The sequence below is a fragment of the Dipodomys merriami genome, unplaced genomic scaffold, assembly GCF_024711535.1.
Source record: "Dipodomys merriami isolate MVZ:Mamm:240054 unplaced genomic scaffold, mDipMer1.0.p SCAF_118, whole genome shotgun sequence".
NCBI lineage: Eukaryota > Metazoa > Chordata > Mammalia > Rodentia > Heteromyidae > Dipodomys > Dipodomys merriami.
The window spans coordinates 2,300,913-2,367,161 of record NW_027202471.1 but is presented as its reverse complement, the minus strand read 5'-3'; positions in this window follow the sequence as shown (position 1 = coordinate 2,367,161).

Below are 66,249 nucleotides of genomic sequence, written 5' to 3'. Positions count from 1 at the left end.
GGGTGAGGGTTAGTTTTAGGTTGAGGGTTAGGGTTAAGGTTAGGGTGAGGTTTAGGATGAGGATTAGGGTTTGGATTAGGTTTAGGGTGAGGGGTAGTGTGAGGGTGAGGTTTAGGGTTAGGGTGAGGTTTAGGTTTAGGTTTAGGGTTACGGATAGGGTGAGGGTGAGGTTTAGGGTTACAGTTAGGGTTAGGTTGAGGCTGAGGGTGAGGGTTAGGGTTAAGGTTAGTGTTAGAGTTAGGTTTACGGTGAGGGTTAGGGTGAGAGTGAGGGTTAGGCTTAGTGTTAGTATTAGGATTAGGGTAAGGGTTAGCATGAGGGTGAGGGTGAGGGTGAGGATGAGGGTTAGGGATAAGGTAAGGTTTAGGGATAGGGTTAGTTTGAGATTTAGGGTTCGGGTTAAACTTAGGGTTAGGGTGATGTTTAGGGTTAGGGTTATGGTGAGCGTGAGGGTTAGGGTTAGGTTGAGGGTAATGGTTTGGTTTAGGATTAGGTTGAGGGTTAGTTTTAGGGTTAGGGTGAGGTTTAGGGTGAGGTTTTGGGTTAGAGTTAGGTTTAGGGGCAGGGTTAGGGTGAGGTTTACGGTTAGGGTTAGTGTTAAGGTTAGGGTGAGTGTTAGGGTTAGGGTTAGGGTTAGGGTTATTGTTAGTGTTATGGTTAGGGTGAAGTTTGCGGTTACGGTGAGGCTGAGGGTGAGGGTTATGGTTATGGTTATGGTTATGGTTAGGGTTAATGTTATTGTTAGGGTTAGGTTTAGAGTTAAAGTTAGATTGAGGGTGAGGGTGAGGGTGAGTGTTACGGTTAGAGTGAGTTGTAGGGTGAGGTTTAGGGTTAGGGTTAGGGTTAGGGTTAGGGTGAGGGTGAGGTTTAGGGTTAGAGTTAAGATTGAGGGGAAGGTTAGGGTTAGGTTTAGGGTTTGGGTTAGAATGAGGGTAAGGGTTAGGTTGAGGTTTAGGCGTAGGGTTAGGTTTAGGATTAGGGTTAGAGTGAGGGTGAGTATGAGGGTTAGGGTGAGGCTTAGGGTTAGGCTCAAGGTGATGTTGGGGGTGAGGATTAAGGTTAGGTTGATGGTAAGGGTTAGGGTTAGTGTTAATTTTAGGGTTAGGGTTAGAGTTAGGAATAGGGTGAGTGTGAGGTTTAGGGGTAGATATAGGGTTAGGGTGAGTGATAGGCTTAGGGTGAGGTTTAGGGTGGTTGTGAGGATAAGGGTAAAGGTGAGGGTTAGGCTGAGGGTGATGGTTACGGTAAGGGTTAGTGTTAGGGTTAGAGTGAGGGATAGGGTTAGGTTTAGTGTGAGGGTGAGGGTTAGATTGAGGATTAGTGTCAGGGTTATCGTGAGGTTTAGGGTGAGGATGAGGGTTAGGATTATGGTGAGGTCTAGGGTGAGGATGAGGTTTAGGGTTAGTGTTAGGGTGAGGCTTAGGGTTAGGGTGATGGTTAGAGTTAGTGTTATGGTGAGGTTTAGTGTTAGGGTTAGGGTTAGGATTAATGTTAGGGTTAGGCTTAAGGTGAGGGTTAGGGTGAGGGTGAGGTTTAGGGTGAGGGTTAGGATGAGGGTTAAGGTTAGAATTAGGGTTAGGGTGAGGGCTAGGGTGAGGTTGAGGTTTAGGGTTAGGGTTAGGGTGACGTTTAGGGTTAGGGTTACTGTTACTGATGGGGTGACGGTGAGGTTAAGGGTTATTGTTAGGGTTAGGGTGAGGCTGAGAGTGAGTGTTAGATTTAGTGTTAGTGTTAGAAATAGGGTCACATTGAGGATTACAGTGAGGGTGAGGGTTAGGCTTAGTGTTAGGATTAGGTTTAGGGTAAGGTTTAGGGTGAGTGTGAGGGTTAGGGTTACAGTGATCGTGATTGTTAAGTTTAGGTTGAGGGTTAGAGTTAGGCTTAGGATTAGGGTGATGGTGAGTGTGAGGGTTAGGGTTATGGTAAGGGATTGGGGTAGGGTTAGGGTGAGAGTTATGTTTCGGGTTAAGTTTATGGTTAGGGTGAGGATTAGGTTTAGGATTAGGGTGAGCATGAATGTTAGGGTCAGATTGAGGTTAGGGTTAGGCTTAGGATTATTGTGAGGGTTAGGATCAGGGTTAGGGTGAGGTTTAAGGTGAGTTTTTGGATTAGGGTTAGGGTTAGGGTTAGGGTGAGGGTGAGGTTTAGGGATAGAGTTAGGTTTAGGGGCAGGGTTAGGGTGAGGTTTAGGATTAGGGTTAGTTTTAGGGTTAGGGTGAGGGTTAGGGTTAGTGTTATTGTTTGGGTTATTGTTATTATTAGTGGTATGGTTAGGGTTAACTTTGCAGTGAGGGTGAGGCTGAGGGTGAGGTTTATGGTTAGGGTTAGGGTTAGGGTTAGTGTTATTGTTAGGGTTAGGGTTAGAGTTAAGGGTAGGTTGAGGGTTAAGGTGAGGGTTAGCTTTAGGGTGAAGTTTAGATTGAGGTTTAGGGTTAGGGTTAGGGTTAGGGTTAGGGTGAGGGTGAGGTTTAGGGGTAGAGTTAGGGTTAGGGGGAGGGTTAGGGTGAGGTTCAGGTTTAGGGTTAGGTTGAGGATGAGGTTTCGCTTGAGGTTAAGGGATAGGGTTAGGTTTAGGATTAGGGTTCAGGTGAGGGTGAGTGTGATAGTTAGGGTGAGGGTTAGGCTTAGGCTGAGGGTTAGGCTGAGGGTGAGGGTGGGGGTGAGGATTAGGGTTAGCGGGATGATAAGGGTTAGTGTTAGTGTTATTGTTAGGGTTAGGGTTAGAGTTACTCTTAGTGTGAGGGTGGGGGTGAGGTTAGTCTTAGGGTTAGTGTGAGGTTTAGGTTTAGGGCTATTGTTAGGGTTATTGTGAGGGTGAGGTTTAGGGTTATTTAAAGGGTTAGGGGGAGGGCTAGGGTGAAGGTGAGGGTTAAGGTTAGTGTTAGGTTTATGGTGAGGTTGAGGGTTAGGTTGAGGTTTAGGGTTAGGCTTAGGGATAGGGTTAGTGTGAGGGTTAGTGTTAGGATTAGGGTTAGTGTTAGTGTGAGGGTTTGGGTTAGGGTGAGGGTTATGGTTAGGTTGAGGGTTATGGTTAGGTTGAGGGTTAGGGTTAGGATTATTGTTAGGGTTAGGTTTAGGGTTATTCTGAGGGTGAGGGGAGGGTGAGGGATAGGGTTAGGGTGAAGGTTTTGGTTATGGTTAGGGTTAGGGTTAGTGTTAGTGTTATTGTTAGGGTTAGGGTTAGAATTAAGGTTAGGTTGAAGGTGAGTATGAGTGTTAGGGTTAGGGCGATTTTTAGGGTGAGGTTTAGGTTTAGGGTTAGGGTTAGGGCTCGAGTGAGTGTGAGGTTTACGGTTAGAGTTAGGGTTGAAGAGAGGGTTAGGGTGAGATTTAGGGTTAGGTTTAGGATGAGGGTGAGGGTTGGGTTGAGGTTTAGGGATAGGGTTAGTTTTAGGATTAGGGTTAGGGTGAGGGGGAGTGTGAGGGTTAGGGTGAGGTTTAGGCTTAGTTTTAGGGTTAGGCTGAGGGTGATGGTGGGTGTACGGATTAAGGTTATGGTGACGGTAAGGGTCAAGTGAGGTTTAGGCTGAGGGTGAGGGTTACGCTAAGGGTTAGTGTTAGGGTTAGGGAGAGGGATAGGGTTTGGGTTAGGGTGAGGGTGAGGGTTAGATTGAGGATTAGTGTTAGGGTTAGTGTGAGGTTTAGGGTGAGGATATGGGTTAGGATTATGGTGAGGTCTAGGGTGAGGATGAGGGTTATGGTTAGTGTTAGGGTGAGGCTTAGCGTTAGGGTGATGGTTAGGTTAGTGTTAGGTTGAGGTTTAGTGTTAGGTTTAGGCATAGGATTAATGTTAGGGTTAGGCTTAAGGTGAGGGTTAGGGTGAGGGTGAGGTTTAGGGTTTGGGTTAGGATTAGGAATAGGGTTAGGGTTAGGGTGAGTGTGAGATTTAGTGTTAGCGTTATGGTTAGGCTTAGGGTTAGGCTGAGGGTGAGTGTGAGGGTGAGGGTTATTGTTAGGGTGAAGGTTAGGTTTAGGGTTAGGGTGAAAGTTAGGGTTCCGGTTAAGTTTAGGGTTAGAGTGAGGATTAGGGTAAGGGTTACAGTGAGGATGAGGGTTAGGGTTAGGTTGAGGGTTAGGGTTAGGCTTAGGATTAGGGTTAGGGTTCGGATTAGGTTTAGGGTGAAGGCTAGGGTGACGGTGAGATTTAGGTTTAGGGTTAGGGTGAGGTTTAGGTTTAGGTTTAGTGTTAGGGATAGGGTGAAGGTGAGGTTTAGGGTTAGAGATAGGGTTATGTTGAGGCTGAGGGTGAGGGTTAGGTTTAGGGTTAGTGTTAGAGTTAGGGATACGGTGAGGTTTAGGGTGAGAGTGAGGTTTAGGCTTAATGTTAGGATTACGATTAGGGTAAGGGTTTGGGTGAGGTTGAGGGTGAGGTTTAGGGTTAGGGTAAAGTTTAGGGGTAGGGTTAGGGTGAGATTTAGGGTTCTGGTTAAGTTTAGGGTGAGGGTGAGGATTACTGTTAGGATTACGGTGAGCGTGAGGGTTAGGGTTAGGTTGAGGGTTATGGTTAAGCTTAGGATTAGGGTTAGGGTTAGGGTTAGGGTTAGGGTGAGGTTTAGGGTGAGGTTTTGGGTTAGAGTTAGGTTTAGGGGCAGGGTTAGGGTGAGGTTTAGGGTTAAGGTTAGTGTTAAGGTTAGGGTGAGGGTTACGGTTAGGGTTAGGGTTTGGGTTATTGTTAGTGTTATGGTTAGGGTGAAGTTTGCGGTGAGGCTGAGGCTGCGGGTGAGGGTTATGGTTATGGTTATGGTTATAGTTAGTGTTAGTGTTATTTTTTGGGTTAGGGTTAGATTTAAGTTTAGGTTGAGGGTGAGGATGAGTGTTAAGGTTATGGTGAGTTTTAGGGTTAGGTTTAGGGTTAGGGTTAGGGTTAGGGTTAGGGTGAGGGTGAGGTTTAGGGTTAGAGTTAAGTTTAAGGGGAGGTTTAGGGTTAGGTTTAGGCTTAGGGTTAAGATGAGGGTGAGGGTTAGGTTGAGGTTTAGGGATAGGGTTAGGTTAAGGATTAGGGTTAGGGTGAGGGTGAGTATGAGGGTTAGGGTGAGGCTTAGGGTAAGACTGAGGCTGATGTTGTGGGTGAGGATTAAGGTTAAGGTGATGTTAAGGGTTAGGTTTAGTGTTATTGTTAGTGTTAAGTTTAGAGTTAGGATTAGGCTAAGGGTGAGGTTTAGGGGTAGAGATAGGGTTAGGGTGAGGGTTAGGCTTAGGGTGAGGGTTAGGTTGTGTGTGAGGGTAAGGGTAAAGGTGAGGGTTAGGCTGAGGGTGAGGTTTACGGTAAGGGTTAGGGTTAGGGTTAGGGGGAGGGATAGGGTTAGGGTGAGGGTGAAGGTTAGGGTTAGATTGAGGATTAGTGTTAGGGTTAGTGTGAGGTTTAGGGTGAGGATGCGGGTTAGGATTAGAGTGAGGTCTAGGGTGAGGATGAGGTATAGGGTGAGTGTTAGGGTGAGGTTTAGGGTTAGGGTGATGTTTAGGGTTAGTGTTAGGGTGAGGTTTAGTGTTAGGGTTTAGGTTAGGATTAATGTTAGGGTTAGGCTTAAGGTGTGGGTTAGGTTGAGGGTGAGGATTATGGTGAGGGTTAGGACGAGGTTTAGGGTTAGAATTAGGGTTAGGATGAAGGCTAGGGTGAGGGTGAGGTTTAGCGTTAGGGTTAGGGTGACGTTTAGGGTTAGGGTTACGGTTAGGGATAGGGTGATGGTGAGGTTTAGGTTTAGAGTTAGGGTTTGGGTGAGGCTGAGGGTGAGTTTTAGGTTCAGTGTTACTGTTAGACATAGGGTTTCAGGGAGGGTTAGGGTGAGGGTTAGGCTTAGTGTTAGGATTAGGATTAGGGTAAGGCTTAGGGTGCGTGTGAGGATTAGGGTTACTGTGAGCGTGATTGTTAGGTTTAGGTTGAGGGTTAGGGTTAGGCTTAGGATTAGGGTGAGGGTGAGGTTGAGGGTTAGGGTTATGGTAAGGTTTAGGGGTAGGGTTAGGGTGAGAGTTAGGTTTCAGGTTAAGTTTAGGGTTAGTGTGAGGGTTAGGTAGGGTTACCGAGAGCATGAGGGTTAGGGTTAGGTTGAGGGTTTGGGTAAGGCTTAGGATTAGGGTGAGAGTTACGGTTAGGGTTAGGGTGAGGTTTAGGGTGAGTTTTTGGATTAGGGTTAGGGTTAGGGTGAGGGTGAGGTTTAGTGTTAGCGTTAGGTTTAGGGACAGGGTTAGGGTGAGGTTTAGGGTTACGATTACGGTAAGCTTGGGGGTTAGGGTTAGGTTGAATTTTAGGGTTAGGCTTAGGATTAGGGTGAGGGTGAGGTTTAGGGTTAGAGATAGGTTTAGGGGCAGGGTTAGGGTGAGGTTTACGGTTAGGGTTAGTGTTAGGGTTAGGGTTAGAGTTAGGGTTAGGGCTGTTGTTTTTTTTAGGGTTATTGTTAGTTTTATTGTTAGGGTTAAGTTTGCGGTGAGGGTGAGGCTGAGGGTGACGGTTATGGTTAGGGTTAGGTTTAGGGATAGTGTTATATTTAGGGTTAGAGTTAGAGTTAAGGGTAGGTTGAGGGTGAGGGTGAGGGTTAGGGTTAGGGTGAGGTTTAGAGTGAGGTTTAGGGTTAGGGTTAGGGTTAGGGTTAGGTTGAGGATGATGTTTTGGGGTAGAATTAGGGTTAGGGGGAGGGTTAGGGGGAGGTTTAAGTTTAGAGTTAGGGTGAGGATGAGGGTTCCTTTGAGTTTCAGGGTTAGGTTTAGGTTTAGGATTAGGGTTCAGGTGAGGGTGAGTGTGAGGGTTAGGGTGAGGGTTATGCTTAGGCTGAGGGTTAGGCTGAGGGTGAGGGTGGGGGTGAGGATTAGGGTTAGGCGGATGGTAAGGGTGAGGGTTAGTGTTGTTAGGGTTTGTGTTAGAGTTACTCAGAGGGTGAGGGTGGGGGTGAGGGTTAGTTTTAGGGTTAGTGTGAGGTTTAGGTTTAGGGTTATTGTTAGGGTTATTGTTAGGGTGAGGTTTAGGGTTAGGTATAGGGTTAGGGGGAGGGTTAGGGTGAGGGTGAGGGTTAGGGTTAGTGTTAGTGTTATGGTGAGTTTGAGGGTTAGGTTGAGGTTTAGGGTTAGGGTTAGGGTTAGGGTTAGTGTGAGGGTTAGTGTTAGTGTTAGGGTTAGTTTTATGGTGAGGGTAAGTTTTAGAGTGAGGGTTTGGGTTAGGGTGAGGGTTATAGTTAGGGTGAGGGTTAGGGTTAGGATTATTGTTAGGGTTATTCTGAGTTTGAGGGTGAGTGTGAATTTTAGGGTTACGGTGATTTTTAGGGTGAGGTTTAGGGTTAGGGTTAGGGTTAGGGTTGGGGTGAGTGTGAGGTTGAGGGTTAGAGTTAAGGTTGAAGAGAGGGTTAAGGTGAGATTTAGGGTTAGGGTTCGGATGAGGGTTCGTATGAGGATTAGGGTTTGGATTAGAGTTAGGGTGAGGGCTAGGGTGATGGTGACGTTTAGGTTTACTGTTGGGGTGAGTTTTAGGTTTAAGGTGAGGGTTAGGATGAGAGTTAGGGTTACCGTGACATGAGGGTTAGTGATAGGGTGAGGGTGAGGGTTAGAATTAGGGTTAGGGTGAGGGTGAGTTTTAAGATTAGGGTTAGTGTTAAGTTTAGTGTTAGGATTAGTGTTATTGTTAGGGTTAGGTTTAGACTTACAGTGAGGTTGAGGGTGAAAGTGAGGGTGAAGGTGAGGGTTAGGGTGAGGGTTTGGGTGAGGTTTATGGTTAGGGTTATTATTAGGGTTAGGGTGAGGGTTAGGGTTATGTTTGGGGTTAGGTTTAGTGTTATTGTTAGGGTTAGGGTTACAGTTACGAATAGGTTGAGGGTGAGGGTGAGGGTTAGGCTTAGGCTGAGGTTTAGGGTGAGCTTTAGCATTAGGTTTAGGGTTAGGGTAAGGTTGAGGATGAGGTTTAGTGTTAGAGTTAGGTTTAGGGGGAGGGTTAGGGTGTGGATTAGGGTTAGGGTTAGTGTTCGGGTTAGGGTGAGGGTGAGGGTTAGGTTGAGGTTTAGGGATAGGGTTAGGTTTACGATTAGGGTTAGGGTGATTGTGAGTGTGAGGGTTAGGGTGAGGGTTATCCTTAGGCTTAGGTTTAGGCTGAGGCTGAGGTTGAGGGTGAAGGTTGGGGTTAGGGTGAGGGTTAGGGTAAGGTTTAGAGGGAGGGTTAAGATGAGAGTTAGGGGTAGGATTAGGGTTAGGGTGAGGGCTAGGGTTAGGGTGAGGTTTAGGGTTAGGGTTAGGGTGAGGGTTAGGGTTAGGTTTAGGGTGAGAGTTAGGATTCGAGTTAAGTTTATGTTTAGGGTGAGGGTTAGGGTAAGGGTTACGGTGAGGGTTAGGGTTAGGGTTCGGTTGAGGGTTAGGGTTTGTGTTAGGGTGAGGGTTAGGATTAGGGTTAGGGTGAGGGTTAGGATGAGGATTAAAGTTACGATTAGGGTTAGGTTGAGGGCTAGAGTGAGAGTGAGGATTAGGTTTAGTGTTAGGGTAAGCATTAAGTTTAGGGTTACGTTTAGGGGGAGGGTTAGGATGAGGGTAAGGGTTACAGTGAGAGTGAGGGTTAGTGTTAGGGTGAAGGTTAGGGTTAGGATTAGGGTTAGGGTGAGGGTGAGTGTTAGTATTAGGGTTAGGTTGAGGGTTAGGTTTAGGGTTAGAATTAGTGTTATTGTTAGGGTTAGGGTTAGAGTTATGGTGAGGGTGAGGGTTAGGTTTAGGTTTAGGTTGAGGTTTAGGTTTAGGCTTAGGAGTAGGGTTAGGGTGAGGGTTAGGTTTAGGGTTAGGTTTAGGATTAGTTGGAAGGTTAGTTCGAGGGTTAGGGTTAGGGTTAGTTTTAGGGTTAAGGTTAGGGTGAGGTTTAGGTTGAGGTTTAGGGTTAGTGTTAGAGTTAGTGTTAGGATTGGTTTTAGGGTGTGGGTGAGTGTGAGGGTTAGGGTTAGGCATAGGCTTAGGCTTAGGGTTAGGCTGAGGGTGAGGTTGGGAGTGAGGATTAGATTTAGGGTGATTGTTAGGGTTAGTGTTAGGATGAGGGTTAGGATGAGGGTTAGGGTTAGGATTAGGGTTAGGGTGACGGTGAGGGTTAGTGTGAGTGTTAGTGTTAAGTGAGTGTTAGGGTTAGGCTTAGTGTTAGGCTGAGGGTTTCTTTTATGGTGAGGCTTAGGGTTATGGTTAGGGTGAGCTTTAGTGTTAGGGTTAGGGTTTGATTTAGGGTTCGGGTGAGTGTGAGGTTTAGGGGTAGAATTAGGGTTAGGGTGAGGGTTAAGGTTAGGTTGAGGTTTAGGGTGGGGGTGATGGTAAGGGTAAAGGTGAGGTTTAGACTGAGAGTTGGGGTTATGATAAGGGTGAGGGTTAGTGTTAGGGTGAGGGTTAGTGTTAGGGTGAGTGTGATGGTTAGATTGAGGATAAGTGTTAGGGTTAGTGTGAGGTTTAGTGTGAGGATGAGGGTTAGTGTTAAGGTGAGGGTAAGTGTTAGGATGGGGGTTAGGTTTAGGGTGAGGGTTATGGTTAGGGTGAGGGTTCGGGTTAGGATTAGGGTTATTGTTAGCCTTTCGTTTAGGGTTACAGTTACGGTGAGAGTGAGGGTGAGGTTCAGGATTAGGGTTAGGGTTAGTGTTAGGCTGAGGGTAAGTTTTAGGATGAGGGTTAGGATTAGTGTGAAAGTTATGGTAAGGGTGAGGTTTAGGGTTAGGGTTATGGTTACGCTGAGCTTAAGGGTTAGGGTTAGGTTGAAGGTTAGGTTTAGGGTTAGGGTGAGGTTAGGGTTAGTGTGAGGGTTAGAGTTGGAGTTAGGGTTAGTGTTACAGTGAGGGTAAGTGTTAGGGTCAGGGTTTGGGTTAGGGTGAGGGTTATGGTTAGGTTGAGGGTTAGGATTAGGGTTAGGGTTATTGTTAGGGATAGGTTTAGGTTTAAGGTTACAGTGAGGGTGAGGGTGAGGGTTAAGGTTAGGGTTAGGGTGAGTTTTAGGGTTTGCGTTAGGGTTAGAGTTAGGTTTTTCGTGAGGGTGAGGTTTAGGGTTAAAGTTAGGGTTAGGGTGAAGGTTAGGTTGAGGGTAAGGCTTAGGGTTAGTGTTAGGGTTAGGGTTAGGGTGAGAGTTAGTAGGAGGGTTAGGGTTAGGGTTAGGTTTAGGATTAGGTTTAGGGTTAAGTTGAGTGTGTGTGTTAGGGTTAGGTTTAGGCTTAGGCTTAGGTTTAGGATGAGGGTGAGGTTGAGGGTGAGGGTTAGGGTTAGGGTGAGGTTTAGGGTAAGGGTTAGTTGGATGGTTAGGATGAGTGTTAAGGTTAGGATTAGGGTTAGGGTGAGGGCTAGGGTGAGGGTGAGGTTTAGTGTTAGGGTTAGGGTGAGGTTTAGGGTTAGGGTTAGGGTGAGAGTTAGGGTTTGGTTTAAGTTTACGGTTAGGTTGAGGGTTAGGGTAAGGGTTATATTCAGGGTAAGGGTTGGGTTAGGTTGAGGGTTAGGGTTAGGATTAGGGTTAGGGTGAGTGTGAGGGTAAGGGTTAGGGTTAGTGTTAGGGTGAAGATTAGGATGAGGGTTAGGGTTAGGATTAGGGTTAGGGTGAGGGCCAGGGTGAGGTTGAGTTTTCGTGTTAGAGTTAAGGTGAAATTTAGTGTTAGGGTTAGGGTTAGTGTTAGGTTGAGTGTGAGATTTAAGGTTAGAATTAGGGTTAGGGTGAGGCTGAGCGTGAGGGTTGGGTTAGGGTTAGGGTTAGAGTTTGGGTTAGGGTGATGGTTACGTCGAGGTTTAGGGATAGGGTTAGTGTTAGGTTTAAGTTTAGGGTGAGGGTTAGCTTGAGGTTTAGGTTTAAGGTTAGCGTTAGGGTTAGGATTAGGGTTAGGGTGAGGGTTAGGGTGAGTGTGAGGTTTAGTGTTAGGGTTAGGCTTAGGCTTAGGTTTAGGCTGAGGGTGTGGGTGATGGTTAGGTTTAGGGTGAGTGTTAGGGGCAGGGTTAGGGTGAAATTTAGGGTTCAGGTTAAGTTTAGGGATAGGGTGAGTGTTAGGGTTAGGGTTATGGTGAGGGTTAGGATGAGGATTAGGGTTAGGATTAGGCTTAGTGTGAGGGCTAGGGTGAGCGTGAGGGCTAGGGTTAGTGTTTGGGTGAGGTTTAGGATTAGGGTTAGGGGTAGGATGAGGGTTAGGGTTCCGGTTTGAGTGAGGTTTAGGGGTAGGGTGAGTGTTAGGGTTAGGATTTGGGTTAGGGTTAGGGTGAGTTTTAGGGTTACATTTATGGTTAGGGGGAGTGTTAGGTAGAGGATTAGGGTTAGGTGTAATGTTAGGGTTAAGGTTAGGGTTAGGGTTAGGTTCAGGGTTATGGTTATGGTTAGGGTTAGGGTTAGGGTGAGGATTAGGTTGAGGTTTAGGGTTAGGGTTAGGTTTTGCGTTAGGGTTAAGGTGAGTGTGAGGGTTAGGGTTAGGGTGATGCTTAGGCTTAGGGTTAAACTGAGGGTGAGGGTTAGGATGAGGATTAGGGTTAGGGTGAGCGTTAGTTTGAGGGTAATATTAAGTGTAAAAGTGAGGGTTAGGCTGAGGGTGAGGGTTAAGATAAGGGTGAGGGTTAGGTTTAGGGTGAGGGTTTGGGTAAGGGTTCGGGTTAGGTTTAGGGTGAGTGTTAAATTGAAGATTAGGGTTAGGGTTAGTGTGAGGTTTAGGGTGAGGATGAGGATTAGGGTTAGCCTGAGGGTGAGGGTTAGAATTAGGGTTAGCGTGATGGATAGTGTGAGGGTGAGGGTTAGGGTTAGGGTTAGGGTGAGGTTTAGGACTAGGGTGAGAGTTAGGGTTAGTGTGAGGGTTAGGGTTAGTGTTAGGCGAGGGTAATTGTTAGGTTGAGGGTTAGGTTTAGGGTGAGGTTTATGGTTAGGGTTAGGTTTGGGGTTACATTTACGTTGAGGGTGAATGTGAGGGTTAGGGTTAGGCTGAGGTTTAATGTTAGGGTTAGATTTAGGGTTAGGGTGAGGGTGAGGTTTAGGGGTAGAGTTAGGGTTAGGGTGGGGGTTAGGGTGAGGGTTAGGATTAGGGTGAGGGTTAGGGTGGGGGTGACGGTAAGGGTAAAATTGAGGGTTAGGCCGAGGATGAGGGTTAGGGTTAGGGTGAGGATGAGGGTTAGGGTTATTGTTAGGGTGAGGTTTAGGGTTAGAGTGATGGTTAGGGTTGGTGTGAGGGTTAGTGTTAGGGTTCGGGTTAATGTTAGGGTGCGGGTTAGTCTTAGGGTGAGGGTTATGGTTAGAGTGAGGGTCAGGGTTAGTGTTAGGGTTAGAGTTAGGGTTAGTGTGAGGGTTAGGGTTATGGAGAGGGTAAGGTTGAGGGTTAGGGTTGGGGTTAGGATGAGGTTTAGGTTTAGGTTTGGGGTTAGAGTTAGGTTAGGGTGAGGGTGAGGTTTAGGGTTAGAGTTAGGGTTAGTGTTAGGGTTAGGGTTAGGGTGAGGGTGAGGGTTAGGGTTAGGCTTAGGCTTAGGCTTAGGCTTAGCCTGAACATGAGGGTTAGGGTTAGTGTTAGGGTGAGTGTTATTGTTAGGGAGAAGTTTAGGGTTAGTGTTAGGGTTAGAGTTAGGTTTAGTGTTAGCGTTAGGATTACGGTGTGGGTAAGGGTGAGGCTTACGGTTGGGGTTAGGATTCGGTTTAGGATTAGGTTTAGGGTTAGAGTTTGGTTTAGGGTGAGTGTAAGGTTTAGTGTTAGAGTTAGGGTTAGGGTTAGTGTTAGGGTTAGGCTTAGGATGAGTGTTAGGTTTAGCATGAGGTTTAGGGTGAGGGCTATTGTGAGGGTGAGGTTTAGGGTTAGGGTTAGCTGAAGTTTAGGGTTAGGGTTAGGGTTAGGTTAGGGTGAGGGTTAGGTTTAGAGTTAGAATTAGGGTTAGAGTGAGGCTGAGAGTGAGGGTTAGGTTTAGGGTTAGTGTTAGATTTAGGGTTCGGGTGAGGGTTAGTTTGAGGTTGAGGGTTAGGCTTAGAGTGGGGATGCGGATTAGGGTTAGGGTTAGTGTTAGTGTTATTGTTAGGTTTAGGGTTAGAGTTACGTTGAGGTTGACGGTGAGGGTGAGGGTGAGGGTTAGGGTGAGGTTTCGGGTGAGGTTTAAGTTTAGGGTTAGGGTGAGGTTTAGGTTTTGGGTGAGGGCTACGGTGAGGGTTAGGGTTAGGGTGAGTGTGAGGGATAAGGTAAGGGTTTTGGTTAGGTAAGTGTTAGGGTTTGGTTTGGGGTGAGGTTTAGGGTTAGGGTTAGGGTGAGGGTGAGTGTTCGGTTTCGGGTGAGTGTGAGTGTTAGGGTGTGGGTTACGGTTAATGTTAGAGTGAGGGTTAAGGTGACAGTAAGGGTTAGTGTGAGGATTAGTGTTAGGGTTATTCTTAGGGTTATGGTGAGATTATGGATTAGGGTAAGTTTTAGGGTGAGGGTGAGGGTTAGGGTTAGCTTTAGGGTTAAGGTGAGAGTTAGGGTGAGGTTGAGGGTTAGGGTGAGGGTGAGGGTTAGGGTTAGGGTTAGGGTTAGGGTTCGGGTGACGTTTAGATAGGTTTATGGTTAGGGTGAGGGTTAGGTTTTCGGTTAGGCTTCAAGTTAGGGTGAGTGTGAGGGTGAGCATTAGTATTAGGATTAGGGTTAGGGTTAGTGTTAGGCTGAGGGTGCGGGTGAGGGTGAGTATTAGGTTTAGGGTAATGTTTAGGGTTAGGGTTAGGTTGAGGTTTAGGGTTAGGGTTAGGATGAGGGTTAGGGTGAGGATTATGGTTAGGGTTAGGGTGAGGGTTAGGTTTAGTGTGATTGTTAGGGTTAGTGTGAGGGTGAGCGTTAGGGTGAGTTTTAGGGTTACAGTTAGGGATACGTTTAGTGTGAGGGTTAGTGTGAGCGTTTGGGTGAGGGTTAGGTTTAGGGTTAGGGTGAGGGTTAGGGTTAGGTTTGAGATTAGGGTTAGGGTTAGCGTGAGATATAGGGTTAGGGTTAGGTTCAGGGTGAGGGTGAGGGTTAGGGTTAGTGTGAGATTTAGGGTTCTGGTTAGGTTTATTGTTAGGATAAGGGTTAGGGTGAGGGTTAGGGTGAGGGTGAAGGATAGGGTTAGTGTAAGGGTTAGGGTGAGTGTTTGCTGAGGGTTAGGTTTAGGTTTTAGGTTAGGGTGAGGGTTAGGCTGAGGGTAAGTTTTAAGGTGAGGTTTCTGGTGAGGTTGTGTATTAGGGTTAGCATTAGTCTTAGGGTGAGAGTTAGGGTTAGGTATAGCATTAGGGTTAGGGTGAGGGTTAGTATTAGGTTTATGGTGAGGGTGAGGTTTAGGGTTAACATTAGGTTTAGGGTTAGGGTTATAGTGAGGGTGAGGGTGAGGGGTAGGATTAGGTTTAGGGTTAGGGTGAGGCTGAGGTTGAGAATGAGGTTGAGGGTGAGGTTTAGGGTTAGGGTTAGGTTTAGGGTGAGGTCTACGGTGAAGGTGAGGTTTAGGGTGAGGGTTAGGGTGAGGGTGACGTTGACGGTGAGGTTTAGGCTTAAGGTGAGGGTAAGGGTTAGGGTTAGGCTTGAGGGTTAGAGTTAGGGTGATGTTTAGGGTGAGGGTGAGGGTGAGGGTATAGGTGAGGGTTAGGTTCAAGGTGAGGGCAGGGGTGACGGTGAGGGTTAGGTTGAGTGTGTGGAAAAGGGTTAGGGTTAGGATAAGGGTTAGGGTTAGGGTAAGGTTTAGGGTTAGGCTTAGGGTTAGGGTTAGGGTTAGGGTGAGGGATAGGTTTAGGGTTAGAGTTAGGATGAGGGTTATGGTTAGTGTGAGGGTTAGGGTTAGGGTGATGTTTAGGGTGACGGTGAGTGTTAGGGTGAGGGTGAGGTTGAGCGTGAGGGTTAGTGTGAGGGTGAGCGTGAGTGGGAGTGTGACGGTGAGGGTTAGGGTTAGGGTTAGGTTTAGGGTGAGGGTAAGATTTAGGGTTACTATTAGGGTTAGGGTAATGGTTAGGCTGAGGGTTAGGGTGACGGTGAGGTTCAGGGTGTGCGTTTCTGTTAGGTAAGTGTTAGGGTTATGTTTAGGGTGACGATTAGGTTGAGTGTGAGGCATAGGGTTAGGTTGAGTGTTAGGCTTAGTGTGAGGGTCACGGTTAGGGTTAGGTTTAGTGTGAGGATAAGGATTAGGGTGAGGGTAAGGTTGAGATTCAGGGTTAGGGTTAGAGTTAGGGTTAGGGTGAAGTTTAGGGTGGGGGTTAGGGTGAGGGTAAGGGTTAGGGTTAAGGTTGGGTGAGGGTTAGGATGAGTGTTAGGTTTATGGTTAGGGTTAGGTTTAGGGTGCATGTTAGGGTTAGGGTTAGAGTGAGGGTGAAGGTCAGGGTTAATGTTAGGATTAGGTTTAGGGTTATGGTGGGGATGAGGGTGAGGCTGAGGGTGAGGGTGAGGGTGAGGGTGAGGGTTAATATGAGGGTTAGTTTTAGGGGGAGGGCTATTGTGAGGGTTAAGGTTAGGGTGAGTGTTAGGGTTAGGGTTAGGGTGAGGGTTAGGGTTAGGATTAGGGTAAGGGTTAGGGTGAGGGTAAGGGTTAGGATGACATTTACGGTGAGGGTGAGGGTTAGGGTTAGGTTTAGGGTTAGGGTGAGGGTTAAGGTGAGGGTTAGAGTGAAGCTTAGGGTGAAGGTTAGGGTTAGGGTTAGGGTTTGTGTTAGGGTGAGGGTTAGGTTGAGTGGAAGGGGTAGGTTGAGGTTTAAGGAGAGGGTGAGGGATAGGGTTATTGTGAGAATAAGTGTTAGGCTTAGGCTTAGGTTGAAAGTAAGCATTTGTGTTAGCATCAGGTTTGGGCTGATGGTGAGGGTTAGGGATAGGCTGAGGGGTAGTTTTAGGGTTAGGGTGAGGGGTAGGGTTTGGGTTAGGGTGAAATTAAGGTTTAGGGTGAGGGTGAGGGTGAGGGTTAGGGTTAGCTTTAGGGTGAGGGTGAGGGTTAGGGTTAGGGTTAGGGTGAGTGTGAGTGTGAGGGTTAGGTTTAGGATTCCGGTTAGGGTTAGGGTTAGGCTGAGGTTGAGGTTATGAGTGAGGGTGAGGGCTAGGGTTAGGTGTAGATGTAGGGTTAGTGTTAGGTTTAGGGTTAGTATTAGTGTTAGGGTTAGAATTAGGCTGAGAGTCATGGTGAGGGTGAGGGTGAAGTTGAGTTTTAGGGTGAGGGTTAGGTTTAGAGTTAGGGTTATGTTGAGTGCTAGGATGAGGGTGAGGGTTAGGGTTACCGTTAGGGTTATTGTGAGGCTTAGGGTGAGGGTTGAGTGTTAGGGTTACTGTTAGCGTGAGGGTGAGGGTTAGGATTAAGGTGAGGGTGAGGGTTCGGTTTAGGGTGGGGTTTAGAGTTACACTGAGGGTGAGGGTGAAGGTTAGGATTAGGGTTAGGTTTAGGGATAGGATCAGGGTGAGGGTTAGGGTGTTTTTGAGAGTTAGGGTTAGGTTGAGGGTGAGGGTTAGGGTTAGGGTTAGGGTGAGGTTTAGCTTTAGGGTGAGGGCTACGGTGAGGGTGAGGTTTAGGGTGAGTGTGAGCGTGAGGGTGAGGGATTTTTTTAGGTAAGGGTTAGGGTTAGGGTTAGGGTGAGGATTAGGTTGAGAGTGAGGCTTAGATTGAGGGTAACGGGTAGTGTGAGAGTTAGAGTGAGGCTGAGGGTTACGGTGAGGGTGAGGGTTCAGGTGAGGGTTAGGGTTCGGGTGAGAGTGAAGTTTCGGGTGTGGGTTAGGGTTATGTTTAGGGTGAGGTTTAGTGTGACATTGAGGGTTAGGATGAGGGTGAGGGTTAGGATTAGGGTTAGGGTGAGTGTTAGGTTTAGGTTGAGGGTTAGGGTGAGGGTTAGGGTTAGGGTTAGGGTAAGGGTTAAGGTTCGGGTGACTGTTAGGGTTAGTTTGAGGGTTAGGGTGAAAGTGAGTTTGAGGTTGAGGGTTAGGGTCAGGGTGATGGTGACGGTGAGGGTTAGGGTTAGGATTCGGGTTAGGGTTAGGGTGACGTTTAGGGTTACGGTTAGGGTTAGGGTGAGGGTAAGGGTGAGGGTGAGAGCTAGGGATAGTTTTAGGGTTAGGGTTAGATTTAGGGTAAGGGTTAGGTTTAGGGTGACGGTTAGGTTTAGGGTTAGGGTGAGGGTTAGGGTTTGGGTTTGGTTTAGGGTGAGGGTTAGGGTTAGGATTAGGGTGAGGGTAATGGTTAGGGTTAGGGTTAGGCTGAGGTTGAGGGTATGAGTGAGTTTCACCCTAGCCCTCACGGCTAGGGTTAGCGTGAGTGGTAGGTTTAGGGTTAAATTTAGGGTGAGGTTTAGGTTTAATGTGAGGGTTAGGGTGATTGTAAGTGTTAGAGTGAGGGTTAGTGTGAGAGTGAGGTTTAGGGTGATGTTTAAGCTGAAGGTGAAACTTAGGGAGTGTGAGAGGTTTTGGGTGAGAGTGAGGGTTATGGTTTGGTTGAGGGTGAGGGTTAGTGTGAGAATAAGTGTTAGGGTGATGTTTAGGTTGAGAGTGAGGTTTAGGGAGAGAGTTAGGGTTCAGGGAATGGGTAGGGTTAGGGTGTAGGTGAGGGTTAGTGTAAGGGTGAGGCTTAGGGTGACCGTGGGGGTTAGGGTTCAGGGGAGGATTAGGGTTAGGGTTAGGGTTCGGGTTCAGGTTAGGGTTAGGGTTAGGGTGAGTGTTAGGGTGAGAGGTAGGGTTAGGTTTAGGATGAGGGTTAGGCTTTTTGTGAGGGTTACGGTTAGGATTAGGGTTAGGGTTTATGTGAGGATAAGGGTTAGGGTGAGGGTTAGGGTGAAACTGAGGGTTAGGGTTAGCCTTAGGTTTAGGGTTAAGGTTAGGATGGGGGTTAGGGTGAGGGTTAGTATGAGGGTTAGGGTTGGGTGAGGGTTAGGGTGATGGTAAGGGTTAGGGTGAGGGTTAGGTTGAGATTGAGGAATAGGGTTTTTGTGAGGTTAAGGTTTAGGGCGACGGTTAGGGTTAGGTTGAGGGTTAGGGTTAGCATTAGTGTTAGGGTGAGGGTGAGAGTTAGGGTGAGGGTGAGGGGTAGACTGAGGGTTAGGGTTAGGTTTATGGTTAGTTTTAGGGTGTGGTTTAGAGTTAGGGTTAGGGTGAGGGTGAGGGTTAGGGTAAAGTTAGGGTCACTGTTAGGGTGAGGGTGAGGTTTAGGTTTAGCATTACGGTTAGGGTTAGGTTTAGGTTGAGTGTTACAGTTAGGGTGAGGTTGAAGGTTAGAGTTAGCATTAGGGTAAGGGTTAGGGTTAGGAATCAGGTTAGGGTTAGGGTTAGAGTGAGGGTGAGGGTAAGGGTTATGGTTAGGATTAGGTGTAGGTTTAGGGTGAGGCTGAGGATGAGGGTGAGCATTAGGGTGAGCATGAAGGTGAGGGTTAAGTTTATGGTTATGTTTAGGGTGAGGTATAGGGTGAGAGTGAGGGCTAGGGTGAGGGTGAGGGTGAAGGTGAGGTTTTCGGTTTGGAAAGGGTTAGGGTTAGGTTTAGGGTGAGGATTAGGGTGAGGGTGAGTTTTAAGGTGAGGGTTAGGGTTAGGGTGAGGGTTAGGGTTAGGGTTAGGGTGAGGGTTAGGGTTAGGGTGATGTTTAGGGTGAGGGTGAGGGTGAGAGTTAAGGTTCGGGTGAGGGTGTGGGTTAGGGTGTTGGTGAAGGTTAGGGTGAGAGTGAGGGTGAGAGTGAGGGTGAGGGTTAGGGTGTTGGTGAGGTTTCGGATTAGGATGAGTTTTAAGGTTAGGGTGAGGTTTAGGGTGAGGGTGAGGGTTAAATTTAGGGTTAGGATTAGGGTTACGGTTAGGGTGAGGGTTAGGGTGAGGGTTATGGTTAGGGTTAGGTTGAGGATTAGGGTGAAAGTGAGGGTTAGGATTTGATTAAGGGTTAGGTTGAGGTTTAGGGTAAGGGTTAGGGTTAGGTTTAGGGTGAGTGTGAGGGTTAAAGTTAGGGTTAGGGTGAGGGTCATGGTTGGGGTTAGGGTTAGGGTTAGGGCTAGGGTGAAGGTTATGATGAGGGTGAGGGTGAGTGTGAGTGTTAGGGTGTGGGTTACGGTTAGGTTTATGGTGAGGGTTAAGATGACGGTGAGTGTTAATGTGAGAGTCAGTGTTAGGGTTAGGGTGAGTGATAGGGTGAGGGTTAGGGTCAGATTGAGTGTGAGGATTAGGGTTAGGATTACCCTTAGGTTAATGGTGAGGGTATCAGTTAGGGTGAGATTTAGGGTGAGGGTGAGCGTTAGGGTTAAGTTGAGATTAGGGTGAGGGTTAGAGTTAGGGTGAGGATTTGGGCTAGGGTTAGGGTGACGTTTAGGGTTAGGGTGTGGGTTAGGGATAGGTTTATGTATAGGGTGGGAGTTAGGTTTATGGTTAGGGTTCAAGTTAGGGTGAGTGTGAGTGTGAGCGTTAGGGTTAGGATTAGGGTTTGTGTTACTGTTAGGCTGAGGGTGTGGGTGAGGGTGACGGTGAGGGTTAGGTTTAGGGTAATGTTTAGGGTTAGGGATAGTTTGAGGGTTAGGGTTAGGGTTAGGATGAGGGTTAGGGTGAGGATTATGGTTAGGGTTATGGTGATGGTTAGGTTTAGTTTGATTTTTAGGGTTAGTGTGAGGGTAAGCGTTAGGGTGAGGGTTAGGGTGAGGGTGAGGTATAGGTTTAGTGTTAGGGTGAGGGTGAGCGTTTGGGTGACGATTAAGATTGGGTTTAGGGTGAGGGTTAGGGTTAGGGTTGAGTTTAGGGTTAGGGTTAGTGTGAGGTTTAGTGTTAGGTTTTGGGAGAGGATTAGAGTTAGTGTGAGGGTAAGGGTTAGGGTGAGGGTTAGGGTGCGGGTGAGGGATAGGGTGAGTGTAAGGGTTAGGGTGACTGTTTGGTGAAGGTTAGATTTAGGTTTAGGTTTAGGGTTAGGGTGAGGGGTAGGCTGAGGGTAAGTGTTAGGGTGAGGTTTCGGGTGAGGTTGAGTATTAGGCTTAAAATTAGTCTTAGGGTAAGTGTTAGGGTTAGGTATAGCATTAGGGTTAGGGGTAGGGTGAGGGTGAGGGTTAGGATTAGGGTAAAGTTGAGGGTGAGGTTTAGGGTTAGCATTAAGTTTAAGGTTATCGTTAGAGTGAGGGTTAGGGTGAGGATTAGGTTTAGGATTAGGTTTAGGGTTAGGGTGAGGCTGAGGTTGAGGATGAGCTTGAGGGTGAGTTTTTGGGTTAGGGTTAAGTTTAGGGTGAGGGCTAGGGTGAGGGTGAGATTTAGGGTGAGGGTTAGGGTAAGGGTGAGGTTGAAGGTGAGGTTTAGGGTTAGGGTGATGTTTAGGGTGAGGGTGAGGGTGAGGTGAGGGTGAGTTTTAGGGTACATGTGAGGGTTAGTTTTAGGGTGAGGGTTAGGGTGACGGTGAGGGTTAGGGTGAGGGTGTAGAAAAGGGTTAGGGTTAGGTTCAGGGTGAGGGTTAGGGTTAGGGTTAGGGTGAGTGTTCTGGTTAGTGTGAGGGTTAGGGTTCGGGTTAGTGTGAGGAAAAGGTTTAGGGTGAGGATTAGGATGAAAGTAAGAGTTAAGGTTAGGTTTAGTGTTAGGGTTAGGGTGAGGTTTAGGGTTAGGATTAGGGTTAGGGTTAAGTTGAGGGTGAGGGTTAGAATTAGGGTTAGGTTGAGGATTAGGTTTGGGGTGAGTGTTAGGGTTTCGGTTAGGGTGAGGGTGAGGTAGAGGTTTCGGTTTCGGGTGAGGGTTAGTGTGTGTGTGATGGTGAGTGTTCGGGTGAAGTTTAAGGTGACGGTGAGGGTTAGGGTGAGGGTGATGGTTAGAGTTAGTGTGAGTATTAGGTTTAGGGTTAAGGTTATGGTGAGGGTAAGGTTTAGGGTGCGGTTTAGGCTGAGGGTGAGGGATAGGGTTAGCATTAGGGTTACGGTGGGGGATAAGGTTAGGGTTAGGGTGAGATAGAGGGTTAGGTTTAGGGTTAGGATGAGGTTTAGGATTAGGGTGAGAATTAGGGATAGGATTAGGGTTAGGGTTAGTGTTTGAGTTAGGGTGAGTATGAGGGTGAGAGTTAGGGTTCGGATTAGGGTTACGGTTAGTGTTAGGCAGAGGGTGAGGGTGAGGGTGAGGGTGAGGGTTAGGGTTAGGGTGATATTTAGGGTTAAAGTTAGGGTGAAAGGTAGGGTTAGGGTTAGGGAGATTGTTAGGGTTAGGGTGAGGGTTTGGGTTAGTTTGAGGGTTAGGGTGAAAGTAAGTTTGAGATTGAGGGTTAGGGTGAGGGTGATGGTGATGGTGAGGGTTAGGGTTAGGATTCTGGTTAGGGTTAGGGTGAGGGTTAGGGTTAGGTTTAGGGTTAGGGTGAGGGTAAGTTTGAGGGTAAGGTTTAGGGTTATGGTTAGGTATAGCGTTAGGGTTAGGTTTCAGGTAAGGTTTAGGGTTAGGATGAGGGTTAGGTTTAGGTTTAGGGTGAGGGTTAAGTTTAGGGTGAGGGTTAGTGTTAGGGTTAGGGTGACGGTGAGGTTTAGGTTGAGGGGTAGGGTTATGAATAGGCTAAAGTTTAGGGTTAAGGTGAGGTTTAGGTTTAGGGTGAGGGTTAGGGTGAGGGTTAGGGTGAGGGTTAGTGTGAGGTATAGGTTTAGGGTAAGGGTAAGGGTTAGGTTCAGGGTGAAAGTTAGTTTTAGGTTTAGGTTTAGGGTTAGGGTGATGCTGAGGGTTAGGGTTAGGGTTAGTGTGAGGATAAGGGTTAGGGTGAGGTTTAGGGTGAGGATGAGAGTTAGGGTTAGCATAAGGTTTAGGGCGAGGGTTAGGGTTAGGGTTAGGGTTAGGGTAGGGTAAGGGTTAGGGTTAGCGTGAGGGCTAGGGGTAGGGTGATGTTTAGGTTGACGGTGAGGGTTAGGGTGAGGGTGAGGTTGAGAGTGAGGGTTAGGGTGAGGGTGAGCATGAGTGGGAGGGTGACCATGAGGGTTAGGGTTAGGGTTAGATTTAGGGTGAGGATAAGAGTTAGGGTACTATTAGGGTTAGGGTAAGGGTTAGGCTGTGGGTGAGGGTGAGGGTGAGGTTTCGGTTTCGGTTAGGTAAGGGTTACGGTTATGTTTAGGGTGAGGATTATGGTGAGGGAGAGGATTAGGGTTAGGTTGAGGGTTAGGCTTAGTGTGAGGGTTATGGTTAGGATTAGGGTTAATGTGAGGATAAGTTTTAGGATGAGGGTTAGGTTGAGAGTGAGGGTTAGGGTTAGCATTAGGGTTAGGGTGAAGGTTAGTGTGGGGGTTAGGGTGTGGGTTAGGGTTCGGGTTAGGGTTGGGTGAGGGTTAGGCTGAGCGTAAGGTTTAGGGTGAGGGTTAGGTTGAGAGTGAGGGATAGGGTTATGGTGAGGGTAAGGGTTAGGTTTAGGGTGAGAGTGAGGGTGATGGTAAGGGTAAGGGTTAGGGTTCAGGTTAGGGTGAGGGTGACGGTTAGGGTTAGCATTAGGGTTAGGGTTTGGTTTAGGTTGAGTGTTAGGGTTAGGGTTAGGGTTAGGGTTAGGGTGAGGGTAAGGGTTAGGATGACAGTTAGGGTGAGGGTGAGGGTTAAGTTTAGGTTTAGGGTAGGGTGAGTTTGAGGGTGAGGGTTAAGGTTAGGGTTAGGGTGAGTTTTATGGTGAGGCTTAGGGTGAAGGTTAGGATTAGGGTTAGGCTTTGGGTTAGGGTGAGGGTTAGGGTGAGGGGAGGCGGTAGGGTGAGTGTTAGGCAGAGGGGAGGGATAGGGTTATGGTGAGGGTGAATGTTAGACTGAGGCTTAGGTTGAGAGTGAACATTTGAGTTAGCATCAGGTTTGGGTTGAGGGTGAGGGTTAGAGTTAGGCTGAAGTGTAGTTTAAGGGTTTGGGTTAGGGTTAGGTTTCGGGGGAGGTTAAGGGTTGGGGTGAGGGTGAGGTTTAGGGTTAGACTTAGGGTGAGGGTGAGGATTAGGTTTAGGGTAAGGGTGAGTGTGAGTGTGAGGGTTAGGTTTAGGATTAAGGTTAGGGTTAGGCTGAGGTTGAGCGTATGAGTGAGGGTGAGGGCTAGGGTTCGGGGTAGAGGTAGGGTTAGGGTTAGGTTTAGAGTTAGTATTAGGGTTAGGGTTAGGATTAGGCTGAGGGTGAGGGTGAGGGTGAGGGTGAAGATGAGGTTTAGGGTTAGAGTTAGGATTAGAGTTAGGGTTATGTTGACCGCTAGGATGAGGGTGAGGGTTAGGGTTTGTGTTAAGGTTAGGGTGAGGCTTAGGGTGAGGGTTGAGTGTTAGGGTTTGGCTTACGTTGAGGGTGACGGTTAGGATTAGGGATAGGGATAGGGTTAGGCTGAGGTTGAGGATGAGGGTGAGGTTTAGGGTTAGGGTTACGGTTAGGGTGAGGGCTAGGGAGAGGGTGAGGGTTAGGGTGAAGGTGAGTGTGAGGGTGAGGGTCTTGGTTAGGAAATGTTAGGGTTAGGGTGATGATTAGGTGAGTGTTTGGGTGAGGGTGTGGGTTCGGTTGATGGTGAGGGTTTGGGTTAGCATTAATGTTAGGGCTAATGTTAGGTTGAGTGTTAGGGTTAGGGTTAGGGTTAGGGTGAGGGTATGCGTTAGGGTGAGGGTTATGGTTAGGGTGAGGGATAAGGTTAGTGTGAGGGTTAGGGTGAGCATTTGGATGAGGATTAGGTTCAGGTTTATGGTTAGGGTGGGGGTTAGTTTTATTGTTGAGTTAAGGGTTAGCGTTAGTGTGAGGTGTAGGGTTAGGGTTAGGGTTAGTGTGAGGATAAGGGATATGGTGAGGGTTAGGGTGAGGGTGAAGGATAGGGTTACTGTAAGGGTTAGGGTGAGTGTTTGGATGAGGATTAGGTTCTGGTTTAGGGTTAAAGTGAGGGTTAGAATGAGGGTAAGTGTTAGGGTGATGTTTAGGTTGTGGTTGAGTATTAGGGTTAGAATTAGTCTTAGTTTGAGGGTTAGGGTTAGGTATGGCATTAGGGTTAGGGTTAGGGTGAGGGTTAGGATTAGGGCTAAGGTGAGGGTGAGGTTTAGGGTTAGGGTAGGTTTTGGTTTAGCCAGAGGGTGAGGGTGAGGTTGATGGTTAGTGTTAGGATTAGGGTGAGGGTGAGGTTTAGGGTGTGGGTGAGGGTTAGGTTTAGGGTGAGGGTTAGGTTGATGGTGAGGATTAGGTGAGGGTGAGATTTAGATTTAGTGTTAGAGTTAGGCTGAGGGTTAAGATCAGGGTCAGGATTAAGGTGAGGGTTAAGGTGAGGCTTAGTGTGAAGTTGAGGGAGAGGGTTTCCTTTACATCAGGGTTAGGGGTAGGTTAGGGATTAGGGTGAGGGTAAGGGTGAGGGTTTAGTTTACATCAGGGTTAGGGTTAAGCTGAGGTTAGGGTTAGGGTGAGGTTTAGGGTTAGTGTTAGGGTTAGGTTTAGGGTGAGGGTGATGTTTAGGGTGAGGATGAGGGTTAAGGGGAGGGTTAGATTGAGGGTCAGGGTTAGGGTTAGTGTTAGGGTTATGGTGAGGGTGAGGGTTAGGTTGACGTTTAGGGTTAGGGTTATTGTTAGAGTTAGGGTGAGGGTTAGGCTTAGGTTTAGTGTTAGGGTGAGGGTTAGGGTTAGGGTTAGGATTATGGTAAGGGTTAGGGTTAGCGTGAGAGTTAGGTTTAGGGTGATGTTAAGGGTGACTTTGAGGGTTAGGGTTAGCGTAAGGTAGAGCGTGAGGATTAGGGTGCGGGTGAGGGTGAGTGATAGGGTGACGGTGAGGATTAGGGTTAGGGTTAGGTTTAGGTTGAGGGAAAGAGTTAGGGTTTGGATTAGGGTTAGTGTAAGGGTTAAGCTGAGAGTGAGGGCGAAGGTGAGGTTAAGGGTGAGGCTTTCGGTTTGGTAAGGGTTAGGGTTAGGTTCAGGGTGAGGATTAGGGTGAGGGTGATGGTTAGGGTTAGGTTGAGCATTACGGTTAGGGATAGGGTTAGGGTGAGGGTTTGGGTGAGAGGTAGGTTTAGGGTTAGGATGAGGGTTAGGCTTAGTGTGACCGTTACGGTAAGGGTTAGGGTTAGTGTGAGAATAAGGTTTAGGGTGATGGTTAGGTTGAGACTGAGGGTTAGGGTTAGCGTTAGGGTTATGGTGAAGGTTTGGGTGGGGTTTAGGGTGAGGGTTAGGGTTCGGGTTAGGGTTGGGTGAGGGTTAGGGTGAGCGTAAGGGTTAGGGTGTGGGTTAGGTTGAGGGTTAGGTATAGGGTTATGGTGAGGGTAAGGGTTAGGGTTAGGGTGAGAGTAAGGGTGAGGTTTATGGTGAGGCTGAGGGTGAGACTAAGGGTGAGGGTGAGGGTTAAGTTTAGGGTTAGGTTTATGGTGAGGGCTAGGGTGAGGGTGATATTTTTGGTTAGGAAAGGTTTAGGGTTTGGTTTAGGGTGAGAATTAGGGTGAGGGTGAAGTTTAAGGTGAGGGTTTGGTTTAGGGTGAGGTTTAGGGTTAGGGTTAGGGTGAGGATGACAGTTAGGGTGAGGGTGAAGGTTAGGCTTAGATTTAGAGTTAGGGTGAGGGTTAGGGTTAGCGTTAGGGTGAGGATTAGGGTGAGGGTTAGGTGGAAGTTTAGGGTTAGGGTTAGGGTTTGGGTTAGGGTGAGGGATAGGGTGAGGGGAAGGGGTAGGGTGAGGGTTAGGGAGAGGGTGAGGGATAGGGTTATGGTGAGGGTAAGGGTTAGGCTGAGGCTTAGGTTGAGAGTGAACATTTGTGTCAGCATCAGTGTTGGGTTTAGGGTGAGCGTTAGGGTTAGACTGAGGGTTAGTTTTAGGGTTAGTGTGAGGGTTAGGGTTAGGGTTAGGGTTAGGGTTAGGGTGAGATTAAGGGTTAGGGTGAGTGTGAGGGTGAGGGTTGGTTAGGGTTAGCCTTAGTGTGAGGATGAGGGTTAGGGTTAGGTTTAGGGTGAATGTGAGGGTTAGTTTTAGGATTAGGGTTAGGGTTAGGGTTAGGCTGAGGTTGAGGGTATGAGTGAGGCTCACGCTAGCCCTCACGGCTAGGGTTAGGGTGAGGGGTAGATTTAGGGTTAGAGTTAGGGTGAGGCTTAGGTTTAGTGTGAGGGTTTGGGTTTGAGTAAGGGTTAGGGTGATGGTAATTGTTAGGGTGAGGGTTAGGGTGAGAGTGAGGCTTAAGTTTAGCCTAAGTGGTACCTTGTGGGTTAGGGTAAGGGTTAGGGTTAGGGTTAGGGTGAGGGTGAGGGTTATGGTCAGGGTTAGGGTGAGTGTTAGGGTTAGGGTGATGTTTAAGGTGAAAGTGAAAATTAGGGAGAGTGAGAGGTTTCGGGTGGGGGTGAGGGTTAGGTTGTGGGTGAGATTGAGGGTTTGGGTTTGGGTGAGGGTTTGGGTTAGGGTAATGTTTAGGTTGAGGGTGAGGTTCAGGGTGAGGGTTAGGCTTCAGGGAATGGGAAGGGATAGGGTGTAGGTGAGGGTTAGGGTGAGGGTGAGGCTTAGGGTGACCATGAGTTTTAGGGTTCGGGGGAGGATTAGGGTTAATGTTAGGGTTCGGGCTAGGGTTAAGGTTAGGGTTAGGGTGAGTATTAGGGTGAGAGGTAGGGTTAGGCTTAGGATGAGGTTTAGGCTTAGTGTGAGGGTTACGGTTAGGTTTATGTTTAGGGTTAGTGTGAGGATAAGAGTTAGGGTGAGACTGAGGTTTAGGGTTAGCCTTACGGTTAGGGTGAATGTTAGGGTGGGGGTTAGGGTGAGGGTTAGGTTTAGGGTTAGGGTTGGGTGAGGGTTAGGGTGAGTGTAAGGGTTAGGGTGACAGTTAGGATGAGGTTGAGGGATAGGGTTATGGTGAGGGTAAGGGTTAGGACGACGGTTAGTGTGAGGTTGATGTTTAGGCTTATCATTAATGTTAGGGAGATGGTGAGGGTTAGGGTGAGGATGAGGGTTAGGCTGAGGGGTAGGATTAGGGTTAGTGTTAGAGGTAGGGTTAGGGTGAGTGTTGGGTTACGGATAGGGTGAGGGTGAGGGTTAGGGAAAGGGTTAGTGTCAGGGTTAGGATGAGGGAGAGGGTTAGGGTTACCATTAGGGTTAGGGTTAGGTTTAAGTTCAGTGTTAGGTTTAGGGTTAGGGTTAGGGTGAGTTTGAGGGTTAGGGTTAGCATTACTGTTAGGGTTAGGCTTATGTTGCAGGTTAGGGTTAGGTTTAGAGTGAGGGTGAGGGTCAGGGTTAGGGTTAGGATTAGGTTTAGGGTTAGGGTGAGGCTGAGGGTGAGGGTGAGGGTGAGGGTGAGCATGAGGGTGAGGGTTAAGTTTAGGGTGCAGGCTAGGGTGCAGGCTAGGGTGAGGGTCAGGGCTAAGGCTGAGGTTTAGGGTGAAGGTAAGGTTTTCGGTTAGGAAAGGTTTAGATTTAGGTTTAGGTTGCGGATTAGGGTGAGGGTGAGGTTTAAGTTTAGGGTTAGGGTTAGGGGGAGGGTTAGGGTTAGGGTTAAGTTGAGGGTTAGGGTTAGGGTGATGTTTAGGGTGAGGGTGAGGGTGAGTGAGGATTCGTTTGAGGGTGTGGCTAAGGGTGTTGGTGAAGCTTAGGGTGAGAGTGAGGGTTCGGGTGAGGGTGAGAGTTAGGGTGTTGGGGAGGGGTAGGGTTAGGGTGAGGGTTAGGGTGAAGGTGAGGGTTACGGTCAGGTTGAGGGTTAGGATAAGGGTAAGAGTGAGGGTTAGGTTTAAGGTGAGGGGTAGGGTGAGGGGTAGGTTTAGGGTTAGGGAGAGGTTTAGGTTTAGGGTTAGGATTAGGGTGAGTGTTATGTTTAGGGTTAGGGTGAGGGTTATATTTAGGTTTAGGGTGAGGATTAGGTTTAGTGTGAGGGTTAGTGTTAGGGTTATTGTAAGGGTCAGGGTTAGGTTGAGGATTAGGGTGAGAGTGAGGGTTAGGGTTAGATTAAGGTTTAGGGTGAGGGTTAAAGTTAGGGTTAGCGTGAGGTTTAGGGTTGGGGTGAGGGTTAGAGTTAGGATTAGGGTGAGGGTTAAGGTGAGGGTGAGGTTTTGGGTGAGGGTGAGGGTTAGGGTTAGGGTGAGTGTGAGCATTAGGGTTAGGGTTACTCAGGGCTATGATGAGGGTTTGGGTTAGGGTGAGGTTTAGGGTGAGGGTGAGGTTTAAGGTTAGCGTTAGGGTTAAGGTGAGTGTTAGGGTGAGAGTTAGCGTTAGGGTGAGGGTGAGGGTTAGGGTTAGGGTTAGGGTAATGTTTAGGGTTAGGGTGTGCGTTAGGGATAGGTTTATGGTTAGGGTGAGGGTTAGGTTTACGGTTAGGGTTCAAGTTAAGGTGAGTGTGAGGGTGAGTTTTAGGGTTAGGATTATGGTTCGGGTTAGTGTTAGGCGGAGGGTGAGTGTGAGGGTTGGGTTAGGGTAATGTTTTAGGTTAGGGTTAGTTTGAGCGTTAGGTTTAGGGTTAGGATGAGGTTTAGGGTGAGGATTATGGTTAGGGTTAGGGTGTGGGTTAGGTTTAGTGTGAGGGTTATGGTTAGGTTTAGGGTGAGGGTGTGGGTAAAGGTTAGGGTGAGGGTCAGGGTGAGGGTGAGTTTAGGGTAAAGTTTAGGGTGAGTGTTTGGGTGAGGTTTAGGTTTAGGTTTAGGATTAAGTTGAGGGTTAAGACGAGGGTAAGGGTTAGGGTGAGGTTTAGGTTGTGGTTGAGTATTAGGGTTAGCATTATTCTTATTGTGAGTGTTAGGGTTACATATAGCATTAGGGTTAAGGTTAGGGTTAGGGTGAGGGTTAGAATTAGGGTTAAGGTGAGGGTGAGGTTTAGGGTTAGCATTAGGTTTACAGTTAGGGTTAGAGTGAGGGTGAGGGTGAGGGTTAGGGTTAGGAATATGTTTAGGGTTAGGGTGAGTCTGAGGTTGAGGATGAGGTTGAGTTTGAGGGTTAGGGTTAGGGTTTGGCTTAGGGTGAGGGTTAGGGTGAGGGCGAGGGTTAGGGTGAGGGTTAGGTTGAGGGTGCGGTTTTCGGTTAGGAAAGGGTTAGGTTTAAGTTTAGGGTGAGGATTAGGCTGAAAGTGAGGTTGAAGGTGAGGGTTAGGGTTAAGGTGATGTTTAGGGTGAGGGTGAGGGTGAGGGTGAGGGAGAGGTTTAGGGTGTCGGTGAGGGTTAGGGTTAGGGTGAGGGTTAAGGTGATGCTGAGGTTTAGGTTGAGGGTTAGGTTTAGTGTGAGGGTTAGGATTAGGGTTAGTGTGAGGAAAAGGGTTAGGGTGAGGATTAGGATGAGAGTAAGAGTTAGGGTTAGGTTTAGCCTTAGGGTTAGGGTGAGGTATAGGGTTAGAGTTCGGGTTAGGGTTAGACTTAGGGTTAGAGTGAGGGTTAGGGTTGTGGTGAGTCTTAGGCTTACAGTTAGGGTGAGGGTGAGGGTGACGGTGAGGGTTCGTGTGAGGTTTAGGGTGTGGGTTAGGGTTAAGTTTATGGTTAGGGTAAGGGTTAGGGTGAGGTTTAGGGTGAGGGTTAGGGTTAGGGTGACATTGAGGGTTAGGGTGACAGTGGGGGTTAGGGTGAGGGTGAGGTTTAGGTTTAGTGTTAGTGTTACAGTGAGGGTGAGAGTCAGGGTTAGGATTAGGGTGAGGGTAAAGTGAGGGTTAGGTTTAGGCTTAGGTTTAGGGTTAGTGTGAGGATTAGGGTTAGTGTTAGGTTTATAGTGAGGGTAAGGGTTAAGGTGAGGTTTAGGCTCATGTGTATATTTAAAGTAAGGGTTAGGGAGAGGTTGAGGGTAAGGGTTAGGGTGAGGGTTATGGTGAGGGTGAGGGTTAGGTTTAGCATTAGGGTTAGGTTTTGGGTTAGGGTGAGGGGTAGGGTTAATGTTAGGGTGAGGATGAGGGTTAGGGTTAGCATTAAGTTTAGGGTTAGGGTGAGGGTGAGGTTTGGGGTTAGGGTTAGGGTGAGTGTGAGGTTGAGGGTTAGGGTTAAGGGTAGAGTGAGGGTTAAGGTTAAGGTGTGGGTTCCGGTTAGGGTGAGGGTGAGGCTAAGGATTAGGGTGAGGTTTAGGGTCTGGGTGAATATTAGGGTTTGAATTAGAGTTAGGGTTAGGGTGAGGGTGAGGGTGAGGGTTAGGGTTAGGGTTAGGGTGAGGGTCAAGGTGAGGGTTAGGGTGAGGGTAAGGTTTAGGGTTAGGGTTAGGGTTAGGCTTAGTGTTAGTGTGAGGGCTAGGGTGAGGGTGAGGGTTAGGGTTTGTGTTAGGGTGAGGTTAAGTGTTAGGGTGAGGGGTAGTGTGAGCGGTAGGGTTAGGGTTAGGGTGAGGGTGAGGGTTAGGGTTATCGTGAGTGTGAGGGTCAGGGTTAGGTTGAGGGTTCATGTTAGGATTAGGATTAGGGTTGGGGGGAGGGTGAGGGTTATGTTTAGGGTTAGGTTGAGGGTTAGGTTTAGGGTGATGTTTAGGGTGAAGGTGAGGGTTAGGGTGACAGTGATGGTTCGGGTGTGGATGAGGGTTAGGGTGAGGGTGAGGGTTAGGGTTAGATTTAGGATGTGGGTTAGGTTTAAGGTTAGGATTAGGGTGAGGGGTAAAGTCAGGGATAGGGTGAGTTTTGGGGTTAGTGTGAGGTTTAGGGTTAGGTTTAGAGTAAGTGTGAGGATAACGGTTAGGGTGAGGGATAGGGTTATTGTTAGGGTTAGGCAGAGGATTAAGGTTAGGTTTAGGGTTAAGGTGAGAGTGAGGGTTAGGTTGAGGTGAGGGTTCGGGTTTGGGTGAGGTTTAGGGTGATGGTGAGGGTTAGGGTTAGGGTTAAGTTGAGGGTGAGGATCAGAGTAATGGTTAGTGTTAGTTTTAGGGTGAGGGTGATGTTTTGGTTTAGGATTAGGGTTAGGGTTAGGCTTAGTGTGAGGGTGAGAGTGAGGATGTGGGTGAGGGTTAGGGTTAGGGTGAGGGTTAGGGTTATGGTTATGGTTAGGGTGAGGATTATGGGTATGTTTAGGGTTAGGATGAGCGTTATGCTGAGGGTTAGGGTTAGGGTTAGTGTGCAGGTTAGGTTTAGGGTTAAGGTTAGGGTGAGGGCAAGGGTTTAGTTTAGGTAACGTTTAGGGTAAGATTAGGGTGACGTTGAGGATGAGGTTGAGGGTTAAGGTGAGGGTTTCGGTTAGGGTGAGCGTTAGGGTTAGGATTAGGGTGAGGGTAATTGTTAGGGTGATGTTTAGGGTGAGGGTGAGGGTGAAAGTTCGGGTGAAGGGGAGGCTTAGGGTTAGGGTTAGCGTAAGGGTTATGGTTATGGTTAGGGTGATGGTGAGGGTTAGGGTGAGTGTGAGGTTGAGGGTGAGGGTTAGCATGAGAGTTAGGGTGAGGGTTAGAGTGAGGGTGAGCGTTAGGGTGAGAGTGAGGGTTCAGGGGAGGGTGCGGGGGAGGGGGAGGGTTATGGTTAGGGTTCGGTTTAGAGTTAGGGTGAGGGTGTGGGTGAGGGTTAGGTTTAGGATTAGGGTTAGGGTTATGGTAAGGCTGAGGCTGAGTGTGAGGGTAAGGGTTAGGGTTAGTGTTACCGGTAGGGTGAGGGTTCGGGTTAGTGTGAGGGTTAGGGTTAGGTTTAGGTCAACGTGAGTGTAAAGGTTAGGGTGAGGGTTAGGGTGAGGGTGAGGGTTAGGATTAGAGTTAGGGGTAGAATTAGGGTTAGGGTGAGGTTGAGGGTTAGGGATAGGGCGAGGGTTAGGGTTATTGTTAGGGTTAGGGTGCAGGGGAGGGTGAGGGTTAGGGTTAGGGTAGGGTTAGGTTTAGGCTGAGGGTGAGGGTGAGAGTGAGGTTGATGGTTAGTGTTAGGGTTAGGGTGAGGGTGAGGCCTAAGGTGAGGGTGAGGGTTAGTGTGAGATTGAGGATGATGCTTTCGTTTAAGTCAGGGTTAGGGTTAGCGTGAGGATTAGGGTAAGGGTGAGGGTGAGGGTTTCGTTTACATCAGGGTTAGGATTAAGCTGAGGTTACTGTTAGTGTGAGGGTTAGGGTTAGGGTTAGGGTATGGGTTAAGTTTAGGGTGATGTTTAGGGTGAGGGTGAGTGTTAGGGTCAGAGTTAGGATGAAGTTTAGGGTTAGTGTTAGGATTAGGGTTAGGTTGAGGGTGAGGTTTAGGGTTAGAGTTAGGGTTATGGGGAGGGTTAAATTGAGGGTCAGGGTTTATGTTAGTGTTAGGGTTAGGGTTAGCATGAGGGTTAGGCTGAGGATTAGGGTTACGGTTAGTGTGAGGGTTAGGGTTAGGTTAGGGTTAGGGTTATGGTTTGGTTAGGGTGAAGGTTAGTTTTAGGTTTAGGGTTAGGATAAGGTTTAGGCTGAGGGTTAGGTTTAGGATTAGTCTGAGGGTTAGGTTTAGGGTTAGGGTGTGGACTATGGTGAGGGTGAGGGTTAGGGTGAGGGTTAGGGTTAGGGCTGAGGTTAGCGTCAGGGGTAGGCTGAGGGTTAGGATTAGGGTATAGACTAGGGTTAGGCTGAAGTTGAGGGTGAGGTTGAGGGTGAGGGTTACTGTTAGAGTGAGGGTTAGAGTGTGGGTGAGGGGGAGTGGCAGTGTTTGGTTTAGGGTTAGAGTTAGGTTGAGGGTGAGTGTTAAGATTAGGGTTAGCACTAGGTTTAGGCTGAGGGCTAGGGTGAGTTTGAAGGTGAGGTTTAGGGTTAGGGTGAGGGTTAGGGTTAGGGTTAGTTTTAGGGTAAGTTTTAGGGTTAGGGTTAGGGTTAGGATGAGCATTAGACTGAGGGTTAGGGTTAGGGTTTGGTTAGGGTGAAGGTTGCTTTTAGGTTTAGGGTTAGGATAAGGTTTAGGATAAGGTGAGGGTGAGGGGTAGGGTGAGGTTGTGGGTTTGGGTTATGGTTAGGTTTAGGGTTAGGGTAAGGGTGAGGGGAAGGGTTAGAGTGAGCTTTAGGCTGAGGGTGAGTTTTAGGGTTAGGGTTAGGATTAGGGTGAGGGCTAGGGTGAGGGTGAAGGTTAGTGTGAGGGTTTCTTTTAGCCAAGGTTTAGTGTTATGGTGAGGATTAGGGTGAGGGTGAGGTTTAAGGTTAGGGTTAAGGTTATGGTGAGAGTTAGGGCAAGGGTTAGGGTGAGGGTTAGGGTTTGGGTGATGTTTAGTGTGAGGGTGAGGATGAGGGTTCTAGTGAGGGTAAGGGTTCGAGTGAGGGTGAGAGTTAGGGTGTGGATGAGGATTAGTGTTAGGTTGAGTGTTAGGGTTAGGTTTAGGATTAGTGTTAGGGTGAGGGTTAGGGCTAGGGATAGGGTTAGGTTGACGGTTAAGATTAGGGTTAGGCTTAGTATGAGGGTTAGGGTGAAGGGTAGGGTTAGGGTGAGGGTGAGGGTTAGGGTGAGGGTGAAGATTAGGGTGAGGGTGTTGGTGAGGTTTAGGGTTAGGTGTAGGGTTAGGGTGAATTTGAGGGTGAGGCTTAGGTTTAGGATTAGGATTATGGTTAGTGTTAGGAAGAGAGTTTGGGTGTTGGTGAGGGTTCGGGTGAGGGTCTGGGTTAAGGTGTGGGTGAGGGTTAGTTTTAGGGAGAGCATTAATGTTAGAGTTAGGTTTATGGTGAGGATAAGGGTTAGGGTGAGGTTTAGTGTGAGAGTTAGGGTTAGGGTTAGGGTGATGGTGAGGGTGAGGTATAATGTTTGGGTTAGGGTTAGGGTGAGGGTTAGGGATAGGTTTAGGGTTAGGGTGAGGGTGAGGGTGAGGGTTAGGGTTAGGTTTAGTGTTAGAGTTAGGGTGAGGGTGAGGGTTAGTATTAGGGTTAGTATTAGAGTTAACCTGAGCATGAGGGTAAGGTTTAGGTTTAGGGTGAGTGTTAGGGTTAGGGGTACGGTGAAGGTGATGGTTAGGATTAGGGTAAGGGTTAGGATGAGCGTTAGGCTGAGGTTTAGGGTTTGAGTTAATGTGAGGTTTAGGGTTAGGGTTAGGGTTAGGGTGAGGGTTAGGGTTAGGTTTAGGTTTAGGATAAGGGTTAGGTTGAGGGTTAGGTTTAGGGTTAGTGTGAGGGTTAGGTTTAGGTTTAGGGTTAGGGTTAGGGTCACGGTAAAGGTTAGGGTGAGGGTTAGGGTGATGGTGAAGGTAAAGATTACGGTGAGGCTTAGGGTCAGGGTGAGTTTCAGGGGGAGTGTGAGGGGGAGTGTGAGGGTTTGGTTTAGGGTTAGAGTTAGGGTGAGTGTGAGGGTTAGGATAAGGGTTAGCACTAGGTTTAGGGTGAGGGTGAGGTTGAGGTTGAGGGTGAGGTTTTGGGTTAATGTGAGGGTTAGGGTTAGGATTAGGTTTAGGTTGAGGGTTAGGGTTAGGATTAGGATGAGCATTAGGCTGAGGGTTAGGGTTAGGGTTAGTGTGAGGGTTAGGGTTAGGGTGAGGTTTAGGGTTTGGTTAGGGTGAAGATTTGTTTTAGGTTTAGGGTTAGGATAAGGTTTATTCTGAGGGTTATGGTTAGGGTTAGTGTGAGCGTTAGGTTTAGCGTTAGGGTTAGGGTGTGGGCTAGGGTGGGGGTGAGTGTTAGGGTGAGGGTAAGGGTGACGGTTTAGTTTAGGTAAGGGTTAAGGTAAGGTTAGGTTGAGGATTAGGGTGAGGATGAGGGTTAAGGTGAGGGTTAGGGTTAGGGTGAGGGTCAGGGTTACTGTGAGGTTTAGGGTTACGCTTAGGGTGAGGGTGAGGGTAAGGGTTAGAGTGAGGGTTATGGTGAGGTTGACGGTTAGGATTAGAGTTAGGGTTAGGATTAGGGTGAGGGTGAGGGTGAGAGTTAGTGTTAGGGTGAGGTTTAGTGTTGGGGTGAGGGTTAGGGTTGGGGTGAGGGTGAGGGTGAGGTTTAGGGTTAGGGTTAGGATTAGGTTTAGGCTGAGGTTGAGGGTGAGGTTGAGGGTTATAGTTAGGGTTAGGGTGAGGGTGATGGCTCGGGTGAAGGTGAGAGTTAGGGTGAATGTGAGGATAAAGTTTAGTGTGAGGGTTTGGGCGAGGCTGAGGTTTAGGTTTAGGTTGAGGGGTATTGTGAGAGTTAGGGTAAGGGTAAGGGTTAGGGTGATGGTATGATTGAGTTTGAGGGATAGGATTATGTTGTGGGAAAGTGTTAGGGTGAGGGTTTGGGTTAGAGTGGGGGTTAGGGTTAGGGTTAGGTTGAGGGTTAGGGTTAAGGTGATGTTTAATGTGAGAGTATGGTTTGGGGTTAGGGTGAGTGTTCGGGTCAGCATGAGGTTTAGGATGAGAGTGAGCGTTATGTTTACAGTTAGGGTTAGGGACAGGGGTAGGGTGAGCATTAGGGTTAGGATTAGGGTTACGATTAGGGTTAGAGTGAGGATGAGAGTGAGAGTTAGTGTGTGGGTAAGTGTTATGGTTAGGGTTAGTGTTAGGGCTAGGGTGAGGGTGAGTGTTAGTGTGTGGGTGAGGGTTTTGTTTAAGTTAGGGTTAGGGATAGGGTGAGGATTAGGTTGAGGGTGAGGGTTAAGCTGAGGTTAGGTTTAGGGTGAGGGTTAGGGTTAGGGTGATATTTAGGGTGAGGGTGAGTGTTCCGTGAGGTTGAGGGTGAGGGTTAGTGTTAGAGTTAGGTTTAGGTTGAGGGTGATTGTGAGGCTTAGGATTAGGAATAGGGTTAGGGTTTGTGTGAGGGTCAGTGTGGGGGTGAAGCTTAAGGTTAGGGTTAGGGTTATGGTTAGTGTGAAGGTTACGGTTAGTGTGAGGGTTACGATTAGGGTTAGGTTTAGGGTTACAGTAAGGGTAAGGGTTAGGGTGAAGGTGAGTGTTAGGGTTCGGGTTAGGGTTAGGGTGAGGGCTAGGGTGAGGGTAAGGGTGTGAGGGTTTCTTTTAGGTCATAGTTAGGTTTATGGTGAGGATTAGCTTGAGGGTGAGGGTTATATTTAGGGTAAGGGTTAGGGTTAGGGTTAGGGTGAGAGTTAAGGTTTGGCTGATGTTTAGGGTGAGGGTGAAGGTTAGGGTGTGTTTGAGGATTAGGGTTAGAGTTAGGTTTAGGGTTATGTTGAGGGTACGGTATAGGGTGAGGTATATTGTGAGGGTTAGTGTTAGTGTTTGGTTTAGGATGAGGTTTAGGGTGAGGTTTAGGCTGAGAGGTAGGGTTAAGGATAGAGTGACTGTTAGGTTTAGTGTGAGGATTAGGGTTATGGTGAGGTTTAGGTTTAGTGTAAGGTTTAGGATTAGGGTTAGGGTAAGGATGAGTGTTAGGGTTAGGTTGAGGGTGAGGGTGAGGTTGAGGGCTAGGGTTAGAGTTAGTGTGAGGTTTAGTGTTAGGGTGAGCGTTAGGTTTTGCGTGAGGGTTAGGGTTAAAGAAAGGGTTAGGGTGAGGGTTAGAGTTAGGATTAGGGTTAGGTTGAGGGTCAGGGTGAGGGTTAGGTTTAGGGTGAGGGTTAGGTTTAGGGTGAGGGTTAGAGTTAGGGTGAGCGTTAGGGTGATGGTGAGGGTTACGGTGAGGGTGAGGGTTAGGTTTAGAGTTAGGGTTAAGATGATGTTTGGGGTGAGGTTGAGGGTTAGTGTGAGGGTGAGGGTGAGGGTGAGGGTTAGGGTTAGGATTAGGGTTAGGGTGAGTTTTAGGGTTCGGGTTAGGGTTAGAGTTATTGTTAGGGTTAGGGTTAGGATGAGGGTGAGGGTAATTGTTAGGTTTAGGGTTAGGGTTAGGGTGAGGGTGATGTTGAGGGTTAGTGTTAGGATTAGGGTTATGGTTAAGGTAAGGCTGAGGGGGAAGGGGAGTTTGAGGGTGAGGGTTAGGGTTAAGGTTAGGGTTAAGTTGAGGGCTTGAGTGAGGGTGAGGGTTAGGCTGAGGGTGAGGGTGAGGTTTTATGTTACATAAAGTTTAGGGTTAGGGTCAGGATTAGGGTGAGGATTAAGTTGAAGTTAGGTTCAGGGTTTGGGTTCGGGTTAGCGTTAAGGTGAGGGTTAGGGTTAGGGTGATGTTTAGGCTGAGGGTGAGGGTTAGGGTGAGCGTGAGGGCTAGGATTAGGGTTAGGGTTAAGCTTAGTGTGAGGATCAGGGTGAGGGTGAACGTTAGGCTCAGGGTTAGGATTAGGGTTAGAGTGAGGGTTACGGTTATTATGAGTGTTATGGTTAGGGTTGGGGTGAGGGTAAGGGTTAGGGTGAGGGTAAGGGTTAGGGTGAGGGTTAGGGTGAGTGTGAGGGTTTGGATTAGTGTTTGTGTTAGGGTTAGGGTGAGGGTTAGTGTTTGGGTGATGTTTTGAGTGAGGGTGAGGGTTAGGGTGAGGATGAGGGTTTGGGTGAGCGTGAGGGTTCGGTTGACTGTGAGGGTTAGGGTGTGGGTGAGGAATAGGCTTAGGGTGAGGGTAAGCGTTAGGGGTAGGGTTAGGGTTAGGTTTAGGGTTAGGGTAAGAGTTAGGGTGATTGTAAAGGTAATGGTGAGAGTCAGCGGAAGGGAGAGGTTTAGGGTTAGGGTGAGGGTGAGGGTAAGGGTATGGGTAAGTGTTAGGGTAAGGTTTAGGGTGAGGGTGAGTGTTAGCATCAAGGTTAGGTTTAGGGTTCGGGTTAGGGAGAGGGTTAGGTTTTGGGTAATTGTTAGGGTGAGGTTTAGGTTGAGGGTGAGGGTTATGGTTAGGGTGAGGGTAAGTGTTAGGGTGAGGGTTAGGGTGAGTCTTAGGGTTAGGGTTAGCATTAGGGTGAGGGTGAGGGTTAGTGTTAGGGTTAGGATTAGAGTTAGGGTGAGGGTAAGGCTTAGGGTGAGAGTTAGGGTGAGGTTGAGGGTTAGGGTTAGGGTGAGGGTGAGGGTAAGAGTTAGGGTGAGAACTATGGTTAGGGTTAGCATTAGGGTGAGTGATAGGGTTAGGGTGAGGGTGTGGGAAAGTGTTAGGGTGAGGGTTAGGGCGAGGTTGAGGGTTAGGGTTAGGGTGAGGATAAGGGTTAGGATGAGGGTAAGGGTTAGGTTGAGGGTTAGGTTCAGGGTGAGGGTTAGGGTTAGCATTAGGGTTTGGGTGAGGTTGAGGTTTAGGGTGAGGGTTAGGGTTAAGTTTAGGGATAGGGTGAGGATTAGGGTTAGGGTGTGGTTTAGTTTTAGTGTGAGGTTTAGGTTTAGGGTTAGGCTTAGGATGAGTGTTAGGGTTAGGTTGAGGGTGAGGGTTAGGTTGAGGGCTAGGGTTAGTGTTAGTTTGAGCCTTAGTGTTAGGGTGAGCATTAGGTTTAATGTTAGAGTTAGGGTTAAAGTAAGGGTTAGGGTGAGGGTTAGCGTTTGGGTTAGTTTTAGGGTGAGGGTCAGGGTGAGGGTTAGGTTTAGGGTGAGGGTTAGGGTTAGGGTGAGCGTTAGGGTGATGTTGAGGGTTAGGGTGAGTGTTAGGGTTAGGGTTAGGGTGAGAGTTAGGGTGAGGTGTCGGGATATGGTTAGGTTGAGGGTTTGGGTTAGTGTGAAGGTTAGGGTTAGGATTAGTGTGAGGATAATGTTTAGGGTGAGGTTTAGTTTTAGGGTGAGAGTTAGAGTGAACGCTCGGGTTAGGTTCAGTGTGAGGGTTAGGGTTAAGGTGATGTTTAGGGTGAGGTTGAGGGTTAGTGTGAGGGTGAGGGTGAGGTTGAGGTTTAGGGTTAGGATTAGGGTTAGGGTGAGTTTTAGGGTTAGGATTAGGTTTAGAGTTATTGTTAGGGTTAGGGTTTGGGTTAGGTTGAGGGTGAGGGTTATTGTTAGGGTTAGGGTTAGGGTGAGGGTGGGGTTGAGGGTTAGTGTTAGGATTAGGGTTATTGTTAGGGTAAGTCTGAGGGGGAAGTGGAATTTGAATGTGAGTGTTAGGGTTAAGGTTAGGGTTAGGGTGAGGGCTTGGGTGAGGGTGAGGGTTAGGCTGAGGGTGAGGGTGAGGGTTTCGGTTAGTTAAAGGTTAGGGTTATGGTGAGGATTAGGGCGAGGGTGAGGATTAAGCTGAGGTTAGGTTCAGGGTGAGGGTTCGGGTTAGGGTTAGGGTGAGGTTTAGGGTTAGGATGATGTTTAGGGTGAAGGTGAAGGTTAGAGTGAGGGTGAGGCTTAGGGTTAGGGTTAGGTTTAATGTGAGGCTGAGGGTTAGGAATAGGAATAGGATTAGGGTTAGGGTTCAGCTGAGGGTGAGGATCAGGGTGTGGGTGAAGGTCAGGGTCAGGGTTACGTTTAGGGCTAGAGTGAGGGTTACGGTTATTTTGAGGGTTATGGTTAGGGTTAGGGTGAGGTTAAGGGTTAGGGTGAGGGTAAGGGTTAGAGTGAGTGTTAGGGTGAGTGTGAGGGTTTGGAATAGGGTTTGGGTTAGGGTTAGGGTGAGGGTTAGGTTTTGGGTCATGTTTAGAGTGAGGGTGATGGTTAGGGTGAGGATGAGGTTTCTGTTGAGGGTGAGGGTTCGGTTGAGGGTGAGGGTTAGGGTGTGGGTGAAGATTAGGGTTAGGGTTAGAGTTTGGGTTAGAGATAGGGTGAATTTGAGAGTGAAGGTTAGCTTTAGGATTAGGGTGAGGGTTAGGGTTAGGTTGAGGGTTAGGTATATTGTTAGGGTTAAGGTTAGGGTGAGGGTGGGTGTTAGGGTTAGGTTTAGGGTTAGAGTTAGGGTGAGTGTGAGGGTGAGGGTTATGATTAGGTTAGGATTAGGGTTAGGCTGAAGGTGAAGGAGAGGGTGAGGGTGAGGTTTAGGTTTAGGGTGAGGTTTAGGTTTACGGTTAGGGTTAGGGTGAGAGTTAGGATTAGTGTTAGGCTTAGGATGAGGGTTAGGGTTAGGATTAGGGTGAGGTTTAGGGCTAGGTTTAGGTTTAGGATAAGGGTTAGGCTGAGGGTTAGGGTTAGGGTTAGTTTGAGTGATAGGCTTAGGGTTAGGGTGAGGGTAAAGGTTAGGGTGAGAGTTAGAGTGAGGGTGAGGTTTAGGGTTAGGGTGAGGTTTAGGGTAAAATTTAGGTTTAGGGATAGGGTTAGGGTGAGGGTAATGGTGTGAGTAAGTGTTAGGGTGAGGTTTAGGGTGAGGATGAGGGTTAGCGTCAAGGTAAGGTTTAGGGTGATAGTTAGGGTTTGGGTAAGTGTTAGGGTGAGGTTTAGGGTGAGGGTGAGGGTTAGGGTTAGGGTGAGGGTAAGTGTTAGGGTGAGGGTTAGTGTGAGTCTGAGGGTTATGGTTAGCATTAGGGTGAGGGTGAGCGTTAGGGTTAGGATTAGAGTTAGTGTGAGAGTAAAGCTTAGTGTGAGGGTTAGGGTGAGGTTGAGGGTTAGTGTTAGGGTGAGTGGGAGGGTAAGTGTTAGGGTGAGGACTAATTTTAGGGTTAAGATTAGGGTGAGTGTTAGGTTTATTGTGAGGGTGAGGGTGAGGGTTAGGTTCAGTATTAGGTTTAGGGTTAGTGTGAGGGTTTGTGATAAGGTTAGGGTTAGGGTGAGGGTCATAGTTAGGGTTAATGTGAGGGTTAGTCTGAGAGGTAGGGTTAGGGTTAGGGTGAGGGTTAGGCTTAGTGTGAGGGTTAGGTTTAGGTTTAGGATTAGGGTGAGGGTGAGTTTGAAGGTGAGGGTTTGGGTTAGGGTGAGGGTTAGTGTTGGGGGAGGGCTAGGTTGAGGGTAAGGGTTTGGCTGATGGTGAGGATTTCGTTTAGGTAATGTTTAGGGTTAGGGTTAGGGTGAGGATTAGGATGAGGTTGTGGGTTAGGTTTAGGGTAAAGTTGAGGGTCAGTGTTAGTGTTAGGATGAGGGTTACCGTTAGCCTTAGGGTGAGTGTGAGGGTTCGGGTTCGGGTGAGGGTGAGGCTTAGGGTGTGGGTTAAGGTTCGGTTTAGGGTGAGGGTTAGGGTGACGGTGAGTGTTAGGGTGAGGGTGAGGTTGAGGATGAGGGTTAGGGTTTGGTTTGGGGATAGGATTAGGGTTAGGTTTAGGGTAAGGGTTAGGGTCAGGTTGAGGGTTAGGTTTAGGGTTAGGGTTTGGTTTAGGTTTAGGGTGAGGGTTAGGGTTAGGATTAGGGTGACCGTGAGGGTTAGGTTGAGGGGTAGGTTTAGGGATAGGGTAAGGGTTAGGGTTAGGGTGAGGGTTAGGTTTAGGGTTAGGGTTAAGATAAGGGTGAGGGTGAGGATTAGGGTTAGGGCTAGGGTTAGGCTTAGGTTTAGGGTAAGGGTTAGGTTTATGGTGAGGGTTAGTTTCAGGTTTAGGGTTAGGGTGAGGTTTATGCTGAGGGATAGGGTTAGAGTTAGTGTGAGGATAAGGGTTAGGGTGAGGATTAGGGTGAGGGTGAGTGTTAGGTTTAGCATAAGGTTTAGGGTGAGGGTTAGGGTTAGGGTTAGGGTTAGGGTAAGGGTTAGGGTTAGGCTTATTGTTACGGTTAGTGTTAGTGTTAGGGTTAGGGTTAGGCTTATGGTTACGGTTAGTGTTAGGGTTAGGGTGAGGGTTAGATTAGGGTTAGGTTTAGGGTGAGGGTTAGGCTGAGGGGTAGGGTTAGGGATAGAGTGACTGTAAGGTTTAGTGTGAGGATTAGGTTTAGGGTGAGGTTTAGGTTGAGGGTGAGGTTGAGGGTGAGGGCTATTTGTAGGGTTAGTTTGAGCGTTAGTGTTAGGGTGAGCGTTAGGTTTAAGGTGAGTGTTAGGGTTAAAGTAAGGGTTAGGGTGCGGGTTAGCGTTAGGTTTAGGGTTAGGGTGAGGGTCAGAGTGAGGGTTATGTTTAGGTTGAGGGTTAGGTTTAGGATGAGGGTTAGGGTTAGGGTGAGGGTTATGTTTAGGTTGAGGGTTAGGTTTAGGGTGAGGGTTAGGGTTAGGGTGAGGGTTAGGGTGAGCGTTAGGATGATGGTGAGGTTTAGGTTTAGGGTGAGAGTTAGTATTAGGGTTAGGGTTAGGATGAGGGTTAGGCTGAGGCTTAGAGTTAGTGTTTGGGTGAGGTTTAGGGTTAGGATAAGGGTTGAGCTGAGGATTAGGGTTCGGGTTAGTGTGAGCGTTAAGTTTAGAGTTAGGGTAAGAGTTAGGGTGAGGGTAAATGTTAGGGTGAAAGTTAGGGTGAAGGTGAGGTTTAGGGTTAGGGTGAGGGTTAGGGTCAAGTTTAGGTTTAGGGTCAGGGTTACCGTGAGTGTAAGGGTGTTGGTAAGTGTTAGGGTGAAGTTTAAAATGAGGGTGAGGGTTAGCGTCAAGGTTGGGTTTAGGGTTAGGGTTAGGGTGAGGGTTAGGGTTTGGGAAAGTGTTAGGGTGAGGTTTAGGTGAGGGTGAGGGTTAGGGTTAGGGTGAGGGTGTTAGTGTGAGGGTTAGGGTGAGTCTGAGGGTTATGGTTAGCATTAGGGTGAGGGTGAGGGTGAGAGTTAGGGTTAGGATTAGAGTTAGGGTGAGGGTATAGCTTAGGGTGAGGGTTAGGGTGAGGTTGAGGGTGAGTGTAAGTGTTAGGGTGAGGACTACGCATAGGGTTTGGGTTAGGGTAAGTGTCAGGGTTATGGTGAGGGTGAGGGTTAGGTTCAGTATTAGGGTTAGGGTTAGTGTGAGTGTTAGTGATAGGGTTAGGGTTAGGGTGAGGGTTAGTCTGAGAGGTAGGTTTAGGGTTAGCAATAGGGTTAGGGTTAGGTTTAGGGTGAGGGTGAGGGTGAGTGTGAGGGTGAGGGTTAGGGTTAGGGTGAGGGTTAGTGTTGGGGGGGCTAGGTAGAGGGTTAGGGTTTGGGTGATGGTGAGCTTTTCGGTTAGGTAAGGTTTAGGGTTAGGGTTAGGGTGAGGCTTTGGGTTAGGGTTAGTGTGAGGGTGAGGGTGAGGGTTAGTGTTAGGATGAGGGTTAGGTTCAGGTTTAGAGTGAGGGTGAGGGTGAGGGTGAGGGTGAGGATTAGGGTGTGGGTTAAAGTTCGGTTTAGGTTGAGGGTTAAGGTGACAGTGATGGTTAGGGTGAGGGTGAGGTTTAGGATAAGGGTTACGGTGAGGGTTAGGGTTAGGTTGAGGGTTAGGGCGAGGAGTAGGGTTAAGGTTAGTGAGAGGGTTAGGGTTTGTGTGAGGGTTAGGGTTAGGTTTAGAGTTAGGTTTAGTATTAGGATAAAGGTTAGGGTGAGGGTTAGGGTGAGGGTTAGGCTTAGTGTGAGGGTTAGGGTTAGGGTTAGGGTTAGGGTTAGGTTTAGGGTAAGTGTTAGAGTTAGGGTGAGGGTTAGGTTTAGGGTTAGCGTTAGGGTTAAGGTTAGGGTTGGGTTTAGGGTGAGTGTCAGTGTTAGGGTTTGGGTGAGTGTGAGGTTTAGGGTGAGGGGTAGGGTTAGGGTTAGAGTAAGGGACAGGGTTAAGGTGAGGGTTATGTTTAGGGTTAGGTTTAGGGTGAGGGTGAGGGTTAGGGTTAGGGTTATGGTTAGGGTGAGGGTTAAGGTTAGATTCAGGCTTAGAGTAAGGGTTACGGTTAGAGTGAGGGTTATGTTTATGGTTAGGGTTAGAGTGAGGGTGAGGTCGAGGTTTAGGGTTAGGGTTAGTTTGAGGATAAGGATTACGGTGAGGTTTAGGGTGAGGTTGAGGGTTAGGGTTAGCATTAGGGTTAGGGTGATTTTTAGGGTGATGGTGAGGGTTAGGGTGAGGGTGAGGTTGAGCATGAGGGTTAGGGTGAGGGTGAGGGTGAGTGTGAGGGTGACGGTTAGGGTTAGGTTTAGGGTGAGGATAATGGTTAGGGTTAGGATTAGGGTTCGTGTAAGGGTTAGGATGAGGGTGAGGGTGAGGGTTAGGGTGAGGGCTATGGTGAGAATGAGGGTTAGGGAGAGGGTGAGGGTGAGGTTGAGTGTTTCTGTTAGGTAAGATTTAGGGTTAGGGTTAGTGTGAGGATTAGGGTGAGGGTGAGGTTTAGGCTGAGGGTTAGGTTTAGGGTGAGGGTTAGGGTGAGGCTGAGGTTTAGGGTGAGGGTTAGGGTTACAGTGAGGGTTAGGGTTAGGGTTAGGTTGAGGATGAGGTTTAGGTATAGGTTAAGGGTTCGGGTTATGGTGAGGGTTAGGGTTAGGGCAAGTTTTAGGGTGAGGATGAGGGTTAAGTTTAGGGTTAGGGTGAGGTTTAGGGTTAGGCTTAGGGTTTGTGTAAGAGTTAGAGTTAGGGTAAAGGTTAGGGTTAGGGTTAGAATTAGGGTTAGGGTGAGGGTTCGGGTGAGGGTTAGTGTTAAGGTTCAGGTTGGGGTTAGGTTGAGGGTAAGTGTTAGGGTGAGGGTTAATGTAAGTGTGAGAGTTTGGTTTAGGGTTAGGGTTAGGGTAGGGGTTAGGTTAGCGTGAGGGTTCGGTTTAGAGTGATGTTTAGGGTGACAGTGAGGGTTAGGGTGAGGGTGAGTGTGAAGGTGAGGGTTAGGGTGAGGGTGAGGGTGAGTGGGAGGGTGACGGTGAGGATTAGGGTTAGGGTTAGGTTTAGGGTGAGGGTAAGAGTTAGGGTTAGGATTAGGGTTAGGGTAAGGTTTAGGCTGAGGTTGAGGGAGAGAATGAGGTTGTGAGTGAGGGTTTCGGTTAGGTAAGGGTTAGGGTTAAGTTTAGGGTGAGGATTATGGTGGGGGGCAGGGTTAGGTTGTGGGTGAGGTTGAGTTTTAGGTTGAGGGTAAGTGTGAGGGTGATGTTTAGGGTGAGGGTGAGTTTTAGGGTGACAGTTAGGGTTCAGGGAAGGGGAAGGGTTAGGGTGTAGGTGAGGGTTCGGGTTCGGGGGCGAATTAGGGTTAGGGTTAGGGTTCAGGTTAGGGTTAAGGTTAGGGTTAGGGTGAGTGTTAGGGTGAGAGGTAGGGTTAGGGTTAGGATGAGGGTTAGTCTTAGTGTGAGGGTTACGCTTAGGGTTATTGTTAGGGTTAGTGTGAGGATAAGAGTTACGGTGAGGGTTAGGGTGAGACTGAGGGTTAGGGTTAGCATTAGGGTTAGGGTGAAGGTTAGGGTGGGGGTTAGGGTGAGGGTTAGTGTTAGGGTTAGGTTTGAGTGAGGGTTAGGGTGAGTGTAAGGGTTAGGGTGAGGGTTAGGTTGAGGTTGAGGGATAGGGTTATGGTGAGGGTAAGGTTTAGGGCGACGGTTAGGATGAGGTTGATATTTAGGGTTAGCATTAATGTTAGGGAGAGGGTGAGGGTTAGAGTGAGGGTAAGGGTTAGGCTGAGTGGTAGGATTAGGTTTAGGATTAGAGTTAGGGTTAGGGTGAGTGTTAGTGTTATAGATAGGGTGAGGGTGAGGGTTAGGATAAGGGTTAGGTTCAGGATTAGAGTTAGGGTGAGGGTTAGGGTTAACATTAGGGTTAGGGTTAGGTTTAGTTTCAGGGTTAGGGTTAGGTTTAGGGTGAGGTTGAGGGTTAGGTTTAGCATTAGGGTTAGGGTTATGCTTAGGATGAGGTTTAGAGTGAGGGTGAGGGTCAGGTTTACCGTTAGGATTAGGTTTAGCGTTAGGGTTAGGGTTTGGTTTAGGGTTAGGGTGAGGGTGAGGTATAGAGTGCGTGTTAGTGTTAGGGTGAGGGTTAGGTATATGGTTAGGGTGAAGTTGAGTGTTAGGTTTAGAGTTAGGGTGAGGGTGAGTGTTAGGATTAGGGTTAGGGTTAAGGTTAGGGATAGGGTGAGGATTAGGGTTAGGGTTAGGTTTAGGGTGAGTGTTAGGCTGAGGGGTAGGGTTAGGGATAGAGTGACAGTTAGGTTTAGTGTGAGGATTAGGGTTAGGGTGAAGTTTAAGTTTAGTGTGAGGTTTAGGTTTAGGTTTAGGGTTAGGATGGGTGTTAGGGTTAGGTTGAGGGTGAGGGTGAGGGTGAGGGCTAGGGTTAGGGTTAGTGTGAGGGTTATTGTTAGGGTGAGCATTAGGTTTAGGTTGAGGGTTAGGGTTAAAGTAAGGGTTAGGGTGAGGGTTAGCGTTAGGGTTAGGGTCGAGGGTCAGGGTAAGGGTTATGTTTTGGTTGAGCGTTAGGTTTAGGGTGAGGGTTAGGGTTAGGGTAAGCGTTAGGGTGATGTTGAGGGTTAGGGTGAGGGTGAAGTTTAGGTTTAGAGTTAGGGTTAGGGTGAGTTTTAGGGTTAGGGTTAGGGTTAGGGTGAGAGTTAGGGTGAGGTGTCGGGATACGGTTAGCTTGAGGGTTAGGGTTAGTGTGAAGGTTAGGGTTAGGGTGTGGTTTAGTGTGAGGATAATGTTTAGGCTGAGGGTTAGTTTGTGGGTGAGAGTTAGGGTGAGCGTTAGGGTTAGGTTCATTGTGAAGGTTAGGGATAAGGTGATATTTAGGGTGAGGTTGAGTGTTAGTGTGAAGGTGAGGGTGAGGTTGAGATTTAGGGTTAGGATAAGGGTTAGGATGAGTTTTAGGGTTAGGTTTAGGGTTAGAGTTATTGTTAGGGTTAGGGTTAGGGTTAGGATGAGGGTGAGGGTTATAGTTAGGGTTAGGGTGATGTTGGGCTTGAGCGTTAGTGTTATGATTAGGGTTATGGTTTGGGTAAGGCTGAGGGTGTAGGGGAGTTTCAGGGTGAGGGTTAGGGTTAAGGTTAGGGTTAGGGTGAGTTCTTCGGTGAGGGTGAGGGTTAGGCGATGGGTGAGGGTGAGGGTTTCGATTAGGTAAAGGTTAGGGTTAGGTTGAAGATTATGCTGAGTTTAGGTTCAGGGTGAAGCTTCGGGTTAGGGTTAGGGTGAGTGTTAGGATTAGGGTGATGTTTAGCGTGAGGGTTAGGATTAGGTTGAGGGAGAGGGTGAGGTTTAGGGTTAGTGTTAGGTTTAGGGTTTAGGGTGAGGGTTAGGTTTAGGGTTAGGGTTAAGCTGAGTGTGAGGATCAGGGTGTGGATGAAGGTTAGGGTGAGGGTTAGGGTTAGGGTTAGAGTGAGGGTTACGGTTATTGTGAGTGTTATGGTTAGGTTTAGGGTGAGGGTAAGGGTTAGGCTGAGGGTAAGGGTGAGGGTGAGGGTTTGGATTAGGGTTTGGGTTAGGGTTAGGTTGAGGGTTAGTGTTTGGGTGACATTTAGAGTGAGTGTGAGGGTTAGGGTGAGGATGAGTGTTTGGGTGAGGGTGAGGGTTCGGTTGAGGGTGAGGGTTAGCTTGTGGATGAGGGTTAGGTTAGGGTGAGGGTTAGCGTTAGGGGTAGGGTTAGGGTTAGGTTGAGGGTTAGGGATAGGATGAGGGGTAGGGAGAGGGGAGGGCTTAGGGTAAGGGTGAGGGTGAGTGTTAGGGTTAGGTTTAGGGTTAGAGTTGGGATTAGGGTTAGGCTGACGGTGATGGGGAGGGTGAGGGTGAGGGTTAGGGTTAGGGTGAGGTTTAGGTTTACGGTTAGGTTTAGGATGAGGGTTAGGATTAGGGTTAGGGTTAGGATGAGGGTTAGGCTGAGGGTTAGGGTTAAGGTGAGGTTTAGGGCTAGGTTTAGTGTTAGGATAAGTGTTAGGCTGAGGGTTAGGGTTAGGGTTAGTGTGAGGGTTAGGTTTAGGGTTACGATAAGAGTTAGGGAGAGGGTAAACATTAGGGTGAGAGTTAGGGTGAGGGTTAGGGTCAAGTTTAGGTTTAGGGTTAGGTTTAGGGTGAGGGTAAGTGTTTGGGTAAGTGTTAGGGTGAGGTTTAAGGTGAGGGTGAGGGTTAGCGTCAAGATTCGGTTTAGGGTTAGGGTTAGGGTGAGTGTTAGGGTTTGGGTAAGTGTTAGGGTGAGGTTTAGGGTGAGGGTGAGGGTTAGGGGTAGGGTTTGGGTAAGTGTTAGGGTGAGGGTTATGGTGAGTCTGCTGGTTAGGGTTAGCATTAGGGTGAGGGTGAGGGTTAGGGTTAGGATTAGAGTTAGGGTGAGGGTAAGGCTTAGGGTGAGTGTTAGGGTTAGGTTGACGGTTAGGGTTAGGGTGAGTTTGAGGGTAAGTGTTAGCGTGAGGACTACGGTTAGGGTTTGGATTTGGGTGAGTGTTAGTGTTATGGTGAGGGTGAGGGTGAGGGTTAGGTTCAGTATTAGGGTTAGGGTGAGTGTGAGGGTTAGTGATACGGTTAGGCTTAGGGTGAGGGTTAGAGTTAGGGTTAAGGTGAGGGTTAGTCTGAGAAGTAGGGTTAGGGTTAGGGTGAGGGTTAGGCTTAGTGTGAGGGTTAGGTTTAGGGTGAGGGTTAGGGTTAGGTTTAGGTTTAGGGTGAGGGTGAGTGTGAGGGTTAGGGTTAGGGTGAGCATTAGTGTTAGAGGGAGGTCTAGGTTGAGGGTTAGGGTTAGGGTGAGGGTTACTGTTAGGTTTAGGCTTTGTATATGGCTTAGGCTGAGGGTAAGGCTTAGGGTTAGTTTGAGTGTTAGGTTTAGGGTTAGGGTTTGGGTTACGTTGAGGGTAAAGTTTAGGGTGAGGGTTAGGGAAAGGGTGAGGATTAGAGTTATGGTGAGGGTTCGGGTTATGGTTAGGATTAGGGTTATTTTTAGGGTTAGCGTGAGGGTAAGAGGAAGGTTAGGTTTATTTTTAGTGTTAGGGTGACGGTTAGAGTGTCAGTAAGTGTTAGAGTGAAGGTTAGGGTGAGGTTAGTGTTAGGGGGAGGGGGAGGGTTAGTGTTAGCATTAGGGTTAGGGTGAGGGTGAGGGTTAGGTTGAGGATTAGGGTTGAGTTTAGGGATAGGGTGTGGATTAGGGTTAGGGTTATGTATAGGGTGGGGTCAGGGCTGAGGGTTAGGGTTAGGTTTACGTTGAGGGTTAGGTTTAGTGTGAGGGTTAGGGTTAGGGTTATGGTGAGGGTAAGGGTTAGGTAGAGGTTTAGGGTGAGCCTGAGGTTTAGGGTTAGCATTAGGTTTAGGTTTAAGGTTAGGATGAGGGTTAGGTTTAGGGTGAGGCTGGGTGTTAGAGTTACAGTGAGGGTGAGGGTGAGGATGAAGGTTAGGATTAGGGTTAGGGTTAGGGATAGGATCAGGTTCAGGATGAGGGATAGGGTGTTTTTGAGGGTTAGGGTTAGGGTGAGAGTGAGGGTTAGGATGAGTGTTAGGGAAAGGGGTAGGGTTAGGGTTAGGCTGAATGTTAGGATTAGGGTGAGGGTTAGGGTCAAGGTAAGGTTTAGGGTTAGGGTGAGGTTAAGGATTAGTGTGAGGGTGAGGGTTAGGGTTAGGGTTAGGATTAGGGTGAGGGTTCGGTTGAGGGTTCGGTTGAGGGTGAGGGTGAGGGTGAGGGTGATGTTGAGGGTTAGGGTGTTCTTTAGGGTTCAGTTTAGGGTGAGGGTTAGGGTGAAGGTGAGCGTTAGGTTGAGGGTGAGGGTTAGGATAAGGGTTAGGGTGAGGGTTAGAGTGCGGGGTAGGGTTAAGTTTAGGGAGAGAGTTAGGGTTTGTGTGAGGGTTAGGGTTAGGGTTAGAGTTAGGGTGACTATGAGGATAAAGTTTAGGATGAGGGTTAGGGTGAGGGTTAGGGTTCGGATTAACGTTTGGGTTAGGGTTAGGGTTACATTTAGGGTAAGTGTTAGGGTTACCGTGAGGGTTAGTTTTAGGGTTAGCATTAGGGTTAGGGTTAGGTTTAGGGTGAGTGTCAGGGTTAGGTTTTGAGTCAGGGTGATGTTTAGGTTGAGGGGTAGGGTTAGGGTTAGGGTAAGGGTTAGGATTAGGGTGAGAGTTATATTTAGGCTTAGGTTTATGGTGAGGGTGAGGGTGATGGTTGGTGTTAGGGTTACGGTTAGGGTGAGGGTTAGGGTTAGGTTTGGGTTAGGGTAAGGGTTAGGGTTAGAGTGAGGTTTAGGTTTAGGGTTAGGGTTAGGGTGAGGGTGAGGCTGAGGGTTAGGTTTAGGGTTAGTGTGAGGATAAAGTTTACGGTGAGGTTTAGGTTGAGGTGGAGAGTTAGAGTTAGCATTAGGGTTAGGGTGAGAGTTAGGGTTAGGGTTATGGTAAGGGTTAGGGTTATGGTTAGGGTAAGGGTTACGGTTAGGGTGAGGGTTAGGGGTAGGGTGATTTTTAAGGTGACGGAGAGGTTTACGGTGAGGGTGAGCTTGAGTGTGAGTTTGACGGTTAGGGTTAGGTTTAGGGTGAGTATAAGAATTAGGATTAGGTTTAGGGTTAGTGTTAGGGTTAGGGTTAGGGTTAGGGTGAGGGTGATGGTTAGGGTTAGGCTTAGTTTTATTGTTAATGTTAGGTTTAGGGTGAGAGTGAGGTTGAGGGTTAACATGTCGGTTAGGTTTAGGGTTATGGTTAAGGTGAGGGTGAGGGTGAGGGTTAGGGTTAGGATTAGTGTTAGGGTTAGGTTTAGGATGAGGGTTAGGCTGAGGGTTAGAGTTAGGGTTAGTGTGAGGCTTAGGGTTAGGTTTACATTTAGGTTGAGGACAAGGGTTAGGGTCAGGGTTAGGGTCGGTTTGAGGGTTAGGGTTAGGGTGAGGTTTATGGTGAGGGTTTGGGTGAGGGTTAAAGTTAGGGTGAGGGTTAGGGTTAGCGTTAGTTTTAAGATGACAGTTAGGTTGAGAGTTAGGGTTAGGGTGAGGGTGAGGGTTAGGGTTAGGTTTAGGGTTAGGGTGATGTTTAGGTTTAGGGTGTAGGTTAGGGATAGGTTTATGTTTAGGGTGATGGTTAGGTTTATGGTTAGGTTCGAATTAGGGTGAGTGTGAGGGTGAGTGTTAGGTTTAGGATTAGGGTTAGGGTTAGTGTTAGGCTGAGGTTGAGGGTGAGGGTGAGGGTGGGGGTTAGGGTTAGGGTAATGTTTAGGTTTAGATTTAAGTTGAGGGTTATGTTTAGGGTTAGGATGAGGGATACGGTGAGGATTATGGTTATGGTTCGGGTGAGGGTTAGATTTAGTGTGAGGGTTAGGGTTAGGGTGAGGGTAAGCGTTAGGGTGAGGGTTAGGGTGAGGGTGAGCGATAGGGTGATTGTTAAGGTTAGGTTGAGCGTATGGATGAGGTTTAGGGTGAGGGTGAGGATTAGGGTTTGGGTTAGGGTTATGGTAAGTGTTATTGTGAGGGGTAGAGTTAGGGTAATGTTTAGGGTGAAGGTTAGGATGAGAGTGAGGGTTGGGTTAGTGTGAGTGTGCGGTGAGGGTTACGGTGAGGGTTCGTGTTTGAGTTAGGATTAGGGTTGGGGTGAGGGTGAGGGTTATGTTCAGGGTTAGGGTGCGGGTTAGGTTTAGGGTGATTTTCAGAGAGAGGTGAGTGTTAGGGTGACTGTGAGGGTTCGGGTTTGGGTTCAGATTAGGGTGTGGATGAGGGTTAGGGTGAGGGTGAGGGTTAGGGTTAGGTTTAGGTTGTGGGTTAGGGTTAGGGTTAGGATTAGGGTGAGGTTTAGGGTGAGGGGTAGGGTCAGGTTTAGGGTGAGGTTTAGGGTTAGTGTGAGGTTTAGGGTTAGGTTTAGGGTAAGTGTGAGGATAATGGTTAGGGTGAGGGATAGGGTTATTGTTAGGGTTAGGGTGAGAATGAGGGTGAGGGTTATGGTTAGGGTAAGGGTTCGGGTGAGGGTTAGGGTTAGGGTAAGGCTTAGGATTAAGGTTAGGGTAAGAGTGCGTGTGAGGGTGATGGTTACTGTTAGGTTATGGTGAAGGTGAGGGTTCGGTATAGGATTAGGATTAGGGTTAGGTTTTTGGTGAGGGTTAGGGTTGGATTAGGATTAGGTTTAGGGTTAGGCTTTAGGTGAGGTGAGGGTGAAGGTGAGGGATAGGGAGAGGATTAGGGTTAGGTTTATGGTTAGGGTGAGTGTGAAGATTAGGTTGAGGTGAGGGTTCAGGTTTGAGTGAGGGTTAGGGTGACGGTGACGGTTAGGGTGAGGGTGAGGTTTAGGTTTAGTGTTAGCTTTAGGGTGATGGTTAGGATCAGGTTTAGGATTAGGGGGAGGGTTAAGGTGAGGGTTAGGGTTAGGGTTAGGGTTAGGGTGAGGGTGAGGGTTAGGGTTAGGGTTAGATTTAGGGTGAGGGTGAGGGTGAGGGTTAGGTTTATGGTTAGGGTTAGGGTAAGTGTTAGGATTAGGGTAAGGGTGAGGGCTAGGTTTAGGGTGAGGTTTAGGGTTAGGCTGAGGTTTAGGGTGAGGGGTAAGGTTAGGGTTTGTGTGAAGGTGAGGGTTAGGTTTAGTGTGAGGCTCATGTTTAGTGTTAGGGTTATGGTAAGTTTAAGGGTTAGGGTGAGGTTTAAGATAAGAGTGAGGTTTAGGGTTAGCATGAGTTTGAGGGGGAGGGTTAGGGTTAGGGTTAGTGTTTGGGTGAGGGTGAGAGTTATGTTTAGTGTTAGGGTGAGAGTTAGGGTTAGGGTGATGTTTAGGGTGAGGGTGAGGTTTAGGATGAGGGTGAGGTTTCGTGTGAGGGTGAAGGTTAGGCTGAGGGTGAGGTTTAGGGTAGGGTTAGGTTTAGGGTGTGGGTTAGGGTTAGGGTTAGGATTAGGGTGAGGTTTAGGGTGAGGGTTAGGGTTATAATTAGGGTTAGGGTGAGGGGGAGTTTGAGGGTTAGGGTGAGGGTTAGGGTTAGGCTGAGGGTTAGGTTTGGGTTTAGGGTAAGTGTGAGGGTGAGGGTGAATCTGAGGTTTAGCGTGTGGGTGAGGGTTAGGTTTAGGGTGAGGGTTAGGGTGACGGTGAGGGTTAGGTGTGGGTGAGGTTTAGGTTTAGTGTTAGAGTTAGGGTGACGGTTAGGGTCAGGGTTAATATTAATGTGAGGGTTAAGTTGAGGGTTAGGGTTAGGGTTAGGTTTAGGGTTAGTTTGAGGATTAGGTTTAGTGTGAGGGTAAGCGTTAGTGTGAGGGTTAGACTGAGGGTGAGGGTTAGGTTTAGTGTTAGGGTTAGGGTGAGCATTTGGGTGACTGTTAGTTGCATGGTTAGGGTTAGGGTGAGGGTTAGGGTGAGGGCAAGTGTTAGGGTCAGGTTTAGGTTGAGGGTGACGGATAGAGTTATGGTAAGGTGATGGTGAGGTTGAGGTTGAGGGTTAGGGTTAGGGTTAGGGTTAGTTTGAGGGTGAAGTATAGCATGAGGGTTAGGACGAGGATTAGGCTGAGTATGAGGGTGAGGTTTAGGGTGAGGTTTAGGGTTAGGGTGAGGGTTAGGGTGAGTGGGAGTCAGAGGGTGAGGGTTAGGTTTAGGGTTAGAGTAAGGGTGAGGTTGAGGTTTAGGTTTAGTTTAGGACTAGGTTTAGGCTGATGGTGAGGTTGAGGTTGAGGTTGAGGGTTAGGATTAGGGTGAGGTTTAGGGTTAGGGTTAGGGTTAGGGTTTGTATAGGGTGAAGGTTAGTTTTAGGTTTAGCGTTAGGATAAGGTTTAGGCTGACGGTTAGGGTTAGGGTTAGTGTGAGGGTTATGTTTAGCGTTAGGGTTAGGGTGTGGGCTAGTGTGAGGGTGAAGGTTAGGTTGATTGTTTAGTTTAGGTAAGGGTAAAGGTTATGTTAGGGTGAGGATTAGCGTGAGGGTGAGGGTTAAGGTGAGGGTAAGGATTAGGGTGAGTATTAGGGTTATGATTAGGTTTAGTGTTAGGGTGATGTTTAGGGTGAGGTTGAGTGTGACGGTTCGGGTGAGAGGGAGGGTTAGGGTTAGGGTTAAAGGTAGGGTGAGCGTGAGGGTTAGGGTGAGGGGAAGGTTTATGGTTAGGGTGAGGGTGAGGGTTAGGTTTAGCGTTTGGGTTAGGGTTAGGGTGAGGGTGAGGGTTAGTGTGAGGATTAGGGTTAGTGTGAGCATGAGCGTGAGATTGAGGGTAATGGTTAGGGTTAGGTTTAGGGTGAGGGTGAGCATTAGGGTGAGAGTGAGGGTTCAGTTGAGGGTGAGGCATAAGGGAAGGGTTACGGTTTGGGTTCGGGTTAGAGTTAGGGTGAGGGTGTGGGTGAGGGTTAGGTTTAGGATTAATGTTAGGGTTAGGGTTAGGCTGAGTGTGAGTGTGAGGGTGAGGGTGAGGTTTAGAGTTAGGTTGAGGGTTATGGTTAATGTCAGGGTTAGGGTTAAGTTGAGGAATAGGGTTAGGGTTAGGTTTAGGATGAGGGTTAGGCTGTGGGGTAGGGTTAGGGTTAGGGTGTGGGTTAGGTTCAGTGTGAGTTTTAGGGTTAAGGTTAGGGTCAGGGTTAGGATTAGGGTGAGGGTAAGGTTTAGCTTGAGGGTTACATTGAGGGTGAGGTTTAGGATTAGGGGTAGTATTAGGGTGAGGTTAAGGTGAGAGCTAGGTTGAGTGTGAGGGTTAGGGTTAGGGTTAGGAATAGGGTTAGGATTAGGTTTAGGGTTAGGGTTAGGGTTAGGGTGAGTCTTAGGCTGAGGTGTAGGGTTAGGTATAGGGTGAGAGTTAAGTTTAGTGTGATGGTTAGGGTTTGGTGTAGGGTTAGGGTGAGGGCTAGGGTGAGTGTGAGGGTGAGGGTTAGGTTTAGGGATTGGGTGAGGATTAGGGTTAGGTTTAGGGTTAGGGTGAGGTTTAGCCTGATGGGTAGGGATACAGTTAGTGTGAGGGATAGGTTTAGTGGGAGGGTTAGGTTTAGGTTTAGGGTTAGTATTAGGGTGAGGGTTCGGGTGAGGGTTCGGGTTAAGGTGTGGTTGAGGATTAGGGTTAGTGTGAGGACTAGTTTTAGGGTTAGGGTTACTGTTAGGGTTAGGGTTAGGCTGAGGGTAAGGGTTAGGGTCAGCGTGATTTTGAGGGTAAGGGTTAGGGTTAGTGTTACTGTTAGGGTGAGTGTTTGGGTTAGTGTGAGGGTTAGGGTTAGGGTTAGGTGAAGGTGAGGGTAAGGGTTAGGGTGAGGGTTAGGGTGAGGGTGAGTGTTAGGATTAGAATTAGGGTTAGGTTTAGGGTTAGGGTGAACTTGAGGTTTAGTTTTAGGGTGAGGGTTAGGGGTATTGTTAGGGTTAGGGTGCGGGTGAGGGTGCGGGTGAGGGTGAGGGTTAGGGTTAGGGTAGGGTTAGGTTTAGGCTGAGGGTGAGGGTGATGGACAGTGTTCGGGTAAGGGTGAGGGCTAGGGTGAGGGTGAGAGTTAGTGTGAGGGTGAGGGTGAGGGTTTCGTTTATGTCAGGTTTCGGGTTAAGGTGAGGATTAGGGTGAGGGTGAGGGTGAGGGTTTCGTTTACATCAGGTTAGGGTTAAATGAGGTTAGGGTTACAGTGAGGGTTAGGGTTAGGGTTAAGTTGTGGGTTAAGGTTATTGTGATGTTTAGGGTGAGGGTGAAGGTTAGGGTGAGAGTTAGGGTGAGGTTTAGGGTTAGTGTTAGGATTAGGGCTAGGGTGAGGGTGAGGTTTAGTGTTAGAGTTAGGGTTATGGGGAGGGTTAAATTGTCAGGGATAGGGTTAGTGTTAGGGTTAGCGTTAGGATGAATGTTAGGTTGAGGTTTAGGGTTAGGGTTAGGTTTAGGGTTAGGATGAGCGTTAGGCTGAGGGTTAGGGTTAGGGTTAGTGTGAGGGTTAGGTTTAGGTTAGGGTTACGTTTAGGGTTTGTTTAGGGTGAAGTTTAGTTTTAGGTTTAGGGTTAGCATAAGGTTTAGTCTGAGGGTTAGGGTACGGGTTAGTGTGAGGGATATGTTTAGGGTTAGGTTTAGGGTGTGGACTATGGTGAGGGTGAGGGTTAGGGTTAGTGTTAGGGTTATAGTTAGGTTCAGGGGTAGGTTAAGGATTAGGATTAGGTTAAGGACTAGGGGTTAGGCTGCGGGTGAGGATGAGGTTGAGGGTGAGGGTTAGGGTTAGAGTGAGGGTTAGATTAAGGGTGAGAAAGAGGGGGAGATTTTGGTTTAGGGTTAGAGTTAGGTTGAGGGTAAGGTTTAGGATTAGGGTTAGCACTAGGTTTAGGCGGAGGGTGAGGGTGAGGTTCAGGGTGAGTTTTAGGGTTAGGGTGAGGTTTAGGGTTAGGGTTAGTTTTAGAGTGAGGTTTAGGGTTAGGGTTAGAGTTAGGGTTTGGTTAGGGTGAAGGTTAATTTTAGGTTTAGGCTTAGATTAAGGTTTAGGCTGAGGTTTAGGGTTAGGGTTAGTGTGAGGGTTAGGTTTAGGGTTAGAGTTAGGGTGTGGGCTAGGCTGATGGTGAGGGTTAGGTTGAGGATGAGGGTGAAGGTTTAATTTAGGTAAGTGTTAAGAGTAGGTTAGGGTGAGGATTATGGTGAGGTTGAGGGTTAAGGTGAGGGTTAGGGTTAGGGTGCGGGGTAGGGTTAATGTGAGGGTTAGGATTAGGGTTAGGGTGAGGGTGAGGGTAAGGGTTAGTGTGAGGGTTAGGGTGAGGATGCTGTTTAGGATTAGAGTTACGGTTAGGATTAGGGTGAGGTAGAGGATTAGGGTTAGTGTTAGGGTGAGGGTTAGGGTTGGGGTGAAGGTTAGGGTTAGGGTTAGGGTTAGGGTGAGGGTGAGGTTTAGGGTTAGGGTTAGTGTTTGGAATAGGCTGAAGGTGAGGGTGAGGGTGACGTTGAGCGTTAGGATTATGGTTAGAGTGATGGTGAGGGATAGGGTGAGGGTGATGGTTATTGTGAGGATGAGGGTGAGGTTTTCGTTTATGTCAAGGATAGGGTTAATCTGAGGTTAGTTTTAGGGTGAGTGTTAGGTTTAGAGGTAAGGTGAGGTTTAGTGTTAGGTGATGTTTAGGGTGAGGGTGAGGGTTAGGGTGAGGGTGAGTATTACGGTATGGGTGAGGGTGAGGGTTAAGATTGGGAATATGGTTAGGGATTTGGTTAGACTGAAGTTGAGGGTGAGGGTGAGGGTGAGGGTTTGGGATAGGTTACGTTTAGGGTTAGGGTGAGGGTTACGGTTTCTGTGAGGGTTATGGTTAGGGTTATGGTTAGGGTTAGGGTGAGGGGAAGGGTTCGAGTGAGGTTTAGGGTGAGGGTGAGGTTTAGGGTTAGGGTTAGATTTAGGGTGAGGGCTTGTGTGAGGGTGAGGGTTAGTGTAAAGGTAAGGGTGAGGTGTTCTTTTAGCCAGAGTTTGGTGTTATGGTGAGGATTAGGGTGAGGGTGAGGGTTAGGTTGAGGGTTAGGTTTAGGGTGAGGGTTAGGGCAAGGGTTAGTGTGAGGGTTATGGTTTGGGTGATGTTTAGCATAAGGGTGAGGGTTATGGTGAGGATGAGTTTTCGGGTGAGGGTCAGGGTTCGAGTGAGGGTAAGAGTTAGGGTGTGGTTGAGGATTAGTGTTAGGTTGAGTATTAGCATTAGATTTAGGGTTAGTGTGAGGGTGAGGGTTAGGGCTAGGATTAGGTTTAGGTTGACGGTTAGGATTAGGGTTAGGTTTAGTAGGATTGTTAGGGTGCAGGGTAGGGTTAGGGTTAGTGTTAGGAAGAGTGTTAGGGTGTCGGTGAGTGTTAGAGTGAGGATCAGGGTAAGGGTATGGGTGAGGGTTAGGTTTAGGGTAAGGATTAGGGTTACAGTTAGGTTAATGGTGAGGGTAAGGGTTAGGGTGAGGTTTAGTGTGAGGCTTAGGGTTAGGGTTAGGGTTAAGGTGAGGGTGAGGGTGAGGTATAGGGTTTGGGTTAGGGTTAGGGTGAGGGTTAGCAATAGGTTTACGGTTAGGGTGAGAGTGAGGGTGAGGGTTAGGGTAAGGTTTAGGGTTACAGTTAGGGTGAGGGTGAGGGTTAGTATTAGGGTTAATATTTGAGTTAGCCTGAGGGTTAGAGTGAGGGTTAGGTTTAGGGTAAGTGTTAGGGTTAGGGGTACGTTTAGGGTGAGGGTTAGGGTTAGGGTTAGGGTTAGGATGAGCGTTAGGCTGAGGTTTATGTTTAGGGTTAGTTTGAGGGTTAAGAATTAGGGTTAGGGTTAGGGTTAGGGTGAGGGCTGGGGTTAGGTTTAGGATTAGCATAAGGTTTAGTTTGAGGGTTAGGTTTAGTGTTAGTGTGAGTGTTAGGTTTAGGGTTAGAGTTAGGTTTAGGGTCAGGGTAAATGTTTGGGTGAGAGTTAGGGTGAGGGTGAGGGTTAGGGTTAGGGTGAGGGTTAGGGTGAGGGTTAGGGTGAGGGTGAGGGGGAGTGTGAGGGTTTGGTTTAGGGTTAGAGTTAGGGTGAGTTTGAGGGTTAGTAGTAGGTTTAGAACTAGGTTTAGGCTGAGGGTGAAGGTGAGGTTGAGTGTGAGGTTTAGGGTTAGGGTGAGGGTTAGGGTTAGTTTTAGGTTTAGGGTGAGGGTTAGTGTTAGTGTTAGGGTTAGGATGAGCGTTAGGCTAAGGGTTAGGGTTAGGGTTAGTGTGAGGGTTAGGATTAGGGTTAGGGTTAGGATTAGGGTTTAGTTAGGGTGAAGTTTTCTTTTAGGATTAGGGTTAGGATAAGTTTTATCCTGAGTCTTATGGTAAGGAATATTGTGACGGTTAGGTTTAGGGTTAGGGTTAGGGTGTGGGCTAGGGTGAGGGTGAGGGTTTAATTTATGTAAGGGTTAAAGTAAGGTTAGGTTGAGGATTAGGTTGAGGTTGAGGGTTAAGGTGAGGGTAAGGGTTAGGGTTAGGGTTAGGTTTACTGTGAGGTTTAGGGTTACGCTAAGCGTGAGGGTGAGGGTAACGGTTAGGGTGAGGGTTACGGTGAGGGTGAGGGTTAGGATTAGAGTTAGGGTTAAGATTAGGGTGAGGTTGAGGGTGAGGGTTAGTGTTAGGGTGAAGGTTAGGGTTGGGGTGAGTCATAGGGTTAGGGTTAGGGTTGGGGTGAGGGTGAGGGTGAGGGTGAGGGTGAGGTTTTTGTTTACGTGAGGTTTAGGGTTAAGATGACGTTAGGGTTAGGGTAAGGGTTAGGGTAAGGTTTAACCTGAGGTTTACGGTTAGTGTGATGTTTAGGGTGATGGTGAAGGTTAGGGTGAGGGTGAGGGTTATGGTAAGTGTCAGGGTGAGGGTTTGGATTGGGAATAGGTTAGGGTTAGGTTTGGGCTGAAAGTGAGGGTGAGGGTGAGGTTGACGCTGAAGGTTAGGTTTAGGGTTAATGTTAGGTTTAGGTTTACGGTGAGGGTAATGGTTACTGTGAAGGTTATGGTTATGGTTAGGGTTAGGGTTATTGTTAGGGTTATGGTGAAGGCTAGGGTGAGGGTGAGTGTTAGTGTGAGTCTTAGGTTGAGGGTTTATTTTAGCCAAGGATTTGGGTTATGGTGAGGAATAGGGTGAGGTTGAGAATTATGTTTTGGGTTAGGGTTAGGATGAGGGTTAGGGCTAGGGTTAGGGTGAGCGTTAGGGTTTGGGTGATGTTTAGCATGGGGGTGAGTGTTAAGGTGAGGGTGAGGGTCAGGGGGTGGGTGAGGATTAGGGTTAGGTTGAGTGTTAGTGTTAGGTTTAGTTTTAGTGTGAGGGTGAGGGTTATGGGTAGCATTAGGGTTAGGTTGAGGGTTTGGATTAGGGTTAGGGTGAGTCTGAGGGTGAGGGTGAATGGTAGGTTTAGGGTTTGGGTGAGGTTTAGGGTGAGGGTCAGGGATAGGGTGAGGGTGTGGGTTAGGGATAATGTTAGGTGTAGGGTTAGGGTGAGTTTAAGGATGAGGTTTAGGTTTAGGAATAGGGTTAGGGTTAGGGTGCGGGTGAATGTTAGGTTTAGGGTGAAGATTAGGGTTAGAGTTAGATTTATGTTGAGGGTAAGGGTTAGGGTGAGGTTTAGTGTGAGGGTTCGGGTTAGGGTTAGGGTGAGGGTGAGGTATGGGTTTTGGGTTACAGTTAGGGTGAGGGTTAGGGATAGGTTTAGGGTTAGGTTGAGGGTGAGGGTGAGGGTGAGGGTTAGGGTTAGGTTTAGAGTTAGAGTTAGGCTGAGGGTGAGGTTTGAGTTAGCCTTAGGGTGAGGGTGAGGGTTAAGGTTAATGTGAGGGTTAGGGTTAGGGTTAGGGCGAGGGTTAGGTTTACGTTTAGGGTTAGGATCAGGGTTAGGTTGAGGGTTAGGTTTAGGGTTAGTGTGAGGGTTAAGTTAAGGGTTAGGGTAGGGTTAGGGTCAGGGTAAAGTTAGGGCGAGGTTTAGGGTGAGGGTGAGGGTAAAGGTTAGTGTGAGGGTTAGGGCGAGGGTGAGGGTTAGGGTTAGGGTGAGGGTTAGGGTGAGGGTTAGAATAAGGGTTAGGGTGAGGGTAAGTGTTAGGGTGATGGTAAGGTTGAGGGTGAGGGATAGGATTATGTTGTGGGTAAGGGTTAGGGTGATGGTTAGCGTGAGGTTTAGGGTTAGGGTGGGGGTTAGGGTTAGGGTTAGATTGAGGGTTAGGGTTAGGGTGATGTTTATTGTGAGAGTATCGTTTAGGGTGAGGGTGAGTTTTTGGGTGAGCATGAGGGTTAGGATGAGGTTGAGGGTTAGGGTTACAGTTAGGATTAGGGAGAGGGGCAGGGTGAGCATTAGGGTTAGGATTAGGGTTAGAGTGAGGATGAGGGTGAGGGTTAGATTGTGGTTAAGTGTTATGGTTAGGGTTAGGGATAGTGCTAGGTTGAGGGTGAGGGTTAGTGTGAGGGTTAGTGTGAGGGTGAGGGTTTCCTTTACATTAGTGTTACGGTTAGGGTGAGGATTAGGTTGAGGGTGAGGGTTAAGCTGAGGTTATTGTTAGGGTGATGGTTAGGGTTAGGGTGATGTTGATTGTGAGGGTGAGTGTACGGTTAGGGTGAGGGTGAGGGTGAGGGTTAGTGTTAGGTTTAGGTTTAGGTTGAGGGTGATTGTGAGGGTTAGGATTAGGAATAGGATTAGGGTTAGGGTTAAGCTGATGCTGAGGGTCAGGGTGAGGGTGAAGTTTAAGGTCAGGGTTAGGATTAGGGTTAGAGTGAGGGTTACGGTTAGTGTGAGGGTAATGGTTAGGGTTAGGGTGAGGGTAAGGATTAGGGTGAGAGTAAAGATTAGGGTGAGGGTTAGGGTGAGTGTGAGGGTTTGGATTAGGGTTTGTATTAGAGTTAGGGTGAGGGTTAGTATTTGGGTGATGTTTAGAATGAGCGTGAGGGTTAGGGTGAGGAGGATGGTTCGGGTGAGGGTGAGGGTTCAGTTGAGGGTGAGGGTTAGGGTGTGGGTGAGGATTAGGTTTAGGGTGAGGGTTAGCATTAGGGGTAGTTTTAGGGTTAGGTTGAGGGTTAGGTTTAGGTTTAGGGTGAGGGGTAGGGACAGGGGTAGGGTCAGGTTTAGGGTGAGTTTTAGGGTGAGTGTGAGGGTTAGGTTGAGGGTGAGGGTGAGGGTTAGGGTTAGGGTTTGCGTTAGACAGGGTGAGTTTGAGGGTGAGGGTTAGGTTTAGGATTAGGGTGAGTGTTAGGGTTAGGTTGAGGGTTAGAGATAGTGTTAGGGTTAGGGTAAGGGTGAGGGTGAGTGTTAGGTTTACGTTTAGGGATAGAGTTAGGGTGAGGGTGAGGGTGAGGGTTAGGATTAGGTTAGATTTAAGGTTAGGCTGAGGTTGATCGAGAGGATGAGGGTGAGGGTTAGGGTTAGGGTGAGGTTTAGGTTTCCAGTTAGGGTTAGGGTGAGGGTTAGGATTAGGGTTATGGTTAGGATGAGGGTTAGGCTAAGGGTTAGGGTTAGGGTTAGGGTGAGGTTTAGGGCTAGGTTTAGGGTTAGGATAAGGATTAGGCTGAGGATTAGGGTTCGGGTTAGTGTGAGGGTTAGGTTTAGTGTCAGGGTAAGAGTTAGGGTGAGGGTAAAGTTTAGGGTGAGGGTTAGGGTGAGGGTGAAGTTTAGGGTTAGGTTGAGGGTTAGGGTCAATTTTAGGTTTAGGGTTAGGGTTAGAGTGAGGGTAAGGGTGTGGGTAAGTGTTAGGGTGAGGTTTAGAGTGAGGGTGAGGGTTAGAGTCAAGGTTAAGATTAGGATTAGGGTTAAGGTGAGGGTTAGGGTTTGGGTGAGTGTTAGGGTGAGTTTTAGGGTGAGGGTGAGGGTTAGGTTCAGGGTAAAGTGTTAGGGAGTGAGTTACGGTGAGGCTGAGTGTTATGGTTAGCCTGAGGGTGAGGGTGAGGCTTAGGGTGTAGCTTTGGGTTAAGGTTAAGGATACGGTGAGGATTAGGGTTAGGTTGAGGGTGAGGGTTAGGGTTAGGGGTAACATTAGAGTTTGGGTGAGGGTTAGGTTTACTGTGAGGGTTAGGGTTGATTTAGTGTGACAGTAAGGGTTAGGGTGACGGTTAGGTTGAGTGTGAGGTAGGATGAGGGTTAGGGTAAGGGTGAGGTTTAGGGATAGGTTTAGGGTTAGGGTGAGGGTTAGGGTTAGGGTTAGGATTAGAGTAAGGTGACAGTAAGGCTTCGGGTGAGGGTTAGGGTGAGGATGAGAGTTAGGGTTAGGGTGAGGGTGAGGGTAAGTGTTAGCATGAGGACTAGTGTTAGGTTTAGTATTAGGGTGAGTGTTAGGTTTATGGTGAGGGTGAGGGTGAGGGTTAGGTTCAGTATTAAGGTTAGGGTTAGTGTGAGGGTTAGTGATAGGGTTAGGGTTAGGGTGAGGGTTAGAGTTAGGGTAAAGGTGAGGGTTAATCTGAGAGTTAGGGTTAGGTTTAGGGTGAGAGTTAGGCTCAGTGTGAGGGTTAGGGTTAGGGTGAGGGTTAGTTTTAGGGGGAGGGCTAGGTTGAGGGTTAGGTTGAGGGTGAGATTGAGTGTGAGGTTTTAGGTTAGGTAAGTTTTAGGGTTAGGGTTAGGGTGAGGATTAGGGTGAGGTTGTGTGTTAGGGTTAGGGTGAGGGTGAGGGTGAGGGTCAGGGTTAGTGTTAGGATGAGGGTTAGGGATAGGGTTAGGGTGAGGTTGCGGTTGATGGTGAGGGTTAGGCTTAGGGTTAGTGTGAGGTTTAGGGTTATGGTGAGGGTTATGGTTCGGGTGAGGGTTAGGGTTAGGGTTAGGTTGATTGTTAGTGTTAGGTTGATGTTTAGTGTGAGGGTGAGGATTAGGGTGTGGGTGAGTGTTCAGGTAGAGTTAGGGTTAGGGTTAGGGTTAGGGATAGGGTTAGGGTTTAGCTAAATTTAGGGTGAGGGTGATGATTAGGGTTAGCTTGAGTTTTAGGGTTAGGTTTAGGGTTAAGATGAGGTTTAGGCTGAGGGTTAGGGTTAGGTTTAGGGTTAGTGTGAGGCTTCAGGTTAGGGTGAGGGTTGGATTTAGGTTTTGGGTTAGTATAAGGGATAGGGTGAGGTTTAGGGTTACGGTTAATATGAGTGTTAGGTTTAGGTTAGGTTGAGGGTAATGGTTAGGGTGAGGGTTAGGGTGAGGCTGAGGGATAGGTTTATGGTGAGGGTTAGGTTGAGTGTTAGGATTATGGTTATGGTTAGGGTAAGGCTGAAGGGGAAGGAGAGGTTGAAGGTGAGCGTTAGGGTTAAGGTTACAGATAGGGTGAGGATTCAGGTTAAGGTTAGATTTAGGGTGAGGGTTAGGCTCAGCGGTAGGGTTAGGGTTAGGTTGAGGGTTAGGTTTAGTGTGAGGTTCAGGGTTAGGGTTAGAGTGAGGGTTAGGTTTAGTGTGTTGGTTAGGGTTAGGGTTAGGTTGAGGGTAAGGGTTAGTGTGAGGGTGAGGTTTAGGGTTAGCATTAGGTTTAAGGTTAGGGTTAGGATGAGGGTTAGGTTGAGGGAGAGGGTGAGGGTGAGGATAAGGGTTAGGATGAGGGTTAGGTTTAGTGTGAGGGTGAGGATTAGGTTTAGTGTGAGGGTGAGGGTTAGGTTTAGGGTGAGTATTAGGGTTAGGGAAAGGGTGAGGGTTAGGGTTAGGGTTAGGATTAGGGTGAGGGTCAGGGTGAGGTATAGGTTTAGGTTGAGGATTAGATATAGGGTGAGGTTTAGGGTTTGGGTTAGGGTGAGATTTTGGGTTAGGGTGATGTTTATTGTGAGGGTGAGTGTTAGGGAGGGTGTGAGTGTTCGGGTGAGGGTGAGTGTTCAGGTGAGGGTGAGGATTAGGGTGTGGTTGAGGGTTAGGGTTAGTATGAGAGTCAGGGTGAAGTGTAGGTATGGGGTTAGAGTGAGGGTTAGGGTTAGTGTGAAGGTTAGAGTTAGGGTTAGGTTTAGCGTTAGTGTGAGGATAAGAGTTAGGGGGTGGGTTAGTGTGAGGGTGAGGGTTAGGGTTAGCGTTAGGGTTAGGGTGAGCATTATGGTGAGGTTTAGGGTTAGGGTGAGGTTTAGGATTAGGGATAGTGTGAGGTTTAGTGTTAGGGTGATGTTTAGGGCGAGTTTGAGGGTTAGTGTGAGGGTGCGGGTGCGGGTGAGGGTGAGGGTTAGTGTTAGGTTTAGGGTGAGGGTGAGGGTTAGGGTTAGGATTAGTGTTAGGGTTAGGCTGAGGGTGAGGATGAAAGTGAGGGCGAGGGTTAGGGTTAGGGGTAGGGTGAGGATTCGAGTTAGTGGGAGGGTTAGGGTGATGGTGAGGGTCAGGCTGAGGGTGAGTGTTAGAATGAGGTTGAGGTTGGGGGTGAGGGTTATGGTTAGGATTAGATTAAGGTGAGTTTTAGGGTGAGGGTTAGGGTTAGGTTTATTGTTAGGTTTAGGGTTTGGGTTAGGTGAGGGTGAGGGTGAGGTTTAGCGTTAGGGTTAGGGTTAGGGTTAGGGTTAGGGTGAGGGTGGGGTTCAGGGTTAAGGTTAGGATTATGTAAAGGGTAAGGCTGAGGGGGAAGTGGAGGTTGAGTGTGAGGTTTTGGGTTAGGGTTACGGTTAGGGTGAGGGTTACTGTTAGGTTTAGGGTTAGTATAAGGGCTAGACTGAGGGTAAGGGTTAGGGTTAGTGTGAGTGTTAGGTTTAGGGAAAGGGTTTGGGTTAGGTTGAGGGTAAAGTTTAGAGTAAGGTTTATGGAGAGGATGAGGGTTAGGGTTACCGTGAGGGTTCGGGTGAGGGTTAGGGTTAGGGTTATGGTTAGGGGTAGCGTGAGGGTTTGGGTGAAGGTTAGGTTTAGGGTTAGGCTTCGGGTGTGGGTTAGGGTGTGGGTAAGTGTTAGAGTGAGGGTTAGGGTGAGGGTGAGGGTTAGGAGGAGGGTGAGGGTTAGTGTTAGCATTAGGGTTAGGGTGAGGCTTAGGGTTAGGTTTAGGGTGAGTGTTAAGGTGAGGGTTAGGGTTAAGGTTAGGGATAAGGTGAGGATTAGGTTTAGAGTTAGGAATAGGTTGAGGGTTAGGCTGAGGGGTAGTGTTAGGTTTAAGGTGAGGGTTAGGTTTAGTGTGAGGATTAGGGTTAGGTTTAGGGTGAGGTTTAGGTTTAGTGTGAGGGTTAGGGTTAGTGTTAGGGTGAGGGTAAGGGTTAGGGTGAGGTTTAGGGTGAGGGTGAGCTTTAGGGTTAGCGTTAGGTTTAGGTTTAAGGTTAGGATGAGGGTTAGGGTTAGGGTTAGGGTGAGGGTGAGGGTGAGGCTGATGTTTAGGATGAGGGTTAGGGTTAAGGTGAGGGTTCGGGTTAGGTTTAGGGTGATGGTTAGAGTAAGTGTTAGGGTGAGGGTTAGGGTTATGGTTAGGTTTAGTGTGAGGGTCAAGGTGAGGTTTAGTGTTAGGTTTAGGGTTAGGGTTAGGGTGACGGTAATTGTTAGGGTGAAGGTTAGGGTGATCGTGTGGTTTATGGTTAGCATTAGGTTTAGAGTTAGGGTTAGGATGAATGTTAGGGTTATGTTTAGGGTTAGGCTTAAGGTGAGGGTGAGGGTTAGGGTTAGGGTTAGGGTTAGGGTTAGTTTTAGGGTGAGGGCAAGGGTGAGGGTGAGGGTTAGGGTGAGGGTGAGTTTAAGGGTGAGGGTGAGGGTTAGGGTGAGGTTTTCATTTAATTAAGTGTTAGGGTTAGAGTTAGGGTGAGGTGTAGGGTGAGGGTGTGGGTTGTGGTTAGGGTTAGGGTTAGGGTGAGGCTGAGGGTCAAGGTTAGTGTTAGGATGAGGATTAGGGTTAGGGTTAGGGTGAGGGTGAGGGTAAGTTTTAGGGTTAGGGTTAGTGTGAGATTTAGGGTTTCGGTGAGTGTTAGGGTTAGGGTGAGGAGCAGGGTTAGGGTTACGTTGAAGGTTAGGGTTGGGTGATGTTTAGTGTGAGGGTGACGGTTAGGGTGAGGGTGAGTGTTCTGTTGAGAATTAGGGTTAGGGTTAGGGATTGGGTTAGTGTGAGGGTAAGTGTTAGGGTGAGGGTTAGGGTGAGGGTGAGGTTTAGGGTTAGGGTGAGCCGTAGGTTTAGGGTTAGGGTTAGTTTGCGGGTTAGGATGAGGGTAAGGGTTAGGGTGAGGTTAAGGGTGAGGGTGAGTTTTAGGGTTAGGGTGAGATTAAGGTTTAGGGTGAGGGTTAGGGTGAGGGTTAGGGTGAGGTTAGTGATAGGGTAAGGATTAGTGTTAGTGTGAGAGTTAGGGTGAGGGTTAGGATTAGTGTCTGTGTGAGGATAAGTGTTAGGGTGAGGGTTAGGGTGAGGGTGAGGGTTAAGGTTAGGGTGATGGTTAGGGTTAGAGTTATGCTTAAGGTGAGGGTTAGGGTGAGCTGTAGGTTTACCATTAGGCTTATTTTGCGAGTTAGGGCGAGGGTAAGGATTAGGGTGAATTTTAGGTTTAGGATGAGGGTTATGGTTAGGGTGAGGGTAAGGGTTAAGGTGAGGGTTAGGGTGAGGTTTCGGGTCAGGGTTAGGGATAGGGTTAGTGTGAGGGTTAGGATTAAGTTTATTGTGAGGATAAGGGTTAGGGTGAGGGTTAGAGTGAGGGTGTGGTTTTGGGTTAGTGTTAGGGATAGGGTGAGCTTAAGGGTGAGGGTTAGGTTTAGGGTGAGGGTTATGGTTAGGTTTAGGGTGAGGGTCAGGGTGAGGTTCAGCATTAGGGTTAGGTTTAGGGTTAGGGTGAGGGTCGGTTGAGGGTTAGGGTTAGGATTAGTGTTAGAGTTAGGGTGAGGGCTAGGGTGAGTGTGAGGTTTGGGTGAGGGTGAGGGTGAGTGTTTCAGTTATGTAAGTGTTAGGGTTAGTGTGAGGATTAGGGTGAGGGTGAGGGTTAACCTGAGGTTAGGTTTAGCCTGATGGTTAGGGTTAGGGTGAGGGTGAGGGTTAGGGTTAGGGTGATGGTTAGGGTGAGGGTGAGGCTGAGAGTTAGGATTAGGAATAGGGTTAGTGTTAGGGTCAGGCTGAGGTTAGGGTCAGGGTAAGGGTGAAGGTTCGAGTTAGGGTTATAGTTAGAGTGAGGGTTAAGCTTAGTGTGTGGGTTAGGGTTAGGTTT